This window comes from Cnephaeus nilssonii, assembly GCF_951640355.1.
Source record: "Cnephaeus nilssonii genome assembly, chromosome: X".
NCBI lineage: Eukaryota > Metazoa > Chordata > Mammalia > Chiroptera > Vespertilionidae > Cnephaeus > Cnephaeus nilssonii.
Genome location: NC_137071.1, coordinates 5060607 through 5132695, shown reverse-complemented (window position 1 = coordinate 5132695; position 72089 = coordinate 5060607). Strand labels below are relative to the sequence as shown.

Sequence of the window (72089 nt, the reverse complement as noted above, 5' to 3'; positions counted from 1 at the left end):
CTACACATCACTTCACTCAAATGGCTTTTTAAAAAACCTAGTGAGCCCTTTCTGTTTCAGCTTGAATTCTCAGCAATATTTGGCACATTTGACAACTTTCTTCTTATCAGAAGCTGTTTCTTTAGCTTCATGACTCCATATACTTCTGGATCTCCTCCCATATTTTTGACCACTGCTTCTCAGTCTTCTTTGGAGGCTTCCCCCTGCCTGCTCCTAGAAGTTAGTATTCCTGACTTGTATCCTAAGTATTTGTATGTGTTCTATTAATGTATAACAAATGAACACAAACTTAGCAATTTAAAACAATATCAATATCTCTCAGCTTCTGTGGGTCAAGAGTCCAGTCATGTATAAACTGGGGCTGTGCTCTCATTTGGAGCTTGGGATCCTCTTCCAAGCTCAGATGGTTGGCAGAATTAAGTTCCTTGTGGTTATGGGACTGGGGTTCCTGGGTTTTTGTTGTTGTTGTTGCTGCTGCTCTTGACTATCAGTTGGGATCATTCTCATCTCTTAGAGGCTATTCTCAAGTCCACTCACATGCCCCCCCCCCCCCGCCACTCACCAATGAAGAAACTCCTCTCACTGAATATCTCTTATGCTTCAAATCACTCTGATTTCTTCTTCTACTAGTCAGAGAAAACTCTCTTAAAGAGTTCCATTTGATTAAGTTAGGCCCACTTGGGTAATCTCTCTATTTTAATTTTCATCCTTGGAATGCGAGTGATGGTGGTAGGGGAAGAAAACAGTTTCCCCGAGGAATGGGGCTACTGAATTTAGAAGGAGTGAGGAATACCAAACAAAAAAATGTTACAGGTCTGTGCTGTCCTCCTGACTTGAGTCTTTGATTGCTACCTCTCTCCTTCCAGGTTTGTATGTGTCTTTTACAATGTGATAATCTCTCCATTTTAAGGTTAACTGATTAGTAATAATCTTAATTATATCTGCAAATTCCCTTTGGCCTGATAACCTAACATATTCATAGGAGAAATACCAGGTGAAAAACATCATGGGAACCATATTATAATTCTGTTTTTAACAGTACTTTTAAAAACAATATTATTGTTGCATACATTATTCTAGAGTGATCTCATCCTCTGACTCAGCTTCATTTACCAGTTCTATGCTGATGACTCACAAATCTCTAGCTCCAGCCCTAACCTGACTCCTGAGCCCTCAGACTTGTGTCAACAACTCTTACTATCCATTTGAAGGCCCTATAGATATCTGATTTTGAAGGTTGACAAATGAGTTCATCATTTCTCTACCAGTTCCATTTCTCAGGGAATCATCCCCCAGTATCATTCTTTTTTTTTTAAATATATATTTTATTGATTTTTTACAGAGAGGAAGGGAGAGGGATAGAAAGTCAGAAACATCGATGAGAAACATTGATCAGCCGCCTCCTGCACACCCCCTACTGGGGATGTGCCCGCAACCGAGGTACATGCCCTTGACCGGAATCGAACCCGGGACCTTTCAGTCCGCAGGCCAACGCTCTACCCACCGAGCCAAACCGGTTTCGGCCCAGTATCATTCTTGACTTTATACCCACTCCCCTTACTCCCACATCAAACCAAACTGCACCAATCAATCCTACCTCCTAAATTCTCTCAAATCTATCTCCTTTTCTTTATTTCTTGTTCAAGATACCTTCACTTCTCATATGAATTACTCAATAGCTTCTCAATTGGTCTCTTGGCCATCAGTCTAGACTTCTGCAGTGGACATTGTGAATCTGCTTACTCAATATCCATTTTAATTTCCTTGTGGTACTCCTTCCAGAAAATGGAAAACTAAACCCCTCAGCTAGGCTTCTGGTTGTGATGCAGATTCCAACAATAAGTTGTGCCCAAACAAGATTTGAAAGGGGAAATGATATATCATGAACAAGGGGCTTGCCTCTGCTATTTCTGCTAGCGAGTATGTTTATGGAAGCATTTGGCTTTCAATGTCAGTTGAAGAGGAAGTCCAATGCCCAGTTCCTAGGCACATGATTGAAAAGAGGCAAGACCCGTGGCATCCATTTTGTTGGCAGCAACTTCTGAATTCTCAATCACAACAGAGGAAGTATAGGCCTGAAGCCAGCAGTTATGGAAAGAGCTTCTTAATATTCCACTGATAATGGCAGGCACAGCATTTCCCTGGCAGTCAAGTTCTGCAGTGCTATTTTGGAAGGTTTTCCTGGAAACTCATCCTAGATTTTTCTCTTCCAGCTCTTTCAATCACTTTTAGGCTGCTTCTGTTTGTATCGGTTATAATGGTTTATTTTATCTACAACTAAACTCTGACTACAATATATCCTACAATTAACCACTTTTCATCCAGAGTGAGCTTTCTGAAACTCCAATACTCAAATTTGATAATGGCATTGCCCATGCTTAAAATCTTCCAATGTCTCCCAATATCCTTATATAAAGCCCAAATGTGTTTTAGTTTTTATTTATTTCAGAGAGAGGAAAGGAGCGGGGAGAGAGATAGAAACATCAATGATGAGAGAGAATCATTGATCAGCTGCCTCCTGCACGCCCCATACTGGGGATCGAGCCCACAAATCGGGCATGTGCCCTGACTGAGAATTAAACCAAGACCTCCTGGTTCCTAGGTTGACACTCAACCACTGAGCTACGCCAGCTGGGCAAAGCCCAAATGTTTTCATCTTGTTTGAAAGGCTCTGCATGATATGGTCCTCCTATTCCCTGAAGACTCTTCTTTACCCAGGAGTACCTGGCCACATTCAGGTCCCTAAGACAGTGATGTACTCATCTCTTCATCTTTGGACATGCTATTCTCCCTGTGTGGAATACTCTTGCCCTGTATTCTCAGCTAACTCCCAGTTTGTCTTTTCAATCTTGGCCTAAAAGCTGTGCACTCCAGGAAACCTTCTCTGACCCCACCATCCATCACTACCATCAAGACTCTGGGTTAGGCCGAAACCGGTTTGGCTCAGTGGATAGAACTACGGCCTGCGGACTGAAAGGTCCCAGGTTCGATTCCAGTCAAGGGCATGTATGTTGGGTGCGGGCACATCCCCAGTAGGCGGGGGGGGGGGGGGGGGGTGCAGGAGGCAGCCGATCCATGATTCTCTCTCATTGTCGATGTTTCTAACTCTCTATCCCTCTCTCTTCCTCTCTGTGAAAAATCAATAAAATATATATTTTTAAAAAAGACTCTGGGTTAGGCACTCTTATGTGCTCCCACAGCACTTTGGTCTTCCCCCTTTGAAACACTCCACTATATTGGAATTACTGAGTGTAAACTGTGCCCCACCCCAATCATACCATATGAACCTGTTAGAAAGTTCTATGTCTAAGTTGTTCTCTATTTTATCCCCAGTACCCAGTGAGTGCCTGGCCCAGACTTACTAAATGAGGTAATAAAGAAATCAAAGCATTTTAAGCAGAGGGTCTAATCTCTATTGGATTTATGTTTCAGAAAAAACACTTAGGTGGCCATGTTCAGAAGGAAGTAAATGGGATCAGGTGGAGGGAAGGGGCTGAGATAATCCAGTTTGTTGGTCTGACATAGTGCAATAATAAGGAGGATGAAAAGAAAAATACTTCACATGCTATGGTAGGGGAATAGAGGCAGAAAAAACTAATAAAACTCAAGAAGTAGAGATAGGGTCTAGTAGTTTATGGGCAATAGAGGTGATTTTCTCTAGGAAAAATCACCTAGAGCAGTGATGGCGAACCTATGACACGCGTGTCAGCACTGACATGCGTAGCTATTTCTGATGACACGCGGCCGCTGAGGCAGCCGCATGCCAAGGATGAAACATTTGCGAAATAATGTTTTTTCCTCAAAGTGACACACTACCCAAGTTATGCTCAGTTTTTTGGCGAAGTTTGACACACCAAGCTCAAAAGGTTGCCCATCACTGACCTAGAGAGACAGAACATAGTGGTCTTAGTTCCTCACCTGCTACTTAGTTCCTGATCTTGAACAATTTAACTTCTCTGGGGTTTAATTTCTTCATTTGTAAAACAAAAATTTTGAATGAAATGATCTTTAAAATTATTTTTTATTAAATTTATTGGCATGAGATTGGTTGATAGGATCATATAGTTTTCAAGTGTAAATTTCTATGATACATGATCTGTATATTGCATTGTGTTCCCACCACCCAAAGTCAAATCATCTTCCATTACCATATATTTGGCCATTTTAATTTATTTTTATTTTTTAAAGATCTTTATTGTTGCCCTAACTGGTTTGGCTCAGTGGATGGAGTGTCGGCCTGCAGACTGAAGGGTCCCAGGTTCGATTCCGGTCAAGGGCATGTACCTTGGTTGTGGGCACATCCCCAGTAGGAAGTGTGCAGGAGGCAGCTGATCGATGTTTCTCTCTCATCGATGTTTCTAACTGTCTATCCCTCTCCCTTCCTCTCTGTAAAAAAATCAATAAAATATATATTTTTTAAAAAAGATCTTTATTGTTGAAAGTATTACATTGGTCCTCCTTTTCCCCCCATTAATCTCTTCTCATCTCCCCCATACCCAGGCCCTCACCAACCCATTGTCTGTGTCCATGGGTTATGCATATATGCATACAAATTCATTGGTTGATCTCTTCCCACCCACCCTCCCCTGCTTTTAAATTAAATTTATTGGTTTTCTTATTATTAATTTTACTGGAGTAAAATTCTATTTGTTATATTTAAAATGTATGTGATAATTCTGAATTTTTTTTCAAATCATTCTATTAAAATGTCCATGTATTCTAAATAGTACTTTAGGATGTTTTAACTTTCTCCTATAGTATTTAGAAGACAAGGGCATAATCTGGTCACAAAAACCTGTAAATTTTGATTTCTTAATTCTAAAAAATAGATAATATTATTCACCTTTGAAAATTAGGGAACTTTACTGGAATGTGCCCCCCCCCTTTTTTTATTTCCTTGGTTCTTTCAGCCTTATGATGTTTAAAATGTTGCCTTACTTACTGCCTGATACAAATGCTAGCCTTTGCCAGAGGATTGTAAAAAAAAAAAAAAAAACAAAAAAAAAAAAAAAAAACAAGCGCAATTCAATTTTCTTTGCCCCTTTGATAGATGAGGAATTATAAATTCTGGACTCAGATTGTTTGAGAATTCTCTTCTAATTTCAACATAAATGAGACACATGAAGTAGCACAAAAAGCAGGTTTAGAATTGAGAAAAAGCTATCCACTTGAAAATTCACTGCTCTCCCAATCACAAAGTTCTGGAGGGAGAGAGGGAAGAGGCTTTCCTATGAAAGGATTTTCTGGGCCATGGCTTGACATCACTTCAATCCACATTTCATTGGCTGATCTCAGTCCCATGGGCGAACCTAACTGCAGGTATGGCTGAGGAACAGGGTCTAGCTGTGTGCCAAGGCACAGAAAGGGCAGATTTTGATTACCACATAGTGGTTTCTGTCAATATTTCCAGGGATATTGATTCTGTCTAGCTGTTCCCTCTAAACCCTCTCTTTTCTCTCTCATGTCTGTAATTGCTGACAAAATATTTCAGAGGCGATTCCTACTTAGTTGGAAAATATTTTTAGACTAGTGATATTCATCAAGTGAGCATCTGACTTCTATTGTTCAATCTTCAGGTTTCTCTAAGTGCTCTAATTTCTAACAGACCATTATTGTATATTAGTTTGTACAGGGCATACAATGATCATATGGCACCCTGGATTGTGCATAAAGATTTAGCTTCAGGTTCACATAACTGGGAATATTACTCCCCTAATGTTATTAGGCTTAATGAAGTCAGCTATAAAAATATTCAGATCTCAAGTTACCTTTCGATCATTTGGGAAAATTATATCACAATTGCTGGCTTCGAGCACTTTCCAGTTATATATCATAGCTTTTTTGTTGTTGTTGTTACAGAAAAATTGTTCTCAAAGTGTGGTCGGACCTGCATTATCAGCAGCAACCTATTAGAAATGCAAATGCTCAGGCCCCACCTCAGACCTGTGGAATTAGAAACTCTGGGGATGGGGCCCAGCAATCTGGGCTTTCACAAGTCCTCTAGAGACTATCCTAGAAGCACTGGCTAGATTACTGCTGAAACATTTCATTTCAAGGACCACGTCAAAAGAATACTATCTGAAATGGTTTTGTTGAAAACATATCAAATCTCTGTGGTGGGAGCTGTCCTGTACATTGCAGCAGTATCACCAACTCCCTCCTCCTCCCCACTGTGACAACCAAAATGTCTCCAGACACTTCCAAGTGTCCCCTGGGGGGGGGGGGGTCAGAGTAAGGCAAAATTGCCCAGGTTGAGAATCACTGCTCTTACCCAATATTAAAAAGGAAGAGTCATTTTCTTTTTAAAATATTTTTTTACAGAGAGGAAGTGAGAAGGAGAGAGAAACATCAATCAGCTGCCTCCTGCACCCCCCCTCCCCCACTGGGGATGTGCCCACAACCAAGGTACATGCCCTTGACCTGAATCAAACCTGGGTCCCTTGAGTCCTCAGGCTAACGCTCTATCCACTGAGCCAAACCGGTTAGGGCAGAAGAGTCATTTTCTTGCAATTTATTCAAAGCTATAGAAACAGGCTTAAAGAGAGAGCAGATGTTTCACATTTCTCCTTAGCTCATCGTTGAGGACTTTGGCAATGACAGCTCTATCTCTTTGAAATGCTTTGGTTAACGACTCTCATTTTAGGCCACTTTTCTCTTAGGAACAACTTCATCTTTGGAAATCTTTTTTATACTTATTGTGATCGTCTACACTGATTCAGCATGGAATTCCATTTTAATAATTTATAAACAACATAGCATAGACTAGCTGAAGGAACTCTGTACGAGTTCATAATACAGTGTTAGTACTAACAGAAGGGTTTTTTAAATCTACTTTATTATAATTTTTAAGAAGATTAAGTAAAACCTGCAGTAAAATTAAATGCAGTAATAATCTTTATTACATCCTACCTCAAGATTCAGTCCCTGGAAAAAGAGGCATTATTGCTTCTGGAGTTTACTAAAAATTCTATTTCTCGATTTATGTTAGATGTTATCTGTTTTCTTACTGTTAGTGCAAGAGGATTTAGCAATATTTCAACATCCCCTCACTTCTGCTTCTCCATATTCTCAATATACACACATCACGATTTTTACTTAAATTGCAGTGTTTAATGATGAGCAACAGCAAGAGGATGTTGACATCCTCTCTTATTGTCGTTGTAGATACATACTTTAAACATTTCTCTTTCTCTCTCTTTTTTCATTTAATGGCATTTTGAGAGGGAGAGGAGATAAAATCATATGGTCATCACACATTTAACATAAAACTAAAACTATTTTTGAAAACTTTAAAAATATTATATAAAAAGTCTCAACATTTTATTGTTAGAAAGTAGACTCCCTATTTTACTCTTAGCTCTTGAATTTAGCATACATGAAACAGGTCCTTTTTTAAGTTTAAGAAACTTAATAGCTAAACTTATTGTGATCATTTTGCAATATATATAAATATCATTATGTTGTACATTTGAAAGTAATACATTACATGTCAATTATATCTCAAAAAAAAGTAAATAACAGGCAAGTTATCTGATATACTTCAATTCTTCACCTTCTGTATATGTGGGACAAAATTATCTTTCCTACTTAAAGATAAATCTGTTCTTTCTTCTGAGCTTGTTGAATTTTCCTTTATCTACCTGGGCCATTGAAACCAGTAACATCAGGCAGTCTTGCATCAAGAAACTACATGTTCTTGTTCTGTGAAAAATGGTTTTTAAATAAATATCTCTTGTACAAAAAAGGAACAAGTAAAAAACCCTGATTTTTAATTTTCATAAAAATAATTTTGTGCCATCATTAACAACCAAGAAATCAGGACCACCCAGATAACAAAAGCAGAGGATTAAAAAAGATGCCCTATTAACATAATAGATGAAGAAGATACTAGGTGAGAAGAAACATGCATATAACAAAGCCCACAATTTAAAAATTGTGGTAATCAAAGTCAAGCGATTAATTACTAACAAAGACAGTAACAAAGCTTCTTTTGTCTTTCAGGGTGAATGCACAATTAGCACTTAATACTAAGATTGAGGAATAAACCATCTATAATCTACTGAAAATGACCATCTGCTTCTATAAATTTTGCTCTTATAGACTTGCCAAAAGAAGAGAACATATTAACAAAATAATGGGCCCTGCACTGTTAATTGCTAGGTTGTTTGCATTTGTGCTGTTGCTATTAGAATTTAATAAGCCATTCCTTCTGCTAAATTAATAAGCAGCCAAGATTATGTAATAGCTGCTTTCAGCTGCTAATTCTTTTTCCCATAATTCCTTTCCCTCCCTACCTCCAACCCCCACCTTTCTTGGCTAGGAACACCAGAGACTGCCAATATGTCATCAGCAAGTCTCCCGTCCTCATTTTCAGAACAACAGACCAACAGTAGGAGCATAACCAATGAGTTTAAACTTGGAGGTGGTTATCTGAGGATCCTTGAGGAAATATGTTTTGTACTGAAAAAGAAAAAAAAAAAGCAGTTTGGATTCAGAGGGCAAGTTTTCATGGCATGGCATCTGTTTAGTGTAGTAAGAGAGAAATGGGTCATTAACATGTACCTTTGGGGCATGATTAGTCAGGAAATGGAGAGAAATTTGGCCAGGAGACCTGAAGACCTTCAGAAAGCCAGCTCTGTGCTTTGTGTGGACCACCTCTTTAATATTCCAGTATACATCAATCATTCATGTTAGTAGCAAATTTTCAAGCAACATAATAGTGCTTAAAAGAGGAGTTATACATTTTATTTAAAAATGCCCTCCAATCTCTATTCTGTACTATCCTAAACACACAAAAGGAACATAATCCCTAATAAAAGAATCCTTTAAATTGATTCAACTTAGCTTCATGAAAAACTTAGCATTTCTTTTTCACTTTGGGCCATGAAAAAAATTCTGGCGACTATGTTTGGGAACCTCCGCAAAAAAAGGGCATAGCTCAACAAAAGCAATTTTCTAGCTTCCTTTGTAAGAACCTAGGTGACGGGTAATGAATAGCATTAGACATGAGAAATCCCTGCCTGTTCAAACAAGGTCACTTAGTCCCGTGGGACTCCTCTTTCCTCATCTGTAGAGGATGAGTCGGACTAGATGAATCATGCATTCTTTCATTAAAAAAAAAAATACGGACATCCATTATGTGCCAGACACGATGCTCGGCACTACGGCTCTTAACAAATCTATCACTTTATAGTCCTTATCAGTCAACTCACATTTCTTAATTGTGTTATATATCAGACAGTTGAACTAGGCTGGGATGAAAAATTCATAAAATTCAAGATATGCTAAAACAACGGCTTAATGAGCACGTGGGTGAAAGAGGGAGTCGTTCTTACAGGGTTTGAGGGTGAGGCTTCGTGGAAGATGTGACATTTGAGAGGAAGGGCATGCCTGGCAGAGCAAGTCACTGGCAAGGCTAAACTGGAACCCGGGTGGTTTGGGGGAGGTGGGCATCCCCGTGTGCCGGAAGCCTAAGGCAGACACTAAAACCGGCTCAGGGTGAAAGGTGTCTAGGGATGTAGCAGTGCGATGGGAAGGAGGGGCCAGATTCCGCACGGTTTAGAGCCAGAGTCCTTGCAAAAGGCCCCTGAACGCGTGCACGAGCTCCACAGCAGAGCTGACGTGCTTTCCACAGAGTTGCAGCACTCCGTCTCTCTCCTCTCCATCATCACCAGCTGTCACGCCTCCGTCCCACCCCCTGGGGCCACTGGGAGTTAACGGAGCTCGAACTAGGCTCTTCGCGGTCCAGAACTTCCCTACCCCACACGGTGGGGTCGAGAAAGGGTACCCTGGAACGCTGTGTTCCCACCGCCCGAATCGCCTGGGCTGCCGCCCGCGCGCGCGTCCCGAAGGAACCCGCAGGAGTGCGCAGCCGCGCCGGTTCCGGCGGCGGCGGCCGCTTCCGGGTCACGTGGCCCGGCTTCCGGTCCAGACCACCCCTCTCGGTAGAGACCTGGCCAATCGGCTTCCTCGCTCCGTGCGGCCCGCTGCGCTGTCTCCGGTGCTGCAGGCTAGTGCTGGGCAGCTGGGTGCGCGCCGCCCAGCCCGCCCCTCCGCTCGCCGCAGCCCCGGCTCCTCCCTCGCCCGGCCCCCGGGGCGGGGTCTGCTGGCTCGCCCTCCCCTCGCCGCCTAAGCCTTCCCTCCACTAAGCGGGTCCCCTCCCCACGAGCACCACGGCTTCTTCTCAGCCCAGCGACCGGGGCTGCCCCTCAGCCTCAGCCGCCGCCGCTGGCAGAGCAGCGCCGCGCCCGCGGCCCGCTGCCGCCGTAAGTCCCGGGGGACGAGCTGGGGCGCCGGGGTCGGGGAGTGGGCTGGGAGGGTGGGCGCGCCCCCAGCCGCCCCGCGCGCGCCCCGCGACCCCACCCCGCGCCCGCCCGCTCCGCCACTGGGGCGCGACTCCCCGCAACTCACTTCTCTCCGCGTCCGCGTCCCGGGATGCGGGGGGCGGGGGGGGGTCACAGCCCCGGACGCCGCGGCGGCCCCGCGGCACCTGTGGTTCGGGAAGCCCCTCAAGTTTTGGGGGGCATTTTCGGGAGGGGCCCGCGGCCGGGGGCGGCGGCGGCCGAGGACCCTGGGCGCCCCCTGCGCGGCGGCGGATGCCATTGTCTGCCCCGCTCCTCGCCTGTCACCTCGCCGGGGCGCGATCGGTGATGGAGTGCGGCCCCGTCGGGAAGCCTCGGAGGCGGCCGGACCGAGGACCGCTGGCCCCGAGCCTGCTCCGTGGCCGAGCCCGTTGTTTTTCGTCCCAGTCTCGAGGAATTGAGGTGCCCTGTGGTTGGCGGCAAAATCAAAGCATTGTTTTTAACAAGAGGGAGAAAATAGTTGTGTCTTGCTGCTATTCGTCCCGTATCTGCACATCGTTTATTTGAAAGAGTGAATTATTTATCCGCCCTATAAAGAGTTAGGGAGGGGGATATAGAACCCTGGTACAGACAGCCTTGAAGCCCTTACTCCTTTTCGGAAGCAAACCCCCCCCCCCCCCCTCCTGGCCATCAAGATCCTGGAATACCGGTCTGTTCTTTCCCAAGTTCTGGCAATGGGCTTGCATTCAACGTTTGTCCAGTTGATGCTTTGCCTGCTGTCCTCTTCGAATGCCGCTCTCTTAACAGGACTTGAATGGGAGGCACTGAGATACCACAGATACTGTTCGTTAATTTTGTGCCAGGGAAGTGTTTCAAGTGAGGTGCAGCAAGCCAGTTTTAACTTGGATAAAGTTAAATTGCTGCATCATACCTTACCAAGTATCTTGCTGATGCCTGTTTGGATTAGTACAAAAAGCGACAATCATTTCTTAGCGAAATTTAGGACCCATTTTATTCTACATTGGTTGGGTAAATTCTCCCACCCCATGTTCAAATTCAAGATGGTGTGGCGAATATTAAGAATCAGGCTGGACGCTTACTTGCAGTAACACTATTAAGGGAACTTAGAATAGTTAAAAGAAATAAAAATGCCTGTCTGAATCAACAGATTTGCAGACTCCAAATAAATATATACAACATAGTACATGTGAAATACACTGGAATTCAGCATCCACTCCATCTGTAAATGCTATTTTTAAAATTTTTAAATGAAGTATTTTGTACAATGTTTCTGAATGTACATTATTTGGGCTTTTTAAAGGTTTATGTTCCCTTTCATAATACATTACCACTTTATTGTGTGCGTGTTTACGTCGGAATTTTTAAGAAGTGAGATGAGAAGGGATACATAAAATTAGGCTTTTATTAAGGAAAATGTGCGTTTATGGGATACTTTGGGTTAATATTTTAGATCTTTTGTTTATGTAAGCATAAAAATAATATTGAATGTAAAGTGTAACTGAAAAATAAAAATAAACTATGTAAGCATAAACTGAAGAAAGCATTCTAAGTGATAGCAGCCTGCCTACGAGTAATTCATCCTGGAACAAGAACAGCCTAAGGGTGAAAAATAGTAGGTCTTCTGTTTCTTTCAAATGTACCTAACCCAGTTGATGTTAACAGTTCTCTTTTGATGCATAGAGAGTGGAATGTACAGCACAGATAGACAGTCGTTTCTTCAATTGCAAGAATGGTCTTTCTTTTACCACAACATTTTCACTTCAACTTAATGCCTGTTTTTCTTTTTGTTCTGCAGACTCCAAACTTAACTGGAACAGGGTGGGGTGGGGAGATCGGCATCTGGTGGGAATATATTTCGACAAGAATTTCTGGCTATTTTAACTGGCATAGAGATATTGATGGCTACGAATCACTCATCAGTCAAACTCCCTGCCCACCAAGCTTCTCTGTGAAACATGTCATCTTAATCTTAACTTGATTGAATCAAAGTATTGCATGTAATGTTTGATTCTATTTATCTTAACAGATGCAGTTTATGTTGCTTTTTAGTCGTCAGGGAAAGCTTCGGCTGCAGAAATGGTATGTCCCACTATCAGACAAAGAGAAGAAAAAGATCACAAGAGAACTTGTTCAAACCGTTTTAGCACGGAAGCCTAAAATGTGCAGCTTTCTTGAGTGGCGAGATCTGAAGATTGTTTACAAGAGGTATAATTTTTATTTTTCAGAAAGGTGAAATAGCAGAATCAGATGGTGGTCATTTGTAATCTGGAAATTGCATACTTTTGAGAGAGAACAATTAACAAAGATTTAGCTGAAAAAGGTTTTAAGTTAAAGCTTTTTTTTTTTTTAAATAACTTGTTTTTATGACCCAGGCTAACATGATAAAATCAGGGATGTTGTTTTAAAACTAATTATATAATTAAAGTCTTAATCATCTTTTTTAGAAAAAATCAGTGAATTCATCCCTTTGCAGGGGGAAATAGAATCAGTATTTTAAATTGTGAATTTAAATTGAGAATTTTAAATTCTCTGAATTTAGATAAGCATTTCCTCCCGCTTCTATCTATAAAGTAATGACTGATAATTGACATGCCTTTCATCTGACTTTTAGAATCTTATTCACTTTAAACACCTTGAATACATAGACCATTCGAGTCCTATAAATGTTTAAAAATTTTGTGTATACAGGATCTATTAGTAGTGTTTATTGATTTGACGTATACTTGTTGCTGTGGTAGAGGTGTGATTAGATCTGATAGATAATTTTGCCAAGAATAAAGTAAAAAAATTTTAACACTAATCTTTTTTTTAAATGCATATATCTTTATTAGCATCTGAAACTCTTAATACCTTAAAATAAATTTCTCAAGATTGTTCTAATCATGTTAAAAAAGAAATATAATTATTTTTTCCCTATTTCTCTACCCTTAGGAATAATTTACTGTTTTTAAGATACAAGGGTTGCTGCATGTGAAAAATTCTCTTCTATGGGGGATGTGTAGAGAACTAACAATATGGACTACGAGGAGGGTTGAAGAGAAATCTGGGTTTTATCGCAGCTTTCCTGTATTCCACTCCCAAGTGTGGATGGTGCATATTGTGGGGGAAATAGTGGAGGAAGTAAGGGAGGTTATAAGACACTGAGAATTTAAAAAATACTGTAGACTCCTTTCTCCAATAAAATGAATTTAGTCATCTTTGGGTGCTTTTATATCCAGTGTTTGGTTTAGTACTTGTTGAGAAAAAGACATAGCATTTTAGAACTGGGAAATGTCTTAGAATAACTAGTTAAGTTATTTTTTTTTAAATTGAGGTAACTTGACATATAAATTATGTTACTTTTTATATGATTAAAAAAAGCTTTTTGCCCCAACGATAGAACCTTAAATGAAACAAGTGGAAGTGGAGGTACTCTTGTAGAATGAAGACTGGGATCCTGTACCCCTGCTCACTTGGCCTCTACCCTCTGTATAGGAGATGGTTCCTGAGTTTGAAAACTACTACTGTTGATCAAACTTCAATTTTTTTTTAAATGAGGATTTGGGAGAAGTGACTTGTCCAAGGTCATATGCTAGTTCGTGACTGACATAGGAGCTACAGCTCAAATCTTAAGCTTGGGGGCAAAGGATTTGAACAGTGATCAAAAAAGATTTGCTCTTTGTAATTGGGGAATGGGGTGGGGGGGAAGGACTGCGACTGGAAACTGAGGGGGGATCTGTTTGGAGACCGAATTATAATGAGTTCCTGAAAGAAGACCTCTTGCTGTGTGCTCAGCAGGTGGAAAGAGCTGTTACCCAGGTAAATTTAATCAGACTTGGTCACTGCTAGAAGGTGGGAGGGCAGCGAAAGAGGGGAGAGAATGAAGGGATTCCACATTTCTAGTTCCACCGACAGGCTGAATGGTGAGGTGGTAGGTAAGTTGACTTTGAGATGCCTATGTGACTTCCATTTGGAGATGCCTAGTTTTCTTGGAGTAGGCATAGGCATGGAAGTTTGCGGGGGGGACGGGTAATTAGGCATAATGTGTTAGATCACCAACATTCAAGTAGGAGGAAAAGGGGGGAGAAGGTAAGCATAGGGTCAGTAACATGGAGAAGAGGAGTCACCGGTGCCAAATGTTGCATAAAGTTCAATGACAGTAAAGAAAGACTATTAGATTTTACAGTGAGCATTTCATACAGTGCCCTTTGTGGGAACATTTTCAGTGGAATACAAAAGACAGAGCTCTCCAAAAAATGGGGTGAAGAGGTGGAGACATTTAAACAGTAAGTATAGATTATTTGGGGAGCTTTGCTCTGAAGGACAGAAGAGGTGGTAACCAACCATAAACATAGGAGTGGGGGACAGGGTTTTTAAAAAGATGTGAGAGACGCAAGCTTATTTCTAGATAGGGGAAGGAGTCCCCCGTGTGGAGGAGGAAAATACCAGCAAGGGAATGAATCCCAGGAATGGAGATTCCTGCCGCGGAAGGAAATGGCCTGTTAAACAGAAGGATGAAAAGCGCTAGTTGGTGATCTTACATGCAGTGTTCAGCCTACCCATGTTGGGCCACTGATTTTTCTTTTAAAGGCTATAAAGGGAAATGTAACCTGACTCTGATACTTGCCTCAAGCTCCTATAAATAAAAGGTGCACTTTAAAAAAAGGCTTTATCAAGACAAAATGCACATACAAAAGTTAAATTTAATCTGTTTTTCTATGCATACTGAAAACACCTCTTGTACTAAGGACATATTTATTCACATAAACAGGTGATTATTTGTCCCTATTCCAGCTGGAAGAGAAGACCTTTCAGGCAAAAGAATTACCACTTAGCTCCAGAGAAATTCTGAACTAGCACTTAGCTTTCTGTCTTCCTTCCTCAAGCAGTCTCATCCACTTTATCCCTGCTGAACATTTTGCATAACAATTCCCCCTGTCAGGAGGGAGTGGTGGGAAAGAAGTAAGGATAAAATTAGTAGAGCTGAAAAAATCTACTGAATGTCTGAGAACTTGAGTTCTATTCCGCTTGTACCATTAGCTAGTTTTGTGACTTTGAACCAGTCTTTGGCCTTTGTTTCCTCATCTCTACAATAAATGCTCTTGAGATCTTTTGAAGACAGAACACTATGCTGTTTTTATTCCTATTTTGTGCAGCATGTTATGGAAGAGGCACTGGATTAAAGTCTTAAAATTAAAAAATACATGCGTCTCCAAATTACTAACTTGAGAATTCCTCGAAGAGCACTGTATTGATTTTCTTTACTAACAAAAGAATCTTAATGACACCGTGGGTATAGAGAACAGTTTATTTAGTTACATTCACCCACCATCAGCTGATATTTAGCTGACTGCAGAGCAGTCATGTGTTTTGAATGTAAGAATAGGCACTTTCAGATGCTCTCTGAGTGCCAGTAATTAGAGTAAGCCTTAATCCACTCGCTAAAAATAACTAAACATACGTTTCTTCTTACTAGTCTATTATTAATTTTACTTCAGATTCAGACTTACAAATATGCACTAAGAGAACAAAACGAGCTCATTGTTCAATTTTTTAAAGCCATTTCTAAAAATAGGGAGTACACTTCAGGTTCTCTTGGTAATCTTTTACTAAATCACTGTAACAATTTTTATCTCTCTTCAAAGCTGTTAAAATATTGCTTTGAATATGTCTTAATTTTTGCCAGGTGCTGGGTTACTTTATTTCATACAGTTCCTGGCTGTAGTTTTTAATATAAAACTTGGGCTCTGGAGCCAAATCACTGTTCCTGGGGAGGTTGCTCAATTAAGTCTGGGTCTCCTAAATGCAACTAATAATGGTATCTCTGGAAGGGTTTTTGTGAGGTTTAAAATGGTAAAATATGAGGACTCGACGAACGTTACCCGTTACTATTGTTTCTCTTTCTCCTCTAAGCTTTCTGGAAAGAAGTACCTTATAATAATCCTGATAACTAGATGCTCATCTACAATAAAGAATTAATTTAATTTGGTTGTTCTTTTACCATTCTGAGCAAGAGCAAAGATTTAGATAATGTGTTGTGGAGTTTTTGTGTGTGTGTTGTTTTTTTTAAATATTACTGGTTGGTGCTTAAGACGCATCAGTCTGGTGATATTTATATTAATAGTTTAGAAATACTAGAAGTAAATAGAATTGAGGACCTTTGACTAGTGTTAAAATGCTGTTTATTTGTAAGTAAAGAGGCAGTACAGTGGTTATGGAGCAAAGACCATGCAAGCATTAGATTACCTAATAGTAACATTGAAAAAAAAATATTTTCATTGAGTCTATTTGATGCAATGGATATATTGAAGCAAACAAGACAAAAGGAAGAAACAAAAATAACAACTATGCATTCTTGAGACTTTAAATGCCTTTTGAAACTATAGAATGTTCCAAAGATTTTACTTGTAAGTGGCTATATAATGGCTTCATGGAAGACCTACTCACAAAGGGAGCTGGAGCTGTTTATTTTATTTGGAAATTATGACAAATTAAAAAGAACTAAGTTTGAAAAGCTCACATCCTTTCAACAGAAGGTAACTGTTCTTATTATCCACAAACTAAACAGATTATTTCTTCTGAAGTTGATACCATTAGTACATGGTGTAAAACAATGGCTGCTATTTTATTCGCAACTGAATACAATGAAAACTTCAGTTGATTGTGGATTGGATTTGGATTTGTTTTGTTTTGAATTCCTATCTACTGTTAACATATTGGTAGCTGTAGGGTATTACCAGATGAAATTTAGTTTTAAAAGTTCTTTTGGCCAAATACTTCCATTATATTAATTTAAATATTCCACTGTCACTGTTGATTTTTGCATCCTCGTGGTGGTGGGGGGGGGCAAAGAATGTATATTTTTAAGTTTAAATTAGACTGATTTAAGTTAAAAAAGAAGAAAAATCTTATAATTAAAACATTTTACCCAAAACCAGTAGTAAATTCTTTCTAATGGAATCATTTAGCACTCTGTTCATGTTAGCTAGTCATGTCTGGTTTTCAATCTGCGCATTTTTAATGTCAGTTCCTTTAACCTTTGGTTTTCTTAAGTCCGGGCATCTTAATGTGTCATTTGTATCCACTTCCCCAAATTCAAAACTATTTGGTGAGCATGGGTTCAGGCGGATGGAGAGTTATAATATCCCATTGCATTTTAAACAGATAAACACAGGTTAGTGCTGGGAAAAAGAGGGAGAAGCTTCTTTGTTCAAGTTGGAGGTGGTGCCCTCTTATGTCCTTCTTGATAATAAATGAACGCATTCAATGCCTCTACACCGTTATAAATAACTGACTAGATAGAGAAGTCAGGTAGAATGAATATGGCAAAAAGTCATGCTTTGTATGACAAGGGATGTTGGTGTGGTAGGTGGAAAAGTGCCTGGAGTTAAGGTCTGAAGATCAGATTTCTTGTCCCAGTACAACCACTCACCAGGTCCTGTATTCTTGGACCTTTTTTTTTTTTTTGTCTTCTGTAATCAAGGATGATGATGCTTGCTGTTTGAAAGATCACATAAGATGAGATGTTTTTGATAATATTGAAATTAGTAGGTTGTTATGTAAATAATTATCCTCACACTGAAGAGCAGGAATTCATTGAATTGAGATTGTGCTCATTTATATATTTGCATTACTGCTTTGAGCAGTAAATTGCCCATTGTGTGTGCTAAAAATCACTTAAATGCTACTCAGTGAAAATTACAATCTCAATTGAAATTTGTTTAGAATGTCTTAGGTTGTGTTTTTTTTTTTTTTTTTTTTTTTTGTAAAACCCTTAAATAGGCTTAAACCATTTGAAAATGCTCTTTTAATCCTCCTCAAAGGACTTGGTCATTTGCTATGCCTTGAAGGATTGTATGTTAATAAGTTTTGGCTTTCTTGGGTTAAGTATACCCATTAAAATGCTAATTTGGAGGAGACTCTGAGTTTATCAACCTTATTCCGTCAAGGGAGAATAACCTAGACCTCAATTCAACAGGGTAGCACTCGGAAGAATTGAGGCGAGCTCTGTTTCCTCTGTTCTCTTTCTCTAACTTCTGTAATAACTTGGAGCTGTTGTTCTTTTCTTGGGGTTTGTTGCACAATCCTAGAAACTTCCTTTTTAAAATAATGTATGCTGTTAGAAGTCAAGATAGTAGTTACCCTTGAGGGTGGGAGGTTGTGACCTGGAGAGGCTAGAGAGGGGGTTCAGTAATCTGTTTCTTTCTTTTATATATATATATATATTTATTGATTTTTACAGAGAGAGAAAGGGAGAGGGATAGAGAGTTAGAAACATCAATGAGAGAGAAACATCGATCAGCTGCCTCCTGCACACGCCCTACTGGGGATGTGCCCGCAACCAAGGTACATGCCCTTGACCGGAATCGAACCTGGGACCCTTCAGTCCACAGGCCGAAGCTCTATCCACTGAGCCAAACCGGTTAGGGCAGTAATCTGTTTCTTGATCTGGGCGCTTTGTACACAGGCAGGTTCACTTTGGAAACTCATTAAGCTCTACATTTATGACTTGGGTTCTTCTCTCTGTGTATATTACACTTTAATAAAACATTCCAGAACATTGACAATACCTTCAATATCAATAAGTCCTTCAGTTGGAGAGTTTATATTCTTCCCTGTTTACTTGTACTTTGAATTAGTCGTGCAGTGCATTTTGTTTTAATTAAGTAAACTTCAGAACAACCTGGGTCAGTTATGTTTTAGTATCTACATAGCCTGAAAGGAAGAAGAACAAAGTAGTAACTCTTTCTAGATTATGTGATTGAATGATTATTATTATTTTCTTTTTTTTGCCTGTCTATACTTTTCAAATTTTCTCTTAGGCATTTATTGCATTTGTAATCCAGGAAAAAACTAATCTGTACTATTGTAAAAGAGGAAATAAGCTGTATAAACATGGGGTCTTTCACAATAGTATATGAAAATATATTTAGGAACCATGATTATAGGGTAAATTTTTTTTCACGTTTGTTTTTGTTACAGATACGCTAGTCTGTATTTTTGCTGTGCTATTGAGGATCAAGACAATGAGCTAATTACCCTGGAAATAATTCATCGTTACGTGGAATTACTTGACAAGTATTTTGGCAGTGTGAGTAGTATTTTGTTTTAGGGAATCGAATGCCACAGTTTTGTTTTTTTAATCTTTTCTATAACAAGTTTGATTGTCTTGGGGATTCTGACTCTTGGAAAGTAACTGTGGGAGAGAGAAAGAATTACTATTTTTTGTCAGTGTGCCTAGTCAATCAGTTAACTGCCAAAATTGCTTGACCCCACAGACCTACTCATTTAATTATGGTGTTAAGAATGAGGTTTAAAATAGTGAAATAGAAAGGAGTCCAACTGCAAAGAGTAATATATAGAAGTGCTTAGTGAAGAATTTAGATTTTGTTGGCATTTATAATCACATTACCCAGGAAATGGGTATTTTCAAAGATCAGCTAGAAGAAAAGTTGCCCAGGCAGAGTTGGTCTGACTTAGCATGTAGGCATTGTGTTTTCAAGTACTTGAGATTTGAAAATTAAACTGACTAAATCAATGATGCTTAGTTAACCAGATTGCCATTTTTAGAAAGAACTTAGATGGATTCACTCCGGTCAGATTTTATTCACTATACTTATCTTTTGCTTTATTATTACTTTTTGTTTGTTTTGTTTTTCAGGTGTGTGAGCTTGATATCATCTTTAATTTCGAGAAGGCTTATTTTATTTTGGATGAGTTTCTTTTGGGAGGGGAAGTTCAGGAAACATCTAAGAAAAATGTCCTTAAGGCAATCGAGCAGGCTGATCTGCTGCAGGAGGTAAGCTGGGAGTTCTCTAGACACTAGCATGTTTTGCTTTTGTTAGGAAGTGTCATTTATCTTCTCTCATTCTTACACGGTTTCAGAAATTACTCTGAAGCATGCTCGGCATGCAGTGTCTGTGTGCAGTTTATTGATTGGAATATGTCAGTCATGTCAACTCCATTATCTATGGATGGATCATATACTTTGAAAATGGTCTGTCATATTGATGGCCAGTTTTGGACCTCAAAAAAATAGAGTCTAAACCTTTATAGGACAGACTACCTTAAGAAGGGAAAAGATTCATCAAATATTAACAGTAATTTGAGAACTCTCCATCCATTGTTCTGAATTACTTAAGATAACCCCTTTTCTCATTAATGTAGATAATCAGGAGTTGACTGAGATTATGGCATTTTCATTCCAAATTTCATATTTTCACCTCATGTCCATTAAGTGCAAATGTAGCCAAGTAAATCATAGTGTTATAATTACACTTTTTGTAGAACCCTATAGTTTTCTGTTAGAAAAACTAACTGAAAAGTACTTTTCTTTGCTCTTAGAGAACAAACCATGTTCTGTCAAGCTACTACATTATTATCTTGCCTTGATATCACTAGAGCCATTAATAAACCTCCTTCCTGTTCTAATTTCTACAGTTGTTCTGGGTTAATTGTATAGTTGATGCTTCTGTACCTTTGATTTCTGAAGTTTAAAATTTCATAGATAAGGCTACCTTTTCCTAAAAACTTAATGATACCTTAATTCAGGTACCAAGTTAAATTATGCTTTAGTGATAATTGTGGTTTTAATCAAACAAAGCTTATAGCATAAGAAGGGACTACTCAATATAACAAATGTAGCATGTTTTTATTACAGTAACTATCAACTTGTTCTCTTTATGTATGGGTCTTTTTGTTTTGTTTATTCATATGTTTTGTTTAAATCCAATTTTTTAGAACTTCTGTTATAACAGAAGGGTATATCTCTTTTTCTCCATTATAACTTCTTAGCCATTGACCTCTATAATCCCTCTGCATCAGTCACTGACTGTGTCAGCTGTGGGAATTGCTCAAAGTTGAGATGACATCATCTGGGCCACACATATATAAAATATGAGACAATGCATTATACATTTAGTGATCTTGAGTTACCAAGACAGTGGTTAAGATACCTGCAAAAGTGAAGCATTTTATTAGCTGCCCTGATGCCATTCACTATTCAGTAGTGAAATGAGCATAGCTCCTCTTCCATGTGTGTACAGTTTGCTATTTTTTTAACATCAGGTGTGCTGACTGCAAGCTCATAGTCTGCTCTTGTTAAGTTGGTTTTAGGGTTAGTACTCATTATTTTGCTGTTCACGGATCAGACTTTTCTAAAAATTAGGTCAGAATCAAGAATTGGAGATTCTCTATATTTGTCCCTTCCCTTGATCACTTTCATATTTCATTATTATGGAACTATAGCCTGTTCTATCAGATCCTGGTATTTCCTCCAATTCATTTCCTGATTAATTATATTTGCTTTAAAACATTTCTAAAGTTATTGAAGTTAAGCTTTTAATTTTAATGTGTTGTTTTCTGGAAAATTTTGTTTAGGGTATTGATATCTCCTTGTACCTGGATTTTTTTAAACTGTATTGGGAAATTGCTAGACTTTACAGTATGACAAATATGCTAACTTTACTTTATAGCATATATTGTAAGTAATGTACTAGCTGATAAAAAAGTTATTACAGGTCCATATTTATTTGTGAGAGAATGTATGTGAGTGTGTGTGTCTCTCCCCTAATGAAGTATTATAGTAGTAAGCAATGTCTCCCTTTTTGAAGTAGTATTTTTATATCTTCAATTGGGGAAAGTAGGAATGGAGAGACATCATAGTATGACTATAGTCGTGCGTAAAATTTTCTTACTCATCTCACCCTAGTTTTAAAAAAATAACAAAGTTTCTTCTTTAGCAGAGAGCTTTGGCCCTATTTCTCATCTATAACAACGTTTACATTTTTTTGATACATAAACAAAAGTGATAGTACATTAAGACATTTTCTAATCAGTTGTCTGAGTGAATCATTTTTCTTAATTTTGCCATTCAGTTTTTGGGAAGGTAGAAGGTGGCTGGTCCATTATGAATTTAGAGTGAGTTATAATACATTGCAGGTTAAGGCCATTATGAAGCCAAGCTACAGTCTATATGGGGAGTAAGGCCTCAGGTTAACGGGTTAACCTGTTATTCAGGTTATTCACCAACATACTGTCCCATGAAATCTAGAGGTGACAAGACGCTGGTTTCCTAAAATGGATTCATTTATATGTTGAAACATGATACATGTTTACATTTCTGGAAGAATATTTGAAAATTTTGTTCATATAATTGGTGGAATAAGATGAGAAAAATCATTCCACAAACTGCTTAAAAACATTTTTATATGGACACCATGACAACAAGAGAAGTATGATGATAGCTAATGCTTATTGAGCACTTGAATACGAGGCATCCTATACTAATCCTCAGGATGCCCTGAGAGTCATGTGAGCCTTTGCAACAAATCAAGTAGAGGCTTATCGGGTCCGGTAACTAGTCCCTAGGTAGCAGCTGGCAAAACCAGGATTCCAAACCCAGGTCTCCTAGACTGCAGAGCTGTGTGAAGTCTTAACCACTGTGCTCATCATTCCCCTTACCCCCATTTGTGTATTGTCATGGTATGTATATTTTAAACATTCTGTTATAAATACCAACTTCTGTGTTCCTCAGCAATATTATTTTAAAAATTCATCCTTCTCCTGGACATTTCTCTGTATTGAACAGAGTAGATTTCCAATGCCATCTTTTACTTTTTGGACTGGAAACTTCATTTTCCAAATTATTAATAGTTGGAATTTTAAATTGGATATATAGAAATAAATCATATATTTCAGATCATTTCTTGTTGCATTCATCAAAACACCTAGATCTATAGTAACTTTTTTGGTCTTATAATTTGGGGTGTAGAATTCATTTAGTCTATAGCTGTAAAGACACTTATCTAAATGCAGTCTTAAATTTGTAAAAGTTCTAAGTAATTGATTTTTAACCTAGTTTTTGATGTAAAACTAACCCTGAACAACACGGGTTCGGATTATGCAGGTCCACTTATATGTGGGTGTTTTTTTTTTCCCAATAAATACCTGTACTCCATTGGGAGTCCCCAGATGTGGAGGACCAACTGGATGCATTGATCTACATCATTTTATGTAGGGGACTTGACTGTCCTCAGATTTTGGTATCCACAAGGGATCCTGGAACCAATCCCCCGAGGATACTAAGGGACATCTTGAGTTTTGGGGGAGTCAAAAGTTATACTTGGATTTTCAACTACATGGTGTCGGTGACCCTAATATCACCACCTCCACACTAGGTGGCTGTTCAAGGGTCAACCTTATTGTGATATTTCTATTTGGTGTCAGGTTTTTTTACTTAAATTAATTATTTCTAACACCAAAGATGGCTTAAAGATATATGCAAATCAGAAATGATTTTGATTTCAGTCCTTTTTAATTTGTGAAATATACATTTCTATCCTTAATTATGTTTATTTTCTTTAGGACAGTTTCTTTCAAGTTTCCCTTTTACCCAATATGTAAATGTCATGTAGCTTGTTTAGGTAGTCCTTCGTTTATTTAGGTAGTCCTTCTGTAGGCAAACAGGGTAGACAGTAGTGGATAAAGTGGATTTTCGATTAGCATATTATAGTTAATAATGAGAACTTAAATGTGTACTCTGATAATTGCTAACATATCAGACATTGTGATTAAGTAATAAAGATACCTTTTTTATTTTACTTAATTACTTGGTAAACAAGGGTTTTACTTTTGACAATTCTAGACCGAAGAACTCTGTTTATTCCTTTTGATATTTGGTTTTATGAATACATAATTAGATTTGGAGGTAAAGCCCAGAAAATTTTGTCCATTATCCAATTTTTAATGCTTAACTGTTGGAATTTAAAATATGTTTTCTTAACATGCCACTGGTACTTAACTAGATTTTTTAAAAATTAAAATGCGACATGCTGATATTACTAAATTGACATTCTTTTTTTCCCTGTACTTTGAACATTTCTCCCCCCTACACACACCAATTAAATATCTATTTTAAGCTAGACTTTTTAGGAGGGGGGGTGAGAAGAGGAGTGGTACAGTTGGATTCATTTTATTAACGTATAACAAAGGAAATATAGAGTGCATTTTCTTTGTAAAGTAAGGAACTTAACAGTTTTTCTTTGCTCCTTAATTTTATAGAGCCAGAATGAAGAATGGGGAGGTTTGTCTGAGGATATCTTATGATAAAGAGCAGTCTAAGACTTTAGTCCCTTTGACCCCCAACTTATTTATTGGTAACTACTAAATTTACCATTTTTGTGGCATGGATAAAATGGAGTGTTATGCAAAGACTGTTGCACGCGAGATGATACCAAGTCCTTGCTTGATCCGTGAAGATCCAGACTTAACTACTGGGCATTGGGCTTTAACCCTCAGCGGTAGATGCATGATGGTGTTGATCAGTGCTTTTTGAGATGTATCAACCTTTCTTTTTTATACTAACAGCATCGTTTTTGAAATTTGTGGGGGTTTCCTTTTGAGCTTTGTTTGCTGTTGGTATTGTTTCTCACTGAAACAACCTGAGAAATGAAAATAAGTGAGGTACCAAAAGCAAGCATTACTCTCATGAATTTGCTTCTACTTAGAGGTGATCCACTTTATGAATAGATTTATTGGATTTGCAGTTGTTAATCTGCCTGTCTAGAAAGTGGTGCTCTATGGAAATTAGTGCTGGGCCTGCATGATATATCTTAGTACTATGCCATATTTTTGTGGAAGTAGTAATCTGTTGGACTGCATTAAGAAATGCAAAGGTAAGAGTCTTAGGAGAAAAAGTGATTTCTTTAAAAAAATAAATCTTTTTGTAATTTAAAATTATTTAATAAGTACTTCTGGAAGGATTTAATAACATTGTCTTTTAATATGAAGTTTGGGGTTTTTTAATTAAAACTTTACTAATTAAGAATATTTTGGCATGCTATTGAAACTCAAGAATCTTACATTGTTTTAAAACAGATACTTTCAAATACATATAATATCATTTAGCAGGAAAAAGCATTTTGGTGTAAATCTTTTTAGACAAATTCCTATAAATCCTTTACAATTACCACTGTTTATGTTAAAACCTTTAAGCCTAACCCTTTTTCTTTTAAATTGGGTTAAAATTTAACCAGGCTGTAGTCTTTTTTAAAAAAAATAGATTTTTATTAATTTCAGAGAGGAAGGGAGAGGGAGAGATAGAAACATCAATGATGAGAGAGAATCATTCGTCAGCTGCCTCCTGCACGCCCCCTACTGGGGATTGAGCCTGCAACCCCAGCCTGTGCCCTTGACCAGAACTGACCCCGGACCTTTCAGTCCACAGGCCAATCAATGCTCTATCCACTGAGCCAAACTGGCTAGGGCCAGACTGTAGTCTTTTATGCTAGCATATTTTAATTTTCTTTTTTAATTCTCACCATAGGATATATTGGTTTTTTAAACTGATTTCAGAGAGAGAGAGAGAAACAAACAGGGGGGGAGAGAGAAGAGAGAGAAAGAGACAGGTATGTGTCCTGACCTGGAATTGAACCCGAAACCTTTTTGGTATACAGGACAACACTCTTAATCAACTGAGCCACCCAGCCAGGGCCATATTTTAATTTTTTATAGGTAAATTTCATTGGTCTGCTAGAACAAGTTCTGTATAAGTGAGGTGTGATTACGTTAATCCTTAAAATGGAAAATACAGAAGGGCAAATACAGAAAAAACATAAGGGCGAACAATTCTTGCCTATCACTTTATAGTTAGAGGCCCAGTGCACGAAATTCGTGCACAGGTACGGTCCCTAGGCCTGGCCTGCGAACAGGGCCATCTTCCCCAGCTGCCTGCAGCCGGCCCTGCCCCATGCCACCACTCACCCCGTTCCCTGTTCACCATCGGGTGACCAGTGCCTCACAGCTGGGGGAAGGGACCGAGAGGTCAGCTGTTCCTGCCTGCTTGCCGGCCCCGCCCCCACCACTGGTGGCCATTAGGCGATCGGAGCCTGCCGGCTGGGTAAAGGGACCAAGAGGTGGTCAGTGTGCCTCATAGTGACTGGTCCAGTGGTCGTTCTGCCATTAGGGTCAATTTGCATATTACCCTTTTATTATATAGGATAGAGGCCTGGTGCACAATTGGGGGCCGGGTGGCCTGCCCTGAAAGGGGGCCCCAGATCGGAGTGGGGGTCCCTACTGGGGGGTGGGGCCGGCCAGGACAAGGGGCCATGGGCAGTTTGCAGGCCAGCCATGCCCCTAGCTTTGTCAGGAAGACATCCGGTCTAATTAGCATATTACCCTTTTATTAGTATAGATAAGGAACAATTTGGCTAATGTGCTTGGTCACTTGTTTTTACATTGCAATCATTTTGCTCCATGTTTGTGTGTTTTTGAGCTCTCTGTATTTGTCTGCTTTTCAGAATTTTGAGGACTCCCCTCCCCCACTGTTTGATTTTAACTCATTTCAAGCCAACTCTTGCTACTCTGGGTTATTTGTAATAATGAAAAGTTGGATAACTTAAAATATTCAGTAACCATAAATCTGATTTTCAAAAGTATTTGACAACCCACAGTAATAAATACATTTTATATCACACTAGTTACATACAAATAAACCGGGAAAAACTTTTGTTAAATAATATACTCTTATTTTTTATTTTGCAGTCTCACATTTTCTATTCTATTCTTCCCTTTTTAGTGCTGATACTGATTTACCAAATTGATTGCATGAGCCCTAGGGTTGGGGCCTGCAAAAGAGCATATTACTAGTTATTGGTGATGACATTTTTTCTTTAAAAAGGGCTTTCTGAAAAATTTTAGGGTTTGAGTTCTTTTTTCTCCTACTGACACATTTTTTAAATTTTCTTCTATTGTTTCCTCTGTTGCTGCTTTTAAAAAATTCCTATTGTAGGAAAATTAACAAATACAGGCAAACACAATAGAACACAAACTTAATCACTGACCAGAGATAATTAGATTAACTCAGTAGTTCTCAGCTGGAGTGATGGGCAATTGTGCCTCCTCAGGAGACATTGGGCAATGTCTGGACACAGTTTTGATTGTCACAACTGGTGGTGGGGATGCTACTGGCTCTAGTAGGTTAAGACCAAAGATGCCGCTAAGCATCCAACAGTGACAAGGATAGCCCTCCCAGAACAAGGAATTATCTGGCCTCAAGTGTCAATAGTGCTGAGGTTGAGAAATCCTGGCTTAATTTAACACCATAGAATACTTAAAGATTCCATTTGTAGGTTGCATTTACATTAAAGACTGCTACATCTTTTCAATATAATACAGGGTGGGATAAAAGTAGGTTTATAGTTGTTTTATGGAAAATAATACAATAATTACATACAAGAATAAACTGTTTTGTGTGCTTACAACTATAAACCTACTTTTACCTTACCCTGTATATAGTCCAGAGTATAAATGACTAGATAGAAATGAATCAAAGGGTAGAAGGAGCAAAAAAGAAAACAAAAACCCTAAATATTATGAGAGGAGGACAAATATCCTTAATAATATGTAAATTCCTGGAAAAATCACCTCGGTGATTCACCAAAATTACTTGTTGACCAGTACCTGGGGAGATAATCTGTGGTTGAGTTCAGCACGTACCCACAGCAAAGATTGTACGATGTCACTATATAATTTAATTTCCCCCAACAACCACCAAATCTTTTAACATCTATTAAGGTAATTGAGATTTTACCTGAAAACAGAATTGAATATACTCTCCAGGCAGTTAGTCTGCTCATTTTGCCACCCACATTAGGGATTTGATAATTTCTTAAAGGAGGAATAGTTAAATGATCAGAATTTGAATATATAGGCTTGCATATAGACTTTGTGTTTGTTTTTTTATACCCAATTAGCCTTAAAGAATTTACTTAGTAAAGATACTTAGAGTTTGAAATTCAGCGACTCCAAGAAATCGTTTTTTTGGAAAATCCTGATTAAATTTAGCACATTTCGGGTTATGATCCAAATGCAAGAACAAGGCAAACACAATACAATTACCCTAAAATATGTGTCAAACTTTGCATATAGTCTAAAGTTATATTTGCAGAGTTAATCTGCTTTTAAAATTTTTACAGTACAGTTAACTGCCAGAGAAAGTAATTTATCAAAAACAGGTTTTAGAGATGTAGTTAAGTTATCCCTATCATTATTTTTAAGACAAAAATTAAGACGAATATAATAGAAATAGATCAACAACACAATAGAAAAAGACAGCAGTAGCTATGAATAAGTCATTCATAGGTGAAAGAAGACACAAACGGTCCTTTTACTAAGAGAATATAAATTAAAATATAAGTTACACCTATTTTTGCTTTGTTTCTTTTTGGATTGGCAGAGATGAGAGAGACCCTCTAGTTTGTTGCTTGTGAGCACTTAAACTTGTATTCCATTTTGGAGCATTAGTTTGGTGATACCTATTAATGGTTAAATGTGTACACCTTTTGACACATCAGTTATACTTCAAGGAATTTTATCCAACAGAAATATACAAATACACCAATATACAAATGTACAAATTCACCAAGACACATGGTCACTATAACATTAAGCCACTGGAACATACACAAATGTCCATCAATGGGAAACAGGTTAAGAAAATTACAGGATGGCCATATATGAAACTGTTACCTGACTGTAAAAGAAATGAGATCAGTTTCTATGTAATGTTATGGAAAAGATACTCAAGGGATATCAAGTAAGAGAAGACTTAGGAGCAGGACATTAACTTAATGGTATTAACTCTGAAAATGTTTGAGCACACCCCCCCCCCCTTTTCCTAGAAGTGTAAAGTAAGCAGGTATTATAAGTACATTTATAAGTATAAAATATTTTACTTCGTAATTTTTTAAATGACAAAATGCTGGGTGAATGGAAGAGTATACATTGTGTTGATTCATTAGGTAAAACATAGAGTAGCATTTGCTAGGAAGAATGTTTCAGCATGTAAAGTGAAGCATTTCTGTACTCTACCATTTTAGATACCATCTGGAGCAATTATTGCTCTTACCACCCATTACTAACTTAATGTAAAAAAAATCACTTGATTTTCTTAATGCCTCACAACTGGTTGTAAAATAACACTGACACCATGAGCCCTGTGAGCCCTGTCATCTAAAAGGTACTTCAAAAGTGCTGCTTTTTATTCCTTGCTAAAAATAGATCTCAGTGAGTTGGGATACTCTCTGGTCCTTTGGCCCTCTGTTCTTCAGCACAGGGAATAGGGTTCTAGAGTTGGGAATAAGGACTTTGCTACAGAATTCAGTGAGAAGTAATCAAAAGGACTACTGTGTTCTAGAACATGAAGGACAAATGATATTACTTTACAATGCAAGGAATAAATGATGCCCATTTGCAAGAAAAGGTGGAGTAGAAATGTAATTTCAAATGACACTTTATTTTCATTAAATGTAAATTATTTTCTCATTGAGTGCATTGTTACTAGAAAGAGAAAATCAGAGATTAGGTTTTCAATTTTGGATTCAGTACCACTAGTTTACTTTAGCAATTCTCATTTCAACAAACCTTAAGCCTTCAGGTAATTGCTAGCTTACCAGTTTTCGTTGTAGTTTTCCCAGATCACTTTACTTTGCATCATCAGCCTTGTATGGTGAATGTCTGGGGAATTTTAAGGTAATGGGTTTGTCTTTTTTAAGGAACATGGGTGGTTTTGAGAACAGGTGTAACTTAATTCCTCTCAATGTTTGTTATCCTACACTTCCCACTCCATCTGGTCCTTTTTGTAGGGGAGTGAGAAAAAGATTATTCTTAGTATGGAGGAGGTTTGAACATATGTATTCTAAGGAAAAGGAGCTAATGCAGAGACTGATGAAAAACAGGAATAGAATAAAGGGAAAAGTATATTGGGAGGGTGAATCGAGCACTGGTCTAGGGCAAGTCCAATTTTTCCTCCTTTCTTGAGTAGATAATGTGGGAAAGCTGTAGGTTGCTTTTTTCCTCACGAGTTGGTTGAGTGAAACTGAGAGTGTTGTCATTTTCTTGGCTTTGAGAAGCTACATCAGCTAGTGGAGAGCTGCTGGGGGCAGGAGAGAAGAAAGAGGCAGAAAGCTTGAGGGAAATGTTGAAGTTTTGGAATAAACTTAATGGGGAGCAAATCATTGATGAGCATAAGGACTGCCCAGGATTGAAGGCCCATTTTGGATCGAAAATAATAAGTGCCCAATCTTTATTCAAAAAATCAGTCTCCAAGAATCTGTATTAAGGGCAGTTTTTGATTTGTATTTGTGTAATACAACTGGATTAAAATTTTTTGTATTTTCATTCTGGCCAGTGTTCTCACATAATCTACATCACTGATGTTTTAGTGTATTAAGAAACTCAGTTTGCTGAGTAGAAGATAGTAGGTCTAATTCTGCACAGGGCCCCTTGTATGTTAAGGCAGCGTTTACTCTCACCCTCCCTAATTCTAAATATAAGTATTCCATAACTCCTAAGAAGTACTGGTGGTACAGGGGCCAGGGATACTGGAGTTATGTTTAATCCTTGGTTAGTGATGGGCATACCTATCATTGTTAAAAATCAACCTTAAATGGTAACTGGTCATTAAGACATTTGTTCATAGCACATTATTTTCAGACCCTCACAGTCTAAAATGGGAAGTTATTTAAAATATGTTATAGCAACTTAAATGTGGTAAAAGAATACGTTATTTAGGGTTTCTTTTCTCAAAGGATGTTTTTCCAATAAACAAGGTTTTCTTTCTATGAAGACGATTCTTCACAATCGATGAATGCTAATTTCTTGTTTAAGTACAATAATCTGGATCGTTGGCTATAAATAATAGTTTGGTTTATCACCAACCCTTTCCTAAAGGTAGTGAAAGGTCTGTCACCTTTGAGAAATGTTCCTATAGAATTATTTGTTCTCTCTCATAGTAAGTCTCCTCTGGAGAGGAGTGGCTGTGTACTCAGCTCTACTTGGAAAAACTTACTTTCCTTTTAATGGCATAAGCTCTCCATGATAACAAACTTAAGAGAGAAAACGTAGATTAAAAGCTATAATATAAATACTCAAAATCATTGGTATTCTTTAGGTGAAAGGTTATTTGACAGACTTAAACTTTTCTTGTTCTCTCTCCAGAAAACAGAATGAAAGTGTATCACAGCAAGAGTTTCATGGGGTGTAAGAAAGCATACTAGAATACGTGCTGGAGTACTGACATGCATCAAAATGTAGTAGGATATATAATTCAGTTTGCAATGATAAGTTTGTTATTTATATTTTAGCATTATCTGAAAAGTCTTAATTACAGTAAATCCCAAGGGATAGTCCCAATTATTTAATTTAACGGATATTAGGGAATTTTGCTCTTGTAATGATCCATCATTTTTTTTTTTTTACATAGAGAATACCGAAAGAGGTTCATTGACAAAAAGTATTATTAAATACTGTGACTCACTAATGCCACTGATACATATATAGAATTCCCTTGGGAAAATGAGAGCTTCCAGAAGAAAAGGAAGCATTTGTGGGTTTAACTTATTATTAATTTATTATTTTAAGCTGTTTCATTCCAGTATAATCTATTCTGAGTGGGGGGGAAAGGGCAGTTATCTCTTTAAACTATTTAGGAATTATCTGAGGATTAAAATTTAACTGGCTTTTCTCTTCAGATACTTCTGTATTTAATGGTTATTTTGTAAGGGATCTATTACATACTTTATTGGAACAATTTACATGACTTTGTAGCCTAACATTTCAAAGTGCCAAGTTGAAGAAATATTAAAATGAGGATATTTTTAAAGCACTCATATAAGCAGTTTTAAACTTTTTTTTTTGAGTCACAAGTATATTGGTGGGGGTATAATCCCAAGGAGTCTGAAGGGCCAAGGTTCCTCTTCTCAGAAAAATCTGCACATAATTTTGCCTCTAGTTTCAGGAGGTTCTTGGCGTCCCTAGAAATCCATCTCCGGACACTCTAAGGTCAGTTTAAAACCTCACCTCAGGTTACCTGTGAGAAACATCGTTTTACATACATTTGTAGGCATAGACATTTAACAAATCTGTTTGGAGATTTCTTTAAAAGATTATTTCAAAAGTAATATATCCTTAATCTCAAAGGCCTAGTCTTTGGGTGTTTTTGTTTTTTTAAGCTAAATGAACCGTTAAGACCTCCATTGCTACTTAAAATACAGATGGGTGACTACTTTTCCACTTTTTCTTGGGAAAGATTTTTCCTTTAGGGTCTACAAAAGAGTTTATGGTCACCTTAGGATGTAATGATTTTCATTAAGGGTTTAAATTCTTTGACTTAGTGGAATTAAATCCTGATGAACTTGAATGTACTGGTGGGAGGGAGTATGTACTTGCATTTTCAGTTAACTCAGCATTGACCATTTTAGGATTCTGTAGGATGTAGGTCATTTTGATTATATATCTATGTCTATATCTATCTATACAATAGATAGATAAATAGATAGATAGATAGATAGATAGATCTATGTATATAGTAAAATTAAAAGATGAGTATGAACTCCTGGACATTGTTTAGTAGTTAAAATATTCAGCTATAAACCAAAGAACAAAATCAAAAATTTAAGTTTTCCTTACTGTGCACTAAACCTTCTAGAAATCTGATTGTCAGTTTGTATACTGTGTATAAGAACATATGCATTTCTTTTGTAGCCACGTCATGAATATTTTAATGTCCCAGTGTACTAAATGACTACTCGACGGGTATGCAGACTCTTACAGAGGAAATAGAGAGCTGATATACTTATGAAAGAAAATATCCTCAGCTTGGTGACCATCTTATAATAATAGAATGTTCCAAATCAACACCTTTACAATTGTAACTTTGTTCCTGTTCTTATTCCTCTTTTTTGTTTTATTTTCTTTCTATATGTGATCTTGATGTAGCTTATTCCTGCTTTTGCAGCTGGTTTAATTTCTTAAAAAAATATATGACATATGAATGTTTTAGTAATATTTCATCTTAAACACATCCATGTCATTTGTGAGCCATTTGTGATTAATCTTGTTAAGAGGAAAACTTAGCAATCATTACAATGTTTACCAAAGAAAATACAGCTGAAATGCTAAGTCCAAATAATTAGTGCCATAATAATATAGTGTGGCTTGGTGTTCAAATGTTGAAAAAAACACACGTATATTTAGTCTATATGAGCTAATGTGTTTTAATGTATCACATAAAAGTGTATTCAGAAATACAAGAAAGTAAAATCTGTACTATGACAATTTAAGGTGAAACACACAGTTTTTAAGAAATTTGTAATGCCACATTTATTGAAGATCAAACAATCCTTTAAAAACTAACAGAAAGCTATGTCAGAAAATCTGATCTGCAATATCTATTTAATAGTAAGTAACTCTTTCAAAGCATTAATACTGAGTATAGTCAAATTTGAATATTCAGTTTAAATACTTATATTTTAATGGTTATGATTTTATCATATAGTCTTCATTTAAAATTCTTATGATTTATTAACTATGGTTTTATATCTTAATATTGATCATTATTGTGTATACTTTCAATAAAACATGCAACATACTTTATTACAAAAGGAAAGTACCAAATAATTCATTGTTTATACCTAGAGAGTTCAAAGCCTGAGTTAAGTAAGCTATCATTAAACAGTAAATTCAAAAGATGCTCAAACTGGTTTACCACTAAAGGAAGACCATGAAAGTGTGTATCAGGCAGGCATGCAGATCAGTTCGTAACATTCTTACCATGGCACCTGGATGGGCTATCAAATGAGAAATTTAGCATTATACATTGAAAGCATTGGGAAACATTGGTCTTTCATTTCCATTTTCCCCTCCATACCACCCTGCAATGTATTATTTATCTGGTTTTAATGATGCATAAATATGCATTGTCTCATGCCTGTTTGCTCTGGATGTTGTGTGCTGAGCTGTAACAATATGTTGCTTCTTTTGTTTTCTGTATACAGCTGCTTGCTTTAAATTAGTCAATTCTGAAATAGCTTTCCTTGCATGTCTAAAATAAAAATATTGCATGTACTTTGTCTCATGTGAATGACTTTTTTCTTCTCCATTCCTTTTGATAATGTATTTTACATTTTAGTTTTTCCAGCTAATTTCTTTAATTGTGGTAAAAAACACATAACAGAATTTACCAGCTTAACCATTGTTAAGTATACAGTTCAGTAATGTTAAGCATATTCACATTGTTGTGATAGATCTCCAGAAATTTTTCATTTTGCAAAACTGAAACTCTGTACCCATTAAAAAAAAAAACACCATTTCCCTCTTCCCCCAAACTTTGGTAACCACCATTCTACTTCTATGTTTTTATGAATTTGACTCTTGGGCAATAATTTTTCTAGGTAATTTTGAGCTACAATTTCAATGTGAACGTGTGGAAATTATATTTTATATTCTAAACACAATTTGACAAATTTCAAAGGAATAAAATGTGCAAATAATTCTTTGAATCTAGGCCTTTTAGAAAGGACAAATATTTTAAATAATGTATATTTGATAAGCAACATGGTTCTCATTGAGAAATGCTATATAAGATTGCAGACAGTGAGCACATAGGGGAAATCTGGCCAGCTCCAGGGAGTAGGATGAGGGACATTTTTACATGCGTAACTACAGAATTGAATGTAGGCACCCTTTTAATTAATACATTAAAGGTTGTATGACACTAAAAATTATTTAATGTTAAATGAAAATTATTATTTTTAAATTGTTTCATTTTACTATGTATGTGATTCAGTGCATTTAATGTTTAAAGTTAAACATTAAAAATGAAAGAGATTGGTTTATATCACTCTTGGGAGTGCTACATAATTTCCATTGGATTTTCTTGAAAGCTATATCATGAAAATTGAGACATGCAAATAGAATAGTACTAGGAACCCTCATGTACACATTACATTGCTCAACTTCAATAACCATCAGCTCAATACTCTGATTACTTATTTCATTAGCCGCCACCACCCCATTTTGCCCTCAGTACTTTAGAGCAAGCCCTAGACATCCTATCATCTTTGAAACTAAAGTATGTATCCCTAAGAGATAAGTACCACACCCCATAAGATTAACAGTAATTCCTAATATCTTATTTCTGGTTCAGTTTTTCCCAATTATCTGAAAAACAAGCTGCCTCCTTAGCTCAGCAGGTATTGTGTCAATCTCATCATCTGAAAAATGTATTTTTATAATTGGTTTGTTAGAACCAGATTCCAACAAGGCTCACATTGTATCTAGCTGATGCCTCAAGTCTCAGTTTTTAATAACTCCTCTGCTTTCTTCCCCCTTACCTTTTTGCTGTTAACTGAGTCACCTATGCTGTAAAATTCCCTCCATTCTGTATTTTGCTGCTTGTAATCTTGTGGCGATATTTAACTTGTTTTCTTCTCTTTCATATTTAGTTCTGTAGTGTGGTTAGGTTGAGGTTCCATTTTGGAGGAGCAAAAATACTTCATAAAAAATAATTGTTTTTACCAATTTTTCATTAATATACAAACATACTAAAGGTCATCATATGAACTTTAGAGAGTTGGTTTATAGTACTTCATTTGCTACTGAATGCTAAGTACCTTCATTTAGATTTCAACTGTGTAATGCTATCAGATAGCATGTTTAGCACTTCCTGTAAATCAGGCACTAAGACTTATCTCCTTTAATCTCTACACATGAAGGTAAGTACTATTGATTCTTGTTTTCCCAACAAGGCAACAGACCATGGAGTTTAAGTGTAATTTACTTAAGATTATTCTATGTAGTGTTTTACATACAATCTAATATATGGATTTATAATTTAATATTTTTTTCCTTATTTTGTGCTGTACCACAATTAGGATGCAAAAGTAAGTAATTTATTGTTAGATACTAAAAATTACATTATTTTCCTTCATGAAAACATACTATGCCTTTTCATTATAAAATTGTTGCAAGTAATACCTGAAATTTGATCTACTTGGTCCCTTTATATTTAGTGAAGTGCAAAATCAGCCACTTTGGGAATTTTTAAAATAATTTTTTCTATATATGCCGGCTTTGTCTTCCTTTGATGTTAAAAAATGAGTATTGGTTGTTACATAAGACAAAAATGCCTTTTATCCCAAAGCATTCTTTGTGTGTATGTTGCCTCCATTGAAGTCATTGGTTGCCCTGGGGAGGTTTGAGGAGGTGAGTTTCTGAAGCTCTGCTGGGGTCAGTTGAAGTGAAAAACTGAGTAAAAACTCTGAGAGGAAGACATTCCTATAAATACATGTGACATCCCACCACCCCACCCCCCCCCCCCAAAAAAAAGCATGGAAACCAAAACTATGTGAAGAATTGGGACAACTCAGGTTTTCCCCTGCTTTTAATTTAGGGAGGGGGGGTTGAATTTTAACACTAGGATAACTTACCTTTCCTGTAGATAGATAATTCAGTAGCAATGATTTCTTAAATTGCCAATGGGTTTGACTGCTTTTTGTGTTACAGCAATTATTGGTCAGTAATCAATGTAATACTTTAAACAATAAGATTTAAAACACACACACACACACACACACACTGAGTGGCCAGATTATTATGATCTCTGAACTCATAATAATCTGGCCACTCAGTGTATATCCTATATAATAAAAGGCTAATATGCAAATTGTCCCCTCGACCAGGAGTTCAACCAGCAGGCAGGCTGGCCAACTGCCCATGTCCCCTCCCCCTGGCCAGGCTGGCCAGACCCCACCCATGCACGAATTCATGCACTGGGCCTCTAATATATGTGTGTGTGTGTATATATCACACATACACACTGAGTGGCCCGATTATTATGTGTTCAGAGATCATAATCATCTGGCCACTCAGTGTATATTCTGGTTACTGGACCCTTATCAGATACTTGATTTACAACTGGCGTCCATTTTTAAAATATATATAATTAAGAGGCCTGGTGCATGTATGTATGTGTATACACACACACACACACACACACACACACTGAGTGGCCAGATTATGCATTCAGAGATCATAATAATCTGGCCACTCAGTGTATATATTTAATGCATGCTGAAAATATTCTGTGGCTTACAATGTATGGGGTATAAAACCCTAAATAACCACTGGCTCACAGTAGAACACGCCCATACCACTGAACTGCTTTCCTTCTTCTCTGAAACTTGCAAGTCTTTTGTCAGTTTCACATTCTCAAGCCACCCCACATCTGCTTACCAGAGTCTCACATTTTCCCTCCACAGGAAGCCGAAACCCCACGTAGTGTTCTTGAAGAGATTGGACTGACATAACTCTCCTCCCTTGTTGATGACTTCTTGTGGCATTTCACACACTGTAGATGGTCACTGCCTTCATGTCCATGTTAGCTAATGGTGTAAGATGTCTTGTCAGTATTACTGTTTCACTAAGCTGCTTCATTCAGGCCTACACAATTTTTTTAAAGGGAATTTTGGTTAATCAATTGATAACTTAAGGGACTTACATGAATTAGAATGATAGAGAAAAAGAAAGGTATTTTAAGGTTTATAGGTCTGTTTCTCTTAATTGGATATCTTATGAAAATGACAATCAGGTTAAATATATTTATTAATTACTGTCTTTGGCAAAGAAAACTTACAAAACCAAAAGCCAGTGCACTCCAGTATATATGATTATAAAGGGAATTGACATATCACATATCAAATGAATGAAAACTATGTTGAAATTTTAAAAGAAAAACATCAAATTTATACCAAAGACCCTATTTGGAAACTACATACCTAAAAACAAAGGGAATACACATAGACTAAATTGGAATTATACCGTTTTACATGGAAAATTATTTCTTTGGCATTCCAAACCTGGGATGAAGAAGAGATTGTTTCATAATGGCAAGCATATTATTTTTAAGGCCAAGGAAAATTTGACTCCTGAGATAAATTTTGTGGTCATAATCATTTAGTCACTTAGTTGGATTTTGATGCCCCAAAATAAAACCGAATGTTGACTTGCCAGGAATTCTTCATGACAAATTCTTATGGAAAATGTTACTCTCTTCACAAAGTGTTGACTATGTCATTTAAAGCACTAAGGTTCCTTCTGGGGTGCTTGTTGCGGCCAAATTTATTTTGCTCTCCTTTATTGCTTCCTGCCACTTAGAAGTGCTGCAAACTTTAGGGAGCTTCCTGCCCTCCAATAGCATTGAGAAATAGTTATGAGAAATCTTATAAAAATATAAGCATACCATCTTTCATATACAAGTGAGAGCTGAAAAAAAAAAGTGAGAGCTGAATGAGGTAAAATGGCATTAGTAGGCCCTATATTTTTAAGAGCTATTTCAATGTCACTTTTATACATACTCCATATGTAAACACATCTTCACGGTTTACACTTTCATTTGTATTTGCTGGGCTGGATTAAGCTTTATTGTGATTGTGACCAATATTCAGGCCATGTGTGCATTGTCTCATCACTCGCCAATTAGTTTTAATAAATGTTCAATGTACACTATTGTAGTGTGTTCTTATCTATCTCTTCACAAAAGCTTGTCAAACTATGGAGAGTAGCTGAAGGAAAAATTCTAAGGTGTGTTTTTTTTTCAGTTAACATGTTGAAAATTCACCTCCATTTGAATGTGGTGGTTGTTAAAAGCACACACAAGATAAATGGCAGATATAAAAAGTCTTCATATACTTCAAGTTCATTAAAAAATAATGTGGATTCCATGCTACAGAGAGCCTATCTGCACATTTATTTTCAATCAATAAATGCCGCTTTTAAAACCTGATGCACTTGACTTTTCTACTTTTTCTGAATGAGCAACTCCTATTACCCCAGGTAATAAAAATTATTCCAAAACAACTGGGTCCCCCCACCCCTGATCCCATGAACTAGACGTACTAGCACACTCATAGAACAAACTGATTTTGCCAACTACTGTCTCATAAGCAGCAAATCAAAGCTTAGTTAAGGGACCTATTAACTACAGATGGGGAATGTTAAATACTACAAAGATATTTAAAAATGAGGAAACAAACAAAGACAAGTACATGCCCGGGAGAGGGGGCGGCGGGGGGGGGGGGGGGGGGGGGGGCGGGGAGGCGGGTGGAAATATCTATGGACCAGAAAAAAAAGAACACACAACTTATCATCAAATTAAGTTGCTAGTCTGCTAAAAAAAAAAATCTCGATTTAAAGAGCCACTAACACATTGCTATTTATTCCCTGAAAACAGGCCTTTGGGCTGTGAGCAATGTAGAGTTGGAATTTTTGAATTATAAGTGGTAATCAGGTAATACTAGTAAGTTTAAAAAAACAATATTTAAGATGGACATTTTTCAGGATAATGAACTTGGTCTGTGGTTTAAAAACTGCTTCTTTCTGCCCAGTTGGTGTAGCTCAGTGGTTGAGCACTGACCCATGAACCAGGACAGTGGTCAGCAAACTCATTAGTCAACAGAGCCAAATATCATCAGTACAGCGATTGAAATTTGAGAGCCGAAAACCGACTTCTGCGCATGGGCCACAAAGTTTCAATCACACTGTACGTGCGTGCCCACACGTGGTATTTTGTGGAAGAGCCACACTCAAGGGGCCAAAGAGCCGAATGTGGCTCGCGAGCCGCACGCAGTTTGCTAAACACTGAACCAGGAGGTCCAGTCAGGGCATATGCCTGTGTTTTGGGCTCAAGCCCCAGTAAGAGGGGAGAGGCAAGAGGCAGCCAATTGATGATACTCTCACCATTGATGTTTCTCTCTCTCCCTTCCTCTCTCTAAATAATCAATAAAAACAAAAACTGCTTCACCTCCATATGACACTGCCGCTTAATACTACAACTCATAACCTTGATTGAGCACAAGCTGGTGTTTAACCTCTATGACATTTTCCCCTCCATGATCTACTAAAGACTGTTCAGCTTTGAATACCATCTTTAATTGTGTATAACTTGGCTATACTTAGGAAAGTATTAAACATATTGAATTCAGTGATAATTATTTGGCATTAGTGAATCCTGTAGATCAAGCATGTCAAACTCAAAGGCTAACACAGCCCAAATAAATGAGGCATGTGGCCTGTGGGCCACGAGTTTGGCGTGCTTGCTGTAGATAATTACAGAAAATTTACAATCATTTTTATGGTAAAACAGGCATTTAAAGTCTGGAACAAATCAATTTTTAAAGTAAAATGTATTCTGGACCACATACTTTCTTTTATAGACTACAGATTAAAGGACTTTTTCAACAGATATCACTCAGAAATCCCAATCTTGAAGAAATTTCTATTCCTAAGATTCCTAAGTAACTTCGCTATTTTGTGTATCCTTAAGTCCTTATTTCCATATACTCTGAAATTCAAGATCCTTAGTATGTCAATGGAAAGGTTACTAAGAAAATTTAAAAATTTATGAGGAAGCGTGAGAGCTTTTATGATCTGAAATCTAAGAACAATATCTTATATTAAGCTTTTAGAATAGAATGTTCTCTAACCACTTTTTTTTTTACCAGAATTGCTATAACACTAGGCATATTCAGTAGCTACGACTCCAATTTTCCTGAAATGACAAAAATTTACCTGTATATAGAGAACTCTCCAATATACTATAAAAAAAGATGAACACCCTAATGGAAAACCTCTGAGGAGGGACTGCAAATAGGGGGTAGGAGGGAGGCAGAAAAAAATTGACTACCCTTTAGTACTTTAAAACTGAGAAAGTGAATTTTAAAGTAAAACTGCTCAGCTATTGCATGTAGAAAAATCCAATAGATTATTAATAAAGGGCAAACAACCAAATTTAACGGCCATTAAATATAGAAAAAGTATTTTACTTAGCCAATTGTACAGAAACAAAGTTAAACACATAAAATTTACCAAGTTGGTGAAAAGTAATGTGGGGTGTGGGAATAGCAAAATTTATTACTCATGATCTGTGTAGTTTTTCTGTAGGGCAATTTGGAAATACTTCAGTATTCATATCTCTTGATGTAATTTATCCTAAGGAAATAATCAGAAATGTATGAAAGTAAGGAAATCTACCACAGGATTATTTGTTTATAGCACAGGGTTCTTTAATAGTGTAAAAGTTAAAATAACTTAAAATCCGACAAGAAGGATATGGTTGAATAAATTAAGAGTTCCACACTATGCAGTGAGTAAAAATAACATTCAGAATAGGCCTTGAGAAAGTATGACAATATTTTGTGACAAAAAGCATATTCAACTGCAGCCATCTATGTTCTTTGTGTAAAAAAATGTGCACACACCCGTAAGAAGAGAAAAAAAGACTAAAGTAATGCTCCATTGTTAACTGGTTCTTTTTAAGGGTTAGGATTACAAGTAATATTCATATTATACATTTAGGTTTTCTAAAAGAAGCATATAAGTTATCAGAGAAAAAGTATTTTTTTAAAATATATTTTTATTGATTTCAGAAAGGAAGGGAGGGGGAGAGAGAGAAATATCAATGATGAGAATCATTGATCCTCTGCCTCCTGCATGCCCCCTACTGGAGATCGAGCCCACAACATGATCATGTGCCCTGACCAGGAATTGAACCATGACCTCCTGGTTCATAGATCGACACTCAACCACTGAACCACGCCAGCCATGCTAATATTTTTAAATAGAGTTATAGATGATATGGGGTTCTACCAGACTTAATAATCCATTTAAGCTCAGAGCCCTCTACCCAGGTATAGAGCAGCCATAATAAATAACATATGCGATCATTTAAAAACAAAATCAGTTTATTTGGATTTGGGACTATGAACAGTTCCATCTCTACTACCTGACCTTTTCCCACTGTAATTCCTGAACTTAGAGGGGCTTGGACTCCGGCTCCGGCTCCGGCTCCTGCTCCGGCTCCGGTGGCTCTTGCTCCGGCTGCCCCGGCCCCAACTGCGGTCCCTTTTTCTTTCTCTACTTCGTGAACTGTGCCTTTCACGACTTTTTGCTGTGTGTCTGTGAGACTTCTTATCCCTGTGGGTACTTCTTTTCCTCTCAGCTTCTCCATTCCTTTTATAGAAACGGGCCAGACTGGGGCTTCTCCTCCTCCTGGGCCTGCCATAGTACTCATCGTGGTGGCCCATCCTCTCTCTCCTCTCGGAGTTCTTACCAAAGGAAGAGCCAGACCGGTCTGGAGACAGGTAGATGTCCCTATTAGCTTCCCAAAATTCATTGTTGGGATTTCTGAACACGTGAAGAAAGTTGCAGTGTTTTCCTCTTGGGCACTGCTGTATTTCATATAAACCTGCAATGGCACAGTGAGGAAAGAGCATTTATTGCTGGCACTTTATCCTTCTTGGAAAGTACATTTCTCATGTTGGACATGACAGAACTATTTTCTTCTTTGTATTATTTAAAAGGGGCTTACATAAATTGATGTCACAGTTTTGGTTCCCAGAATTTCAAATATATTCAAGTGCTCTAACAAATGGCACTGTGAAAAGTAACAAATCAGAAATCTTAATTAGCCAGGATATACTGTTTCTCTACTGGATTACTGTGTGGTGTGCAAATGACACAAGTGGTAACTCCAATTTTTTCTAGGGTTTCACCATCCCACTCACTGACAATGCAGATCCCTAATTAACACTTTAAGAAGAAGATGGTAAACATTGGCCTAACGCTTTTAAATTTACCAAGTATTTTTAATATGGAAGATTCTTGTCAAAGTGAAATCTAGTTGAACAACTCAGAAATCTTTTTGGGGTCTTCAAATTTTTTTTAAAGCAGTAAATTTCCCAAATATGTAAAAACAGTTAAAAGAGAAATACCTCCATATCACACACTATATACAAAAAGAAAGTTAAAATGATGACTCCTAAATGTAAGATACGAAGCTATGAAACTTTGAAATAAACATACAAGTAAAATCTTTGTGACACAGGGCTAAGCAATGGATTGTTAGATATGACAGAAAAAGCACAAGTTTTAAAAAAAAGAAAAAACTTAAGATAAATGGGTTATCATCAAAATTAAAAACTTTTGTGCTTCAATAGCCACCATCAGAGTGAAAAGACAAGCCACATAATGGGAGAAAATATTTACAAATCATAGATCTAACAAAGGACTTATCTGTAGAATAAATCATGAACTCTTACAACTCAATAGTAAAAAGACATGTAACCTACATAAAAACAGGCAAAGGATCTGAATACACATCTCTCCAAAGAAAATAGACAAATGGCCAATAAGAAGGACACGAAAAACTGCTCAGCATCACTAGTTAATGGGAAAAATTACCAAACTATTATTTTGAAAAACAAAACAAGTGAAACAGTCTCCTGCTTTGGGAGAGTCAAAGTCACACTCAGAATCACCGCAGTGAAACCATACTGGACTGCCAGGAACTGACAAAAGTAAACACCTTTGTGGATAAAACGGGTCCACCTCTTTCATCCCCCAAGCCTTTAAACTTAAGGTGTAATAGTTCTTCTCGTTTTCCAAAGCAAGGGATTCCAAAATATTCCCCCTCCCTTCTTCAATAAATGGTTTTTAAGTGACAGCATCCATTACGACCAAGTTGCCAAAGATTCAGACTTTGTAAATTACATATTTTTAAATAGGAGGTGTTAAGCAGACACGTGTAAAGCAAAGAAAAGTAAAGGATCAGGGATGTGCTCCCTTAAGACGCAAATAGCTCCATCTCTTTGCTTCCGGTACCTTAGCAGTACAGTTTGGCTAAGCCCATCCAAGAGAAATAAAAAAAGAACAAGGCCATCAAAACTGCTGGCTACTCAAGGGACTGACTCATTTCCTGATTTGGGGCCACTGTCGATGAGTCAGTCTGACTGAATGTGCCCTCACCACATCCCACGGCTAGAATCAATCTACTGCACAAAAGCATGTATTTCAAGTAAGGCAGGGGATGTTATTATAGGTAATGTTTTAGGTGGCAAAGATGAGCAAAGATTCATTGGGGATAAAGATGGGGAAAACAACACAGCTTAAGTGAGGGGAGCCATCAACAGCAAACGTCTCTGAAACCTCAATAAGGACAGGTGGCTTCCAGGGCCCCAGCTTCTCCGGCTTCCTAAAGAGTTAGACATAGAGCCGAAACCGGTTTGGCTCAGTGGATAGAGCGTCAGCCTGCGGACTCAAGGGTCCCAGGTTCGATTCCGGTCAAGGGCATGTACATTGGTTGCGGGCACATCCCCAGTAGGGGGTGTGCAGGAGGCAGCTGATTGATGTTTCTAACTCTCTATCCCTCTCTCTTCCTCTCTGTAAAAAATCAATAAAATATATTTTAGTATATGAGACAACGCTCCAACCACCTGAGCCAGACGTTCAACCCAGAATAAAATATATTTTAAAAAAAAGAGTTAGACATAGGGCCCCCCCAGCACTGAGGACCACAAGACCCAACTCTAGCCCAACTCTGTCACCCACACACTGTGACCTCAATCACATCATGCACAAAGAGACACACAAGGTCTGTCACAGATCTAAAATGTAATGTCCTTTATATAATGATCTCAGCTCAGCTACTGTGTGAGGTAAAAGCTATGCTTCACCTCTTTAAAATACAATTTCTTCACTAAGAATTTCCTCTTGTATAACAGTAGAACAACTGGGGATAAATCATCATGTTATATTTTACCACAAATTGCCATTTTCCACCGGGTCACTGGGCAGAATTCACACTGAAGCTGTCGTCCTGCATACCATCTTCCGTTAAACAGAGAAAAGGCCGCTTGGCATTCTTCTTCCCTTTTAAACCACAAATTAAAGGACACGCTTTACAGTAATGTTCTAATATGCAGATTAATGCTGTTGTTAACAAACCCTTTTATTAGTTTCTTGTAGGACCTCCAAGCTTACTGCTTCTGTACTACTAAGAGAGTACTCATTAGAACATTCCAGCTCCTGAAGCTCACCATTTATTCAGGAAACCCTTTTTACCAACTCTCTGAGAGGCTCTGATGCATGGAAACTGGCTTGAGTCAAAGCTTCTTAAACCAAAAGATGGGACCATTAAAAATGCAGAAGTGTTTCCCATTATCAGTGCCCATTGTTTCTCAATTAAGATCACTATTTTTATTACAATGGTTAATTTAACTCATTAGCCACGGCGTGGCCCAGGCAAACAACAAAACAAGCAGAAATGATACACTAACTACACACTGAGATTACTTGGGGCTTCAATTCCTGGCTCTTTTGATTTATGCTTTCCTCTATTCTATTTATCCCTTTCAGTTTGTATTTTAATTATTAAAATTATATAAGTAAAAAATAACTACATTACAAAAGATTCAAAACTATGTACTTATACAAAGAATGAAATCCAAATGTATTCTTTTCAAATCCCTTCTATATTTCTATATCAGCTCTTAATATTTATGTTTTTAAAAATACCATGCATATTAAAGCTATATTATTCTGTGGAAAGAATCCCAGACACCAACATAGTCACAACACTATACTGTGACAAACTGTGAACACATTTTATGTTCAGAATACTTACGATTGGTACTGAACATACACATTGCCCCTCAGATGAGGTTCCAAGTTGCAGCTGACCTAAGGAGCAATGAAAAATTCTATCATTAAAAAAAACTAAGGAAAAGAAGTCCTTCAGCCATTAAATGCATTTTGTTCAGGTCAACACTACCAAACTAGTTAATAATAGAAGATTCCAAAATCGAGGTACTACCCCACTCTCACGTCTATTTAAGGTATACTTCAGCACATAGTGGTTTTGCAGGCCCCAATTAGCTGATCCCTGTTCATCCAGATCCTTTCCCCCCATAGATGTGATGTTTCACATATGCATAGAAATCGAGGAAAAAAAAAATCAGCCCATCTACACACCACCCAGATTTAACACTGACATTTTCCTTTTTGACAGAGAATGTTTAAATATGTAAAACATAAAGACCCAGTTGAAGCTCTTCTATCCTTTCATCCCTCCTCCGTCACATACACAGGCACTATCCTAAGGCTGGGCATATCCTTCACATTCCAAACATAAATACACACCTATACAAATATCCACAGCAACACATACACACACAGAAATGTATGTCCACTATGCATATATAGGCACACATATGTATGTATACATATGCAAAGAAACACATATATATACATATATATAGATAGATGATGTATAGCATTGCTTTGCACACATTAAAATTTTACATAAATAGTATTTATTCCACATCCTTTTTTTAAGATGTAATCCCATAAACTTAAGGACTCATTTTAACTACTGTATACTGGATATATCAAATTAGCAAATCAATTTGTCCACTCCTTGAATGACAGACATCCAAGGCGCTTCCAATTTTTTTTCCAATTTTTTATCAACAAACAGTGCAGCAGCCAGCATTCTGGAACACGTGTCTGTAGGTGTATGGATTTCTCCTGTGTGCATGACCACAAATAGCGTGCAGATTTGTAAGTTTACAACTTGACTAGGTACTGACAACTACTGCCTTCTGAAGTGCTTTTACTAATTCACACATCCTTGCCCAGTCTTGGTATTAAGAGAATTTTATAATATTTTACCTGATAAGGTGTGAATGATCTGTCATTTTAATATGCCCTGTTCCTATTACTAGTTAGGTTGAACATTTGATCATTTGCCTTCGAAAATGACATATCTAATTTGGTTATTTTGTTTTTTAAAATATATTTTTATTGATTTCAGAGAGGAAGGGGGAGGGGGAGAGAGAGAAACATCAATGATAAGAGAGAATCATGAATCATGGATCGGCTGCCTCCTGCATGCCCCACACTAGGGCTGAAGCCCACAACCCAGGCATGTCCCCTGACGGGGAATCAAACAGTGACCTCCTGGTTCATAGGTCCATGCTCAACCACTGAGCCATGCCGTCCGGGTGGTTATTTTATTTTTTTATTTGGTATACAAAGGTCCTCAAATGTTCATAGTAATGTTCAGCTTTTATTTTCAAAATAAATGTTTAATTTTACAAATTTGTTCCCGAGTATTTTTATTAGAGTACCCAAAAAGAGGCAGGATGTGTTTGGGAAGCCACATCAGCTGTACCGGGGACCTTAGAAATCACTTAAGCCAGTGATTCACAAAGACCCATTATTAATTTTCCACGGTAAATGTAATGTTTTGGAAATTTTCCTACTAAAAATTTACTAAACAAACACCTTTCCATTTATAACTACCAATGTGATTAGCATGAACTTGGCTGATAAAATTCTAAACAAAAGAAAACAAATACACCATGGTTAGTAGGTGGCTAGTTGCAGGTAATGGTGTGATTTCCACTAACTGGCCTGAAGTTTTGTGTGTTGTTTTTTAAAATATATTTTTATTGATTTCAGAGAGGAAGGGAGAGGGAGAGAGAGAAACAATCAATGATGAGAGAGACTCATAGATCGGCTGCCTCCTGCATGCCCCCACACTGGGGACTGAGCCTGCAACCTGGGCATGTGCCATGACCAGGAATCGAACCGTGACCTCAACCACTGAGCCACGCCGGCTGGGCTGGCCTGAAGTTTTGAAAGCGGCTCCACCACTGACTTCATGGAGCAGTGTAATGTAGGGACCCTGAGAGGGAAACCACTAATGTTGTCCAATCCCCTCACTTTCGGGATGAGGAAAAGGCATGGAGAGGTAAGGTGACATGTTCCAGAATGCAGGCCTAGCCAAACCGCACTAACGTGGCTCCATGTTATGGGCAGCCAGGCAATTCTACTTGAGTGTTTACTGGTTGTGCTGAGAAGTAGTGTGAAGACAGAAAGGCATGCGCAACAGAAATAAAAGGCAAAGGGGTGCTCGCTTCGGCAGCACATACACTAAAATTGGAACAATACAGAGAAGATTAGCATGGCCCCTGCGCAAGGGTGACACGCAAATTCGTGAAGCGTTCCATATTTAAAAAAAAAAAGAAATAAAAGGCAAAGGGGGGAAGAAAATGTTAAAATCTAGAAATTGGTAGGAATAAGTATAGCTTTGAATTTCACAAGTGCTACTGGTTAGCAGTTGCTCTACTCGTGGCTATTTCCAACAAGCAGGAAAAAAACAACTTTATTCCTATTTTTCCCCAAATTATGGGACATTTTCCCTACCCTAACATAACAGAATCATTCAGGATTGGATCTGATCGTTCACAAAGTAGGAGTCTTCACTGTGGTAGGATTCAACTACTAGGTCCTTCGAGCAGTGGCTATTATATCTGACTTTCCTCTTGCCTTAACCCTACCAGACCGCTGTACCGATTTTTCGGTAATTTCCGAATCTGCTGCTATACTGCTGTACCTAATTTTTGGTACTTTGCCTAGTACCTATTTTCTACAATGTCTCCAAGTTCCATCTTATTTTAACCACTTGTTTGCATGTAACTAACATTTTTCTATCATGTTGATTTTTTTCTCTTTAATGCTCAGGAGCCCAGGTATAGGGGACAGTTAGGTTCAGGGCCTCAGGTCTGGTAGGGTTAAGGAACATGTTAAAATAATTCTGTGCAATTTGAATGCCTTTTTTTCAATCCCATTTGCTGCACCACAAACCATGACTTTGGGAATACTATGTTCAGTACTGAAATTATCCAATGAATAAAAACAATGTAAAGAAAAGGAATCAAGATCTACGTTCCAGTGTACGTCCAGAAAAAAAGAACATGCACCTGGCTTGGCACTGTCAACACAATGCAACAATATAACAACAATCTCAGTAAGTGGCGTGGTATTACACTGTGCACATTGCAGCTCTAGGTGAGACCCACTACCCACAGAGGGAGGGGAGAGGGAGGTAGCATGTTCTCTGTCATAGGCAGCCTTTAACTGAATGCTGGTACTGCTGTCTGTAGGGACCTTCTGCAGCAAATTCACCAGCTAGAAGAGTTAGATCACAAAGGTACTAAAGAGACGAAAGCCTTTCCCATCTAGTCCCTGGCACCCAGGAACTTTCATGCTAGTACATGAGTTCATGTAGTACCTCTACTGAGAGAAGGGAGTAACATTCATTGAGTGCCTGAGTGGCCTACACAGGGCCAGGCACTGTACCATTGCACACGCCCCCACCCAGGCAGAAAGCCTGTACCCTAGCTCTCTTGTCCCATTGGGTACTTCAGTGGGAAGTGACCCAATCTCCGCCTCCATGTGCACTGTGGATGCCCACCTTGAACTGGATCACCTTCCCCACGTTCTTGAACTCAGGGAGCACGTCCTCATAGAAGTCCAGGAACTGCTGGTAGGTCTCCTCTTCACTGTACTCCAGGCTGGCGTCGGGGTCATAGTCATCCCTTCTGCATTGCTCCATTCCAAATGTTGTAAACATGCTTCTAATAAGAAGGGTGGGGCTCGATGTTGGGAAATTGTGTTTACGTGAACACCTGCATATGAAAGGAAAGTTTAAATTAAGTAGTCCAATAGTTCGAAATTACACATAAAGTGCTTGCATTAAATTTGGAGATCGAGACTCAAGTAACGTGACTGTTTCGACTAAATTGTAAAATAAATCCATTCGGACATCAACTTTCAATACTTAAGAAAACTGTTTTAAGACTGAGCAATATATTGATTCCCATTAAAATGCAAAAATTATTTCCAAGTTCATTTGCCATTCAGGTACCCCATGTGGAACTTAGGAGGAAAGTAAGAACAATACAATCCTGGTTCTAGACAATCTTCAGCTAACCTGATGAGAATAGGGTAATCTAAGAGTTGCCAGCTAATGGAGTATTTCAACCTCATACATGTATAACATTGCATAGTTTTCATGGCATTTCTGCATTTTTCCCTCTGATCCTTGCAACCTGTTGGGACAGTTGGGGCTAGTATTTCTCTGTACTTTGCAAAGAAGAAAGTACTTACCAAAGCCACATTGCTGGTAATTAAGAAAGATCCAAGAGATCTGAGTTAACCTACAGTTCATTAAATGGTATGGCAAATATAATTAATTTTTACTTAATTGAAGAAGACTAACCATTATGAAGAACAATTTTCTTTTCATTGTGTAAACTGGACCAGCCCATACCTGAATAATTTTTTAAAGATCTTTTATTTTTTTATTTATATCCTTCTCCTAAAATAAAATGAGGGGGGGAAATGTACTTCACAATTCCAAATCATCAAAATTTTCCTGATTAGGTTTCTAGTTATAAAATTGATTAGGACACAACTTTTAGGGGGGAAAAAACAACCCAGAACTTTTAAAAAGAAAAAAAGTTGAAGAACTAGGCATATGCTAGAAAAAATAATGGCCCTTAAATGACTAATAAATGTTTAACTCATCCTCACTTTCCATGTGTACAATATGTATCTGTACACCTAGTGAGATACTGCACACAGAATGCCCGCACACACTGTGCCCAGCTCAGAAATGTGCAGTCAGTGTTCATTAATGTGAAATGTTATTTTTCCAAAGGACCCGCCTAGATTATTCAGTTAGGGACCTTCTGATGAGATCCATCTTCCCAAGTACAGCTACCGACAGAACAAAGAGCAATGATTCAACCTAACTGGCAGTGTTAGCTGTGAATCAGAATTTTACATGGATGAAGCACATGCAGAATTAAACAAGAAACCAATTTAACAAGGTTAACATCCTGCTCACGGGTTTATTACATCTAAATAAACTGGCTTCTAGTTCCCAGGGTGTCAAATGAGTGTTTGTGAGTTCTGCACACGGATCATCTGTTCGGATCTCAAAGCATGGGAGACCCATATTTTCAAAGTAACTCCCCACTTGGTCCTAAAGGTCAGCCAGGTTTAAGAACCCCTTGTTTAGAACATACTACTTACCCATTACTCAGATACTTAAATCAAGTAAGACTGGCACAAAATCACATACTTTAACATTACCTTACCCCAAGGACAGCCAATAAGTGGTGTGGGTCTCCAAATGCCCCCTCAGGTAAAGCTAACTGTGGGGGCCCTCGGCCTGGCAGGCTGGGTGGAGGGGTCAGGGGGAATGGGACTGCGGGAGGTTGGCCGGCCGTGGGAGGTTGGCTGTGGGAGCACACTAACCAGCAGGGGGGCAGCTACTGTGTTAAGCATCTGCCCCCTGGTGGTCATTGCATGTCATAGCACTGGTTGGTGTTAACAGTCACTTAGGCTTATATGTATGTATATATCTATATATATACACACACATTGCAATTAGGCTGCAATCATTTATTGAAGGTCTCTGTAAGAAACATTCTCATGAAAATTACATATGCAACTGTTAACAAAACATCTATCAAAGTTATAGTTCACCTTCCTATTCAATGTCTTTACACAGTATTTAATGGGAGAAACATTTAGACTCCGATACCAGGAAAATTTCTGCCTTTCCAGAGATACTGCTCATTCTTCCTTTTTGGTAAGAACTACACTGTATGGCTCATCATCTGCCTGGGATACATTCAAATCAGTGCCAAATATACTGCACATTCACAACCCACTTTTTCTTCTTTCCTTAATTTCGATTTCTTTTATTTCATTAAACTTAGTGCAGGAGACCCTGAGCTTTCTTTTCCTTAGTACAGGAAATGCGTGAGGTATAAATAACTACTCTGGTAAGTTTTACCTTTCATCAGTAATTATGTTCCTTTAGGAAGAAAAAAATAACCCCCCTCAAAGCTCTGACTCTAAAATATATCAACTCCAGAAAGGTTCTAGAATTGAACTGTACTAATTACAGAAACAAAACCAAAGAAATGCTTAGGCTACGGAAGTGTTGACTGATGATGTGACAGATCTCAACAGAAAAGAACAGTTATGCGATCCAGAGCAATTCCTACGGCTCCCTGTAAAAAGGGCACAGTGTTTTTGTTGGAAGGGATGGTGCTGGATTTTGTAACTGCTAATTTCTTAGAATTTGATTTCACAACTCACCACTTGAAGAATGAAAATATCCAAATTGCTGTCCTACTTTTTTTTAATAGTTGTGATGGTAAAATGTCATATGCCTATCAAAATATTAAGAAACGTTCACAAACTAATCTGACCACTGTATTTCCTTGAAAAGACTCTCAGGGGTGAGTTTTGAGAGCCTGATAGGCCATAACCCTTTCCACAAATAAGCACTGTCAACTGATTTCCTGAAATTGCTTAGGACATTTTCCCTTCTAACTTATGCCCACCAGAAGAAGAATCCCAGAATCAGATGATCACAGTCTTAAAATTCAAGGAAATGTTAGAGATGTTTCATCAAATGAGGAATCCTGCAGCTGGAAGACCTTAAATGCAATCTGGTTCAACTATCCACACAAATATAAACTCATGCTGAGTCTTAATTGCACATCGGTGTTTTACATAAATCATTATTATTTCTTGATGAAATTGAGCATGCATTTGGAAAACACTTGTAAAAATACAAAGGGAAATAAAGTTTCATTAGCTCCCAGTTCCTCAAGAGGAAACTTTCACTATTGACCAGATCCTGTGACTCTTTTCAAAGATTGTCTGGGCATAAATAATCCTACTATCTACACCAGTGATGGGCAACCTTTTGAGCTTGGTGTGTCAAACTTCGCCAAAAAACTGAGCATAACTCGGGTAGTGTGTCACTTTGAGGAAAAAACTAACTCCAAGACTCTAGTTGCAAATGTTTCATCCTCAGGAGCAGCAAATGTTTCATACTCGGCATGTGGCCGCTTCAGCGGCTGCGTGTCAGAAATGGCTACGCGTGTCAGTGCTGACACGTATGTCATAGGTTCGCCATCACTGATCTACACTAATAAAAGAGTAAGATGCAAATTGACCATACCTTCGTGACGCCCACCAGCCAATCAAGACTGAGTATGCAAATTAACCCAACAAAGATGGTGGGTTACTTTGCATACACAGAAACCAAGCGGCTAGGGGTAGGGCGGGATGCTTGTGTCGGATGCAGGCATTCCACACCACCCCAGCTGCTCCGGGCCTCTGGGCAGCGTGGGAAGGCGGAAAGGTGGAAAGGTGGGAAGGTGGGAAGGTGGAAAGGTGGCTCTGGCCAGAGCGAAGGCGGTGCCGGGAGCCAGGGGAAGGAAGGCCCATTCTTGCACGAATCTTCGTGCATCGGGCCTCTAGTAAAATATAAAAGGAGTTAACCACCCTGCATTTGGGACTTTCAATCCTGGGGCACATTAGGACACTTGAGGACATTTCAAAACTAAGGCTTCCCAAGTCTCAGAGACTCTGATTTACTCAAATTGAATTAGGATATACTTTTTGTTACAGTTTTCTAGGTAATTCTAATGTGCATCTAGGGTTGAGGATCATTGTTCTTACAAAAATGTAAAATGGTATTAAGGCTTAAATTTAAAAAGAAATAGAAGAGAAAGATAGAGAAAGTTCATATTTTCAAAGAAGGAAATTATCTCATGGAAGGGATAATTTTATGAATAAGATAAACACGAGAGACAACATACAGTTTCTCATCGAATACATATGAAATTGCCTATTCATATCCCTTTTTGGAATTAATAGGACACTAATATATGATTATATATTTTATTCTGCAGAATGCATAGTAATAATTAGATTTTGCCTTGGGTGGATTCATTCATCATTATGAATTATTTACATAATTTGAGTTACTCATTCATAAACAGGCCAAATTATAAAAATCGCCATTGCCTGGCATACAGTAGGTATGAAGACATCGCTAAATGAAGACATCAATGCTTAATTTTCCACATGAATGTCTTGTTTCAAAAACACTGATGCAAAGAGGCAGGGAATAAGAGTTTCTCAGAGAATAATGACAACGATAACAAAAAACACTCCAAGAGTGCTCGCCATTTGCCTGACACTATTCTACCTGCTTTCCCTACGTTCACTCATTTCAGCCTTAAACCCCTTATTAGAGGGTAGGGGTGAGGTGTGGGAGGGAAGCAGAAGACAGACAGCTGGGGAACTGGAGAACCAGTAAGAACATAGGAGATGCCTGACTGTGAACACCTCAAACTCAAGCCCAAATCACCCCTAAAAACAGAACTCAAAAAGCTCAACATTTTGAGGCACTTCATTCTGACGTGATAAAGCAAAATTAGTTACCTATCTCCAAATCTGCAAGCTCCCGTTTTACTGTAGAATGGACAGTTAGCTCGATCTTTCTCCATTATTCTTACATCCGTGGGTGGTTCTGGGTTTTGCCATGTGGCACTATTTTCCAACTGTTGAAAATAACCATGATCCATTAAGAATTCAATGTTTAAAATGTATTCAATTGTATTGGTTATAAATAAAGATGGATTCTCTTAGTAATATTAAGTTTTAACATGTAATTTACATTGTAACATGTAATGGAGACTTGAAAAGCAATTGGACACAAACTGTGTCTCTCTTGGTTCCCTGTCACCACACATTATCAGGCATCATCACGGCGACCAAGAGCAGTCACCAAGGTTTCCCTTTGTCCAGGCATTCTGAAAATGGCCGAAGGCGTTTTTAGAGAACCACCACTGAGAGAAATCAAGGTTACTCTGAAGCAGGAAGGTAAAGGGTCCATTGTGGGGAGGGGGTAAGAGTGTGCGCTGTTTCTTATTCATACATTAAGGAGTATAACCAAGGACAGCCCACAGGGGTGATTCAATACCATTTGCGTTTATTCATTGATAACTTCTGCAGTTCTTGTTGTTGCATAAATCACAGAGGTGCAAAAGTGACCCCAGATATTTCAGACATGATCTACAGAGCCAACCGCAAAATTAACATTGCTGGAAGTATTGTTTTTAAAGAAATGCTCATCAGTCTCAAATTCTTAACGAAAGGTTTTGAAAATACCTCATTTTCAGCCCGCTCCAGCATCTTCTGCACAGCCTCCTACAAATGGTGCAAACATAGGACTAGTAAAAACCTGGAAGTCAGGTAAGTCACATCTGGTTTCTCCGGTTAAGAATCTCGTGTGTAAAAATTTTAACAACCCATGCATACAAAAAGTTTCAGTTCCTAATTTGCTTTCTACAGCACCGATCTTCTGAAAAGATTTCAAAGTTGAGTTTTCATTCAAATAGGACATTTACTGGCTCAGATTGCAAAATATTGAAAATACCTTATAATAGTAACAGTCATATTTAGTATATTTGAGCACATATGTCACGTTCTAGTTTTTAAGATGAGGTATTATGAATATTATAAAACACAATGGTAGTGGAAACATCATAAACATTTAAAATATGCTAAAATATGACATGAACAGTAGTAATTAGGATTGATGAAAAGTCTCAAACTTTTCAATAAGGCAAAGGAAGTCCTGCAATATGCCAATAGATTTGACCTCATTGGCATTTAAACAGGTTTTTGAAATTATGATCAACAAACTTTTCTTCCCTAGCCCCTTAAAGCATTACATAAAAGATTCATCTATCTAGCTTCTTTCTTAATAACTCTACCTGGTCATGTAAGACCAGTAACTTAAGGTCCTCAGTAACTTAAAAGCTCAAATGAAAACTACCTTTTCCCTACCTCTCACCCCATTTCAGTTCAAACTAAAAACCTACAAGTGTCTGACTTAAACTCCCCTTCTTTTCTTCCCCTCCCTATGCATTCAATCTACCAGCTAGAGTCCTATTAACTCTGCCTCAACACACCCCAAATCTGTGTACTTTTTTGTATTAACACTACCCTCATCCAAACCAACACCATGTCCTATATGGAACAGCTGCCTTCTAACTGATCACCTTATTTCCACTTTTGCCTCCTTGCTCACTACCCCCTTCTTTATACAAAAGTTAGAATGATCTGTTAAAGGTAAAGATATAAATTAGATGAAGTCACTCCTTGCTTAAAAACCCTTCAATGGCTTCCAATTACTTTAAACATAAAATCCAAATTCCTCCTTCAAATCCAGGTCTTACATGATCTGACCCTGCCCACCCTCCTGACCTCTCCACCTTCCTCTCTCTTCTTTGGTCTCTAGGATTAAGGCACCCTGACCTTCTTTCCACTCCAAGCACAGGCCTCTTCCCTCTGCCTGGACCCCTTTTCTCCCCGAGATCGCTGCACTCAGGTGTCAGCTGACAAATAGGCTCCTCATAGAAGTCTTCCTTGACCAGGCAATCTAAAAAAGTACTCGCCTACCCTAGTCACTCTATCACATGACTCGGCTTTATTTCTTTATAGCACCTAACATGACCTTATAGCACTTAAAATGAGCTTTTTTTTGCTTACTTATCATCCAGCTCTCCCCTCTAGAAAACTAATTCAATTGAGAGCAGGGAGTGTCTTTTTTGATACTTTATCTCTATCCACTAGAGAATTATCTAGCACAGAGCAGAAACAGACTGCATATCCCTTTTTATAACCTTAGAAGCTACTTAATTTTACTCGTTTCTCCTTAATGTCTCAACAGACTTCCTTTGAAACAAATGCCTTAGCTTTTTGAGAAAAAATAAAGCCTTAGCTTTTATCTAATGTCAGAAAGACTGCAATTGAAGAACATTCTACTACTAAAATGGGAATTGATTACTCTCTATTAAAAAATGACTAGTTCCAAATGACTGCCTTGTCTCTAAAACCTAGTGTGGTCTTGTCTTATCTGGAAAGCAGTGCTCAAATAAGGGTGTCTAAAAAAAATTGCACTGGAATTAACTGATAGCCTGAGACACAAAAAGCAAAGGTCAAAGAGGCTGCTTCTACCCATCATGACTAGTGTGTAAATAAATGCATTTTCCCCATGATATAGTAATTACCCAATTTTATACTAATCAAACCCAGCATTACAGAAAAGATACATCCTGATGAATGACTCAGGAGAGATGAGCTGTGATATCTTTGAAATAAATACACTGTTAAGGAACAGCAACAAAATATACCAGATCTTTAAAAAGAATCCTGAAGATACAGACAGGAAATATGTACACATAACTTTATAGATTTTTTTTAAATGAGCAACTACGTGTTAGCTACAATTGTATTATAGCCCAAAATGGAAAGGAAGTCAAGATTTAATAACAAAAAGAACCTTCCTAATTCCTCAATATTTGAGTTCCTGATTTCTTTCAACTAATTCTTGCCGACATGTCATAAGCAGTTAACTCTTATAAATCAAATAAATGTGGCAACTATACAAAATATTATTCTATAAGTCAACCCATATACAACAGCATTTGCTCTAGAGTGGTACATAGTATAAAGTAGGGGCCCACTGCCTGTTTTTTTAAATAAAGCAATAAAGTTTTATTGGAACATAGCCACAACCATTCATTTACAGATTATCTATGGCTGCTTTCACAGCACACTGGCAGGGCTGAGTGTTTGCAACAGACACCGTATGAACCATAAAGCCTAAAATGTTTATGCTTTGGCCCTTTACAGAGTTTGCCAACCCCTGGTAAAAAGGGTAAGATGGGTAAAGCTGAAGAAAAACCATTAAAGTATATGCCAATGCACAATGAAAAACTCTAGAGCACCAGAAGCAAACCCTAGTGTATACTTTACTAAAAACATGACTCTTTCTAAACAAAAAACTGGAGCCCAAGCACTGCTATGCCTATACCTTAATCTTCAACCCCATCACTTGCCACATCAGCTCACTAAGAGGATACGCAGTGCGTTTATCCTCCTGTGACAGGAATCACCTCTCTTTCTCTCTTCTCCTGTAGCTTCTGCTCCTCCTCTTCTTTCTCTTTTCTCTGCTGTTCTTCCCATTCTTCCTTTAACTTTCTCTTTACAGGAAGGAAAAAGGAAAAGTAATGTTTTTTTCAGACTTACTTTTTATAACATTTCACATACAGGACAAATAAAACAATTTTTTACAACATTGGTAAAATGGATGATATCCATTTTTTTAACTCAAGATATATAACTCTTAATGAGTTTTGGGTTAACTGATTAGTCAACTGGTTATCTGATAATACTGTACCTCCTGTTCTTCCTGCCGTTTTCTAGCTGCCTCTTCCTTCTCCTTCTTTATTCTGAATTCTTCTTGTGCCTTCTGCTCCCGCAGCAACCACTCCTCATGTAATTTTTGCCTATAAATGTGATAAGGCAATCAAGTAAAAGAAATGGGCATTAATCCACAAACACAAACACACACACACACACACACATACACACAAACACAATAGCAAAAAATGGCATGTTTGGGAATGATTAAACTATCATGAAAGACATTTTCTAGAAAGCAGTTAAGTGGGAGTAAGAGGGTCAAAAGACATGAGTAACGATCTTAGAAAAGCACTACACTTCAGCAACTGTCTTCCTAGAAGGCAATAGCTTAAAATCACTATTTCTACATTTTGTATTGATGACATCTCTCACATAAAACAATGACACTACAACTTTCCCTGTAGGTTGTTGACCATAGGTGGTGTTTACCAGTAGGTGCCAATAAAGCGAGTAACAAGTTTCAAAGCCACATCTAGCTTTTCACATTCAAAATGTATTACCCTTCCTATTCTGCACATTCTAAAAGTGGCAACTGCAGGATTGCAGCAGTAGGGAAAACTGGCATCTTCTGCCATAAGCCTTTGGACTGCTACTATATACAGTTAAGAGACTCCTGTGGTTTGCCCCAAGCGCTGAAACAACTGAAAGAAGAAAAATAAAACTAAATCATCATGTCTTTAAAATGAAGAAAGTTACAGGTTTTAAGAAAAGGTGACAAGGAGTTATAAAAATAAATTAGCAGGTGTCCAGTTTATTTTAAAAATGACCAATTATAAAGAGTGATGCTATCTTAAAATGGTGTCTTGGACATCAAATATCACAAGTTTCTAATTTAAAGATGGGTTATGGCTCAAAAGTTTATTAGCCAATCGGGGGTGTTTAGAACCCAGATTGCATTTCCCCATGGAATCTGGAAATGGAAAATGAAATATGAGAAATTATTCTATATCTCTTCAGCAACATTAGGAGTTAAATAAGGTTTTATGTCTAGGGACCTAATCACAATTTCAAATAATCTATGGGGAAAATATATTCCATTTCCAACTGCAGATCCTAGGAACAGGTCTTTTAGCCATGATAGAGACTGGCATACTGCAAATGTTGAAAGTTATACATGGGTTTTTGACTGTGCAGGGGAGTTGGTGCCCCCAACCCTCATGTTGTTCAAGAATCAACTGTGTAACATCACTGTAACAGAAATCTATAATAACAACAACCAGAGTTATCACAGCACCTCCTATATGCTAACACTATGTTAAGTACTATGCATTTACCCCGATTTTATAAGGTAGGTACTATGATTGACTTTATCTCTATATTTAAGGCAAGGAAATTGAAGCTTAGAGAGATTAAGCAACTTGAACACAACTAGTAAGTAGCAGGGCCAGGACTGGAATGCAGATCTAGCTGAATCTACTCCATGTTCCCAATTACTATTACATTTTTTTCTGTTTGGCATTTTGATCAATTCATCTACCGTATTTTCCGGCGTATAAGACGACTGGGCGTATAAGACGACCCACAACTTTTCCAGTTAAAATATAGACTTTGGGATATACCCGCCCTATAAGATGACACCCGGCATATGAGACGACCCCTGACTTTTGAGAAGATTTTCCTGGGTTAAAAAGTTGTCTTATACGCCGGAAAATACGGTATTTATGTGCTTAGGTAGATAACAGGAATTAATTATAAGAAGCAACATTTCTAATGAACACACTAAATAGAGAGTGTCTATACAGTTTTTTCTCCTTTTAAAACATTTTTACTATTTTATTGTGGCAAAATATACCATAAAAATTTACCATTTTAACCCTTTTTAAGTGTACAAGTGAGTAGCATTAAGCACATTCACATTACTATGTTTAACTTAAACAAAGACAAAACTACCCCCTGAAAAATACTAGAGAATAAAACACACAATATTTTTGTCATTTTGGGATGGGGGAGGCCTTTTTAAGTCAGACACCAAGGCAAGATAGCATGATGAAAGTTGACAGTATGAAAATCAAATGATGGTAATTAATGCTGTAAGCCAAGTTAGGATTGATAACAAATGAGAAAAAATACACATCACACATATGACAGATAAAGAATATTCTTAATCAAGTAATAACACTGCTCACACAACAAACTTAAAAATATATAACAAAAGAGAACTATGCAAGACTTAAGCAATCTATAAATATGTAATAAAACATATAAAAAGATACTTAACCCTACTAATTAAGAAATGTACATTTGAAACAATGAAATACAACTTTTGACTATAGGAGTTTATAAAATTGATAATACCTAGTGCAAGTGAAGGTATGGGGAGATGGGCACCTTGATTCACTGTTGGAGGGGCTGCAGACTGCAAACTGGGAAGCCCTTCCTACCTGCCCATCTACATTGTATGTGTATTTATCCTTTGATCGCAACCATTTCATTTCCAGGCATTTTCCTAAGGAAATAATAGGACAGTTACCAAGGATATATATGGTCACTGCAACTTTTTTAAAAAAATCCTCACCAGATGACATGTTTTTCATGGATTTCAGAGAGAGAGGAAGGGGGGATGTGAGAGAAAAACATCAATTGCATCCATATGCTGCCCAATTGGGATCAAACCCACAACTGAGGTATGTACCCTTGACAGGGAATCTAACCTGCGGCCCTTCAGTGCTCTGGCCAATGATCTAACCACTGAACACACGGGCCAGTGCTTTTTAAAATGCAACTTTTTAATAATAGTAAAAAACCTGAATGTACATTGACTAACATTTGCATAGTAAGCAAATGTTAGTCAATGTAAATTACCTACATGTCCATTAGTAAATTATAAATTATGAATAAAGAATAAATTATGCTATATCTATACAATGACTACATTGCCATTGAATTGGTTGAATTGGATCTCTGCATGGACACTAAATAAATGGCCTATATATTTAGCAAAAAAAGCAATTTACAGAAAACGTATAAATATCATCCTATTATAGAAATACATGTACACTTTCTCTCTTACTTTCTGTTTTTTAATACTTACCTGAAGATATTTTTTAATTGATTTTTAGAGAGGAAGGAGGAGGGAGAGAGACAGAAACATGGATTGGTTGCCTCATGTAGGCACCCTGACCAGGGAGGGATTGAACCCAAAACCTGGGTATGTGCCCTGACTGGTAATTGAACCCAAGACCTTCTGGTGTACGGAACTATGCTCCAATCCACTCAGCGACACAGGCCAGGGCCTTTTTTGTTTTACATTCTTAACAGTGACTATCTTTGGGTGTGTTGAATTCATTAAAGCCCTTTCACTTTTTACACTTCTTAATTGTTTGGACTTTTTTCAAAAACATTTATGAATTAGCAAAAACAGAAAAATACTTCCATTAAAAATATGACAACATCTAGTTATAGCCTGTCAGCTAGAGATTTAATTATCCAAGGTATTTTATAAGACTTATTTTGGACAGGGTGCTAGAAAGAAGACTCATACTCATTAAAAAAGACATAATATTCAAATGAAATAACCGGCTTCACAAGAAGTGCTTCAATCTGTGCTGACCTCTCTATCTCCAACAGCTTCTCTTCTTGTTCAATAAGAGATTCCTCCTCTTCCTCCTGCTTCTTCTGTGAGAGTCCTGGGGGAATTTAAATGTTTTATTAAACTATCTGAGAACAAAACCTTAGTCAATATTACAGGGGAAAAATACAGATACATTTTTTAATTTTTACATTTATGGTATGATCCTGCTTTTAAAACTTTCTAATAATAAGGCTCCAACTGCCCAACTTTGGTACAATCTGAGCATCAAAATGAACAATATTAGAAGTTGATAATACATTAAATTTAGAAAGTAAATTGATGGCTTCACAATGATACTCAAAGAGGTGGTGGGGGTATGGGAGGAAACAAACATATGTGCAGAAAAATGGACTAAGAAATGTAGAAAGACTTAATTAGAAAAGCCATCACTTTTGCAAACCCCACTGTAACAAGTAATTTATAGAAAGAGGCTAAAAAACATCAAATATCAGATGAAAGTTTGCTGTGAAAAGGATTTGTTTATACCATCTCAAAATATCAGCCCAGGAGTGAATACTAATTACAAGGGGGAAACATTGATTGGCAATAATGGCCACACTTAGCATCACAAGAAGTAGAACCACCTGACATTATAGCTCTCCCCCCACCCCCCACCCCCCGTGTATGCAATGAGAGCATCAGAGAGCATCAGCTTTGTAGTAATTTTGCATAAAGAGTATAACCTGAAGCTAATCAGGAGAAGACAGACTAATCCAGAATGCATGGCTTTTCAAAATAATCAATCTTGGTTTGAGCAAGTTTAAATATGGCCTATAAATCATATCACTGAATTATATTATTCCTTCACTTGAGTGCAAATTTAGTATTGTGCTCCTTATTCTTAGAAGATGCAGGCTGAAGTATTTAGGGGTGAGTGGTCATGGTATCTGCAACTGACATGCAAAAGTTCAGGAAAAAATGTATACGTATGTATCTAATGTTAACATGGGCAAATCAAGGTGAAGAGTTCATGAATGTTTATGGTAGTATTTTTTTAAATATATTTTTATTGATTTCAGAGAGGAAGGAAGAGGGAGAGATAGAAACATCAATGATGAGAGAGAATCATTGTTCGGCTGACTCCTGCACAGCCCCTTCGGGGGGATCCAGCCCGCAACACGGGCATGTGCCCTGATCAGGAATCAAATTGTCCAGGTTCATAGGTCAATGCTCAACCACTGAGCCACGACAGCCGGTCATATAGTAGTATTTTTTAACTTTCTGTACATTGGGACATTTTCAAAATAAAAACATGGGAAAACAAATTTTACTATAGTAAACACATATCTTTTCCTATTCAGAATTAAATTTGAGGGGGAAAATGAGGACAACTAAAGCAACCTTAAGGAAATGTAACAGGAGATCTCAGGCTTAAGGAAAAAGATTTTGTGTCTGTCACACATATTGAGTTTAAGTATAACCCAAAGTTCCACCTTATCCTAGATAATTTACTTTTCTTAAGCAAATAAATTTTATTTTTTCAACACTTTAAATTAAAAGAAAGTCAGAAAAAAATTGGGATAAGTTCTAACTCACATAGAATATCTAATAATTCAGATAATTAAATGAAATAATGTACATAAAGGGCTACCAAAGAACCTGGCACAGAGGCTATGACTGACTGACTTACAGAGGCATGTCCATAGACTAGACATTGCCTGGACACAGCCAAGATGCAAAAATATCTGTTGCCTGATTCACTCAACTCCTCATCATGCCTCAAACCAAGCTCACAAACTCCAGGTGATTACTAAGAGTTTTGGGTGTAGCCTTTTCTCTACATATATGTATCCTTGCATATATTTGATCATACAATATATCTAACTGTATTATACATGCAATTATGTATGGAATCATGCTAGTTTTACAACTTGCTGACAAGGCAGCTCACTTCAGGTTATTTTAAACTAGAGGCCCGGTGTACGAAATTCGTGCACGGAGGGGGGGTTGGGCCTAAACGGGCAGTCGGACATCCCTCTCACAATCCAGGACTGCTGGCTCCCAACTGCTTGCCTGCCTGCCTTCCTGATTGCCCCTAACCACTTCTGCCTGCCAGCCTGATCACCCCCTAAACACTCTGCTGCCAGCCTGTTTGCCCCCAACTTCCCTCCTCTGCCAGCCTGGTCACCCCTAACTGCCCTCTCCTGCAGAGTTGATCACCTCCAACTGCCCTCCCTTGCAGGCCTGGTCCCTCACAACTGCCCTCCCTTGCAGGCCGGGTGACTCCCAACTGCCCTCCCCTGCTGGCCATCTTGTAGTGGCCATCTTGTGTCCACATGGGGGCAGGATCTTTGACCACATGGGGGCAGCTATATTGTGTGTTGCAGTGATGAGAAATCTGCATATTACTCTTTTATTAGATAGGATAGAGGCCTGGTGCACGGGTGGGGGCCAGCTGGTTTGCCCCGAAGGGTGTCCCGGATCAGGTGGGGGTTCCCTTGGGGTGTGGGGCGGCCTGAGCGAGGGGCCTGTGGTGGTTTGCAGGCCGGCCACGCCCCCTGGCAACCCAAGCGGAGGCCCTGGTATCTGGAATTTATTTTCCTTCTACAATTGAAACTTTGTAGCCTGGAGCAGAGCCAAGCCTGGGGCTCCCTCTGAGGCCGGCAGCCATTTCTGTTGGGGTTATAATTGAAACTTTGTTGCCTTAAGCGGGTGGGCCCGGCCAGGGTGTGCGGAAAGCTTTGCTTCCCCTGTTGCCAGCGGCAACCCTGGCCTGCTCTCTCAAGCTCCGTTCTGCCGCCATTTGTTTGAATTTGTTTACCTTCTATAATTGAAACTTTGTAGCTTGAGTGGAGGCTTAGGCCTGGCAAGGGCAGGCGGAAAGCTTGGCTTCCTCTGTTACCTAGGAAACCTTGCTCTCTGTGGCTGTAGCCATCTTGGTTTGGGTTAATTTGCATGCTCGCTCTGATTGGATGGTGGGCGTGGCTTGTGGGTGTGTCGGAGGTATGGTCAATTTGCATATTTGTCTATTATTAGGTAGGATAGAACTGGGTACTAAAGAGACTGCCTGTGATTGAGAGGCCGACATTCCAGAAATTTCTACCAATCATTTATCAACTCACTCTTATAGCAATTTTTTAGAATACCTCTATAATCTAACCTTCTGGGCACTGTTTACCCATCTAATGTGTGCTACAATGAACAGCCTCTCCACAAAGGCTCACTCCCAACACACTTTGCAAAGTCAAAAGAGATAAAAAAAAATCCAATGCAATACAAACAACAGCTATAGGATTTAAAATGATAAAGAAAAAAAGTAAGAGGTTTAAAAAAAGTGTTAGAAGAAAACAGGTTAATAAACAAAGGTAGCTGAGAACTTTAAGGGGGTGGGGAGATCACTAACAGCAACAATAACTTGAATTACCCTGTTTTTCCTTTTATCCCTGATGCTTTATCCTGCCTCTAGTGGGCCAGTTTTAAATGAATAAAAAAGGAGGTGCCAACAAAAGTTGCAGTTAAACACACTGCTTTTTCCATTCTAAATATTCCAAGCATTGCCTCTAAATCACGCATGTCAAACTCACAGCGCACGGGCCACATGTGGCCCACAATGAATATTTTTGCGACCCAGCCAATATAATGGTAAGAAATCCTATATATTAAAAGGCTAATATGCAAATTGACTGAATGGCGGAATGATCAGTTGCTATGACACGCACTGACCACCAGAGGGCAGATGCTCAACTCAGGGCTCACGGCTGGCAAGCACAGCAGCCGTGGCAGGAGCCTCTCCTGCCTCCACAGCAGCTCTACGGATGTCTGACTGACAGACATCCCCTGAGGGCTCCCAGACTGTGAGAGGGCACAGGCTGGGCTGAGGGAACCCTCCCAAGTGCACCAATTTCATGCACCAGGCCTCTAGTGTTTTAATAAAAATTCCATAATTAATTTTTACAATATCCTGTTATACATAATTATTAATAACAAATTACGTTTGCTAATGACTAATTACTATAGTGATGTTGCATTCATTTCCTAAGTGCCTTACGTGCAGGTGCACCATTTCTCTCCACTAATACTAGCAGTGAATATTTTAGCAGCTGATGGCCACGTCATTAGTCTTGGACTGACTTGTTTGGTGTGCGCAACAGGAAATATTTTGCTTTCCAAGAACAAGAAAAATAGGTTTATTTGTGTTATGCTTATTAATTTGTGCAGTTATTCAGTGTCTGGTAAGTTAATGCTCAAGAAAAAAATATTAATTTTTATTAAAATGTTCTATTATTTTATGTTAACAATGACTTATTTATTTCAGCCCTTTGTATTCAGCACGTTTCTATGAAAATGGAAGCTTTTGTTTTTTGCGGTCCACATAAACTTAAACCTTATTTATTTGGCCTGTTAGACTTTGAGTTTGACATGCTTGCTCTAAATAATTACTAGGCAACTCCAGTGGTAAATAAAACTTCTATGGCTTTATTTCTTAGGGCCCATGAATCCTGGTTACTTGAGGCCAGGGTCTGTGAACTTCAAGAACTGTCAGGATAACTTAATAAGCATATTCTGGATAATCTGGATAGCAACCATTATAGCTCAGTACTCCAGTGTGATTTCAGTGCTTCCATCGGCATCTATTAACTGCTATATAATTTTGTAACTAAGTTAGTTGTACTAATTTCATTATATTAAACAGACAGGTTTCATATATAAATGTTAGATTCCGCCATGTGATATTATGGCTAGTACAGATGAATGTTACACAGTATTTTAACGGAAAAATAACCACAGGGCAATAGTATTAATAGTAGCATTTCAAATTCCAATCAGTGCCACAGTCATGTTGTATCTGTCTCCCATCATCTGTAACATCACATTAATGTAGATGTGTAATTTCACTTGGTTTTGTATATATATTATTTACAGTTAAGTTTGGTAACTAGTTTTATGCTTATATATTTCAACAATGTATCAATAACAACTTGAGTCAACAAAGGGTCTCTTATATTACTAAAGTTTGAGAGAAACTTGCAAAATGTCTAAAATCCTCAACTCCTGCTGGCTGTGCAAGAAAAATATTCACCGAATCCTTACTACGTGCAAGGGCTGTGCTAGCTGCTGTAATTCATGTGTGCACCTGTAATATTAGATAGCTCATAAGTACCTACACACAATCAGTGGATGATGATTCACCAAGACCTTATCCTCCTCTGTAGTAGAGTAACGTGGTTTCCGACATGGGTCTTGACTTGGGAAGCAGTAGCCCCAGCAATTCTTACCAGATAACAATTCTCAGCATCCTTCTGACAGTGGCAAGTTAGGAGGGCAGTGGGAGAGCGATTTCTTCCATACACAGAAAACGGGCTAAGAGGCCGGTTACCTGAGTCTCTCAACCGAGCGAGCTCCTGCCGGCGTTTCTTTCGTTTCTCCTTCTTCAGGGCGGCCCTGTACTTTTTGTGGCTGGGAAAAGCAGACAAGCACACTCGCCGTCAGTGGACGCATCCGCGGCGCTGCCTGCCGGGGCTCCCCTCTCCTCGGCGCCCAAGGACGGGAAATCCCTAGGCCGCTCGGGAGTGAAATCTTGCTTCCCGTGTTTTAATTACAGAACACGCATTGGCCATTCCCTCGCCCTTTCCCGCCCAGACGGCAGGTGTTCTCCATCCCGCCCCCTGCTCTCCGGACCACCTCCCCGAACACCACCCCCCCCCCCCCGCCAGATGTCTGGGACAGGATAGCGCCCCGGGAGGGCTCGAGCCGCCGCGGAGGCTCGCTGGCTCGGCCTAGCTCCCCTTTCCTTCCTGCTCGCACACCCTCCAGGCCCAGGCTCGGCCCGCTCCGTCCCCTCTTCTCACCAGCTCATCTCCCGCAGCCCAACTTACCTTAGTTTGTCCGGAAGCATCACCGTCTGGGGCGCCGCCATGTTGCCCGCGCCGCCACGCCCACAAGGGCCTGCCGGGAAAGGCGGGCTCCGGAGAGCGCGCAGCCGCGTCGGAACCACGTGGCCTGCGGGCTCTCGGGAGGGCGGGGCGCGCCTCCGCCCAGACGCACCCGAGATAGAAAACGGGGTGTTTCCGCAGGTGGCTCGTCTTCCGAAGAAGAAATGTCTCCTTCTCGAGAATCCCTATGCCGGCCTGCAAATAACTCTTCCCTCCTGCTGCTCGCGACACCATAGTGGGATGGCTTGTGGCCATGAGGTTAAAGTAACACTTCTTCCTCTTTTCTCCTCTCCCCCCTCCCCCACCACCCCCCCCCCCTTGCTTCCCAGTCCGACTTCCCAGGCCCCTCCTCCTTCCGCGATTCCACCTATCAGCGCCTCAGACCAAGCTCCGGACTCACCCGCTTCCGTTCACATCTGGGGGATGCGGAGGTGAACCTAACTCCCTGGCCTAGCTTTGTACTTCTCGCCTCCAAGTCAAAAAAACTACTGAGCTACCCAATTGCTAAACCGCCCCGGCCTCCCCTAGTTCCTCCTTGGAAGCATTCAACCGAAGCACGAACTCGACAAAAAGCCTGTCCTACTCCCTCTTACAGTAAGGTGACCAGGCGTCCCGCTTTTGGCGGGACAGTCCCGATTTTTAACAATTTGTCCCGCATCCCGCGGCGTTTTCAAAAAGTCCCGATTTTGGGAAAGAATGCACGACAAGCTAGGGAATGGCGGGAGAACGGGAAGGGAATGTACGGTTTTCGGCGGCCAGGTGGCTATTTAGCCAGGATATGAGTTTTATGTTATTTTTGTTACTTTTATAATGTTAAGCTTTAATAGTAACAAATAATTGTTGAGAACTGATTATCGAGAACTGCCTATCAAAGTTCGCATTGTTGATCAGTTGTTAGAATCCGACCACCATTGTTTGGACTTAATGAACAGTGGCATTTTTTTGGGATTGGCAACGACGAAAGCATTTTGTAACTGTCTCTCAGACGATACACATCGTACTGCGTGCTAGTAAGCTAGCTAAACAAGTGATATCATTACAAATCAGCTATTCAGATAATTTAGGTAAGTAATTTATTTATTTATTTCATAAATACATAAATTTTCTTGAATTTAGCAGACAGTACTCGTATTATTTATATTTTATAGTGGCGGCAAAAAGTCTAGCGCCGGCCTTGAAAGTGACACTTAAGACTTACGTTACGGCAAATTCATGACCTTTTAAACAACGACAGCAATCTACTAAAAAAAAAAATTCACTCAAATGAGAAATATGCCGAAGAATAAAATAATACTATACATAATTTTTTATTTATTATATTTGTTGATAGATCCTCCCTTCCCCCAACTGATGGACGGAGTATGACGTAAACTCCACCTGCAGCCGGACATTCCTGAACACCTTATATGGACTGTACACTGAACCACCAATCAGCACCTGCCATATACCCTAAGCCCCCAATTCCTAAATCCCTAGGCCCCTAACCATGTACCTTACATGAAACCACCAATCAGCGTGGGCTGAGTGCCCTAAGCCCCGTCCCCTCTTTTCCTCCCCGTAAAAGGCACTCTCCCCCCCCCACCCCCCCCCCCCCCCCCGCACGCGCACGCGCGCGCGCTCTCTCTCTCTCTCTCTCTTCCCCTTTTCCCCTCTGGAAGGCAGCCGGCAGGGTGATCTCCAATAAAGCCTGTATCCTGGTATCCCATGGTCTCCGACCCTCTGTTTCATCTTTCATCATGGTGCCGACATAGAAGGAAGGTTTCAAGGCTAATTTGAAATTGTGAAGGTTTGTGCATGTGATGAGATGGAACAGAGAAAAGTGGAAAGAAAGAAAGTTACTCTAAGCAAGAAAATGAGGATTCAGTCTCTAAGCTTGACAGGACAAGGTTGCTGGATACTTCTTAAGCTAAACCAGAATATTCAGTGTCTAACCTCTTTTCCAACCATCCAGGTGCCTGGCTCTCACTACTCCTTTCCTTCCCTTTCCCTCCCACTTTCACTGCAATACAATCTCAATCACTCATTTGTCACCCCTTATTGGTAGCGCCATGGTGACTACCCTCTCAGCTTGGAGTGCGGAACTAGAAACTTCTCCTTACACCTTTCAGCTTGTCTCCATGATAGGGATTTTTCTTCCTCTGTTGGGAAAAACACATACATCTGTCTCCCCATCAGCTGGACAGGAACCTGTACTCTCATCTATCTCTCACCCAATGTAGATGCAGCCCCCAATAATCAGTCTTTACCTGTCCCTTAACCCATCATATCTGACACAAAAGGGCAGTCCAGATCATCCCTCTCCTCCTAACCCTCAGCATCACAGCAGGAGTCGGAACTGCCACAGGGAGCTTAACCACTGCTCTACCCAGACTTTGAAACCCTGTCTCAGGACCTACAAGAAACATGTGGATGCCCAGCAAGGGGCAAAACTGGGAAAGCAAGAACCTCACTCCCAGGGTAACCTATTCTCCCCTTTCATATCACTAGTGAGGCAACTGAAACCCTACTCTTTTCCCCCTAAAAATAACATCTAGGTCTCAGTTGTCTTTCAGCTCCAGGCCCAGAAAAGCAGTAAAACCAGACAAGTGACGCTGTGGCAACCTCAGGACCAGCTTTTACCTCCCAAGTGACTCAACAGGATCGCTCTCGAGACTTCACCAACCAGTCTCTTGGGGAAATCATGCTGCTGCACTCCTGGTCCAGCCACGCATCATTAGGCCAACTGGTGTCTATTTCTTTACCCCCTTTCTCATGCGCTGTATCACTAGTTTCTCTTGCAGAACAGAATGCAGGCGTTCGCCAACCAGAAGGTGGGAGAGATCTATCTGGCACTGAATTCAGAACCTAGCACCAGAATCCTTGAGACCCGGGGTAGACGCCCCTAACGACGCCCCCTCTCAGCTGGAAGAAGTTACAGAAGATAGACCTTCACCCCCTGACCTTGCCCGGACTCTCAATTTTTTTTAATATTAACAAAAGCCTGGAATGATAGATCCTCCCTTCCCCCAACTGATGGACGGAGTATGACGTAAACTCCACCTGCACCCGGACATTCCTGAACACCTTATATGGACTGTACATTGTACCACCAATCAGCACCTGCCATATACCCTAAGCCCCCAATTCCTAAATCCCTAGGCCCCTAACCATGTACCTTACATGAAACCACCAATCAGCGTGTGCTGAGTGCCCTAAGCCCCGCCCCCTCTTTTCCTCCCCTTAAAAGGCACTCTCACCCAGGCTCGCGCTCTCTCTCTCTCTCTCTCTCTCTCTCTCTCTCTCTCTCTCTCTCTCTCTTCCCCGTTTCCCCTCTGGAAGGCGGCCGGCAGGGTGATCTCCAATAAAGCCTGTGTCCTGGTATCCCATGGTCTCCGACCCTCTGTTTCATCTTTCATTTGTAAATTGTACTTATGTTGAAATTTTAAAAAATATATTACAATACTATTTTTGCGTTCTATGAAAATTTTTGTTGCTCCATATAGACCAAATTTTTAATTAAGAATCCCCACCCCCCCGCCCTGGTCAATGGTGTCCTGCTTTACCAATGTTAAGAACCCCCCCCCCCCCGGACAATGGTGTCCCGCTTTACCAATGTTAAAATCTGGTCACCTTATCTTACAGAGACATTTGGAATAACACACCTCCAAGTTGATCTTGTCCGGTTCAGTGCATCAGTAATTAGAGGCTTTGGAGTTGGATAGGTTAGGAAACTCAAGCCTTGGCTCTCTGATCTTGAGTAAATTCCTTAATGTCTAGTCCTCAGTCTATCTATAAAAATTGGGATAGTAACAATAGTTTTCAAACGTATGCTACCTATTGGCATGGTGCCTGGCAATAGTTGCTATATCATCACCGGTGTGAAAACTTCCCGACGCCCTCAAGATGGGTTAGGTATTTGCCCTGCCTGTGCTCCAAGCATAGGTATTTCACCTTTTATAACACCTATCACACTATATTGCACTTCGTTGCTTTCACAAGTCTGCTTCTTGCACTGAATCTTTAACTCCTTGAAGGTCAAGACTTGGCAGTTATATTCCGAAACTAGAGAATGCCCTGAGTGACGCAGAATGTACCGATGCAAATCACCATTTTTCTATTTCCTGTGACCAGGATTTATGATGAAAATTACTGCCATACTGAAAGCATCAGTTTTCGGGTTGCGGTAACGTTTCTTACAAATTGCACTAGACTTTCACATAATAACAAGAAGGAATGTCTTCTAGGAAGATAATCCTAATTTTAAAAGCCAATTCCATTTCCAAACTATAGTTACCATCATTAAAAGGATAAATCATAAGATAAAAATAAGGTATGTAAAAATTTAATGCAAGATACATTCTGCTATGATATTCCGATAAATAAAAAACAAGGTTATCTTTATTCTGCAATATAACATATATTTCCTATTTTCCTTGGTGACTAAAATACATCTACTTATTCTCAAGTAAGTATATTTCAGTTTATGCCCCTTCTATGGGAAAATGCCTAAATTTTTATTTTACGTTGTCAGTAGAAAATAGCTGATTATCTAAAAAATATTTTACGTATATAAATCATGTAGTAGATAATGCTATTATTAAATGTCTTCGTTATTGTAAAAAGACCAAAGGATAGTCCATAAGTATATTTTTTATTTACTGCAAGCATAAAAGGATTTTTAAAAAATGTCTACTCTCTGAATGCCAGGTTTGGACTCTTTCAATTAGTTTTTTTTTCTTGCTCTAGTAGGAC

At 38.7% G+C, this 72089-nt stretch overlaps 2 protein-coding genes across 5 annotated transcripts; one reads left to right on the top strand and one right to left on the bottom strand.

The window, feature by feature from the left end:
- The first annotated feature begins 10113 nt into the window (after positions 1-10113).
- On the top strand, positions 10114-38922 carry AP1S2 (adaptor related protein complex 1 subunit sigma 2). Of its 3 annotated transcripts, XM_079765083.1 has the most exons (6): positions 10114-10265; positions 12349-12527; positions 19284-19392; positions 19963-20100; positions 32092-32141; positions 32844-36922. In XM_079765083.1, exons 2-6 carry the CDS (start codon positions 12349-12351, stop codon positions 32881-32883), a joined length of 516 nt encoding a protein of 171 aa, XP_079621209.1. In that variant the 5' UTR covers positions 10114-10265; the 3' UTR covers positions 32884-36922. The 3 variants fall into 3 exon arrangements, with proteins under 3 accessions (XP_079621209.1, XP_079621210.1, XP_079621211.1); XM_079765084.1 differs by lacking the exons at positions 32092-32141; positions 32844-36922 and adding an exon at positions 37400-38922; XM_079765085.1 differs by lacking the exon at positions 32092-32141.
- Positions 38923-41771: 2849 nt separating this feature from the next.
- Positions 41772-67455, bottom strand: ZRSR2 (zinc finger CCCH-type, RNA binding motif and serine/arginine rich 2). 2 transcript variants are annotated; one of them, XM_079764432.1, is made up of 11 exons: positions 67302-67455; positions 66803-66882; positions 61465-61540; positions 57889-57997; positions 57605-57691; positions 54810-54848; positions 54081-54199; positions 49234-49447; positions 45598-45653; positions 44734-44843; positions 41772-42381 (listed from the first exon to the last, which is right to left on the bottom strand). In XM_079764432.1, the coding sequence occupies exons 1-11, from the start codon at positions 67340-67342 to the stop codon at positions 41879-41881; spliced, it is 1434 nt and encodes a 477-aa protein (XP_079620558.1). In that variant the 5' UTR covers positions 67343-67455; the 3' UTR covers positions 41772-41878. The 2 variants fall into 2 exon arrangements, with proteins under 2 accessions (XP_079620558.1, XP_079620559.1); XM_079764433.1 differs by lacking the exon at positions 67302-67455 and adding an exon at positions 60210-60360 and having other exon boundaries at positions 66803-67040.
- Between the last annotated feature and the right edge of the window lie 4634 nt (positions 67456-72089).

Coding starts and splice junctions, on each gene's coding strand:
- ZRSR2 (XM_079764432.1), bottom strand. CDS start 67,342: ATGGCGGCGCCCCAGACGGTGATGCTTCCGGACAAACTAAG. Junction 49,448..54,080: donor GCTTGCAGATTTGGAGATAG/GTAACTAATTTT, acceptor TTTCATATGCAG/GTGTTCACGTAAACACAATT. Junction 45,654..49,233: donor GGAAGGTGATCCAGTTCAAG/GTGGGCATCCAC, acceptor ATTGCTCCTTAG/GTCAGCTGCAACTTGGAACC.
- AP1S2 (XM_079765083.1), top strand. CDS start 12,349: ATGCAGTTTATGTTGCTTTTTAGTCGTCAGGGAAAGCTTCGGCTGCAG. Junction 19,393..19,962: donor TTGACAAGTATTTTGGCAGT/GTGAGTAGTATT, acceptor TTTGTTTTTCAG/GTGTGTGAGCTTGATATCAT. Junction 32,142..32,843: donor CCATCTCCGGACACTCTAAG/GTCAGTTTAAAA, acceptor TTTCTTTTGTAG/CCACGTCATGAATATTTTAA.